This window comes from Phyllostomus hastatus, unplaced genomic scaffold, assembly GCF_019186645.2.
Source record: "Phyllostomus hastatus isolate PE091 unplaced genomic scaffold, TTU_PhHast_1.1 phas_contig_1048, whole genome shotgun sequence".
Classification (NCBI taxonomy): domain Eukaryota; kingdom Metazoa; phylum Chordata; class Mammalia; order Chiroptera; family Phyllostomidae; genus Phyllostomus; species Phyllostomus hastatus.
In genome coordinates this window covers 2,350,130-2,420,573 of record NW_025333513.1, presented here as the reverse complement: position 1 = coordinate 2,420,573, position 70,444 = coordinate 2,350,130, and the positions used below count along the sequence as shown (strand labels likewise).

Sequence of the window (70,444 nt, the reverse complement as noted above, 5' to 3'; positions counted from 1 at the left end):
AACTCAGATCTAAAGTTAAGCTCTGCCCCTTGAATCCTGACTATCTGAAGGTCTGTGTCAGGGTTATGATGAAGATCAAATGAAGTAACACATGTAAAGCACCCAGTGCAATGCCTGGCCCAAAAAGTTGAGTCACTATTTCGGGCTCATTTTGTGCCACTCAATGTTCTTAGTCCTATTCAAGTATGAGCTCATTTAATGCTCATAAAACCTTTTATGAAGTAAGTGAAATAAACTGTTAATCCCTTCCTCTACCTTACCCTGTGACTCCATCCCACCACAGTTCAATTTCTTCTTATGAATTATAAATTTTAAAACTGCCCTAAATTCTGTCTTTCTAGATGGAGAAATGGGGGGATGACTCATCCACTCAAGTAGGAGAGAATCAACCCCAGTCCCCAGCTCTGCCCACAGTCCCTCCCCAGTGCCTCAGGAAAAGACAGGAAAAGCACTACTTCCACCAGAGTTTATTCCTCAGAGATATCACCAGTGACTCACGGCCCTCTGTGTCCCAGTGGGGTCCCCAGGAAGGCCTTTAGCCCTCCTCCCCAGATTATATTCACCCCAGAAATGTAGCCTTGGACAATTACTTGATTATAGAATATTCCCAGAAATGAGTTTCTCCAAGTCACTAAGGTTTACATGGGGAGGAGACTGGGAAACACAAAGAACTGGATGGAGGAACCATGAGACCCAAGAAAAATTGGAGGGTTTGAGGATGTTAGAGGGCACAGTAGCGTCACTAAGGGTTTAAATCTCCTTCTCACTTGTAGTGTAAGTTGTAGAATCCTGCCTCTAAGAAATGTGCCGACCTGCAAAAGAAATAAAAAGGAGATAATAAGGCTTCCGACCAACTTGACTCCATCATTTATCTCTATAACCATCATGTCAGAGCCCTTAATACAGTGATACTGAAACTTCCAGAGCTACCTTCAGCCTCCTCCCTGCAGACACTCCACTGGGTAGAAGATGAGGGCAGGCTCTCCTCTTTCCTGCTCCTAATTCTAACAATGGTGGCTTAAATCATGCTAGTGGCCTGATCGTGGTGGAAGCTCACCCCTATTACAAGCACCTTAGCTGAACCTAACACTGACCCCCAAACTTCACCCCTTCCAGAGGACCAATAGGCAAACAGACCAACACAGATGTTACCTTCTGGAAAATTGGAGCCAGGGAGCACAGTATAGCCTAGGAGAGAAAAATATTTGATTAGAGGACAGTCTTTGTGGATAAAAATATCTGGCATTATTCACAGCAAATGAGATAGCAATGGGAGAACCAATCATAGAGAGAAAGTGAGTAGAGATCGGGAGATCAGGAAGGTTACTCACCAGAGGAGCCAGCTCTCCGCCAGCTGAGCAAACCCAGAGAGAAGATGATGAGGCCCAGGCCTAGAGTTGCTACAGACACAGAAACCTTCACTGTCTGTTCCGGCGACAGTCCAGGTGCTACAAAAACAGAAACTTACTAGAACCAATTTCTGTTGCTCATTCCCAGAGCAACTTTATTTATTTCAACCTCCACTTAGCAGATTCAAAGGTGCTATATCGCAATTTCAAGGGTCTAGCTCACACCAACTCACTCCTCAGAACTCCCACCCTGTGAATCGTTATTCCTAGCTTAACCCTGGGGGATCCCTAGAGGTAGCACCTTAGCTTCTAGTTCCTCTCTAATACGGTGGTCTTCTCAAGGCATCCTTCTTTCTTCTTTCACCCCAAACAATAAAGCATTCCTCGTTACCTCTCTATTTACCCTATGGTGACAATGTTTGTTCCATTACTTTTTCTGAGTTTTTCCTATTAAAATGTATTGCCACCTCTCCCAGCCTCCAATTGTTCTATTCTGTAAGTTGTATCTCTTCCTGTCCACATCCAGATTTCACATGTGTTCTTCCAGGACCTGTCTCCACCCCACTTCACAGTCCCAGAGCTGATCCCACTCTAAATCCTGTCCCACCTAGATTCCTTGCCCTTGCTAAAATGAACATCCCACAGCTAAAGAGAACTCCTTGCACAGGCTGTGAACAAGCCTTTTCCAAGAAGCCTGTTGGTTCCACTCTCTGCTTGTCACGCTGCCCAACAAGACACTCTCCCCACGGGGGTTGGGGTGGGGAGGGGTGGAGGTGTGGTCTCAGCAGCCAGTCTGGGATCCTGTTCTCTGGCCCTTTGTGGACATCCTTCCTCTTTCTCATTTCTTCCTCTTCTCTTTCCCAAGAATTCCCAAATCTATGTGTAACTTCTCTCCGTTCCCTTAACTACTTCTGATCCTGGGGTTTGAGCAATCATGATTGGTTCCTTGATTAGTCCCCAAACATGCACATCCAAGTGTTTACCAGCCATGGCTTTTCCTCCCTGACTGAGCAGCCCAAATGCAATACTACCCCACGGCAGGAGGCAGCCCCCTTTCTTCTGCAACCTTCTTTATTTCTCCCATTCCCATTCCTGATTTGACAACAGAATAGTTGAAATCTAAGGATCCTAGAATATTGCACCACACTTTTTGGTTCTGAAGTCTACATCCCCTTTTCAAGACAGTCCTGCTCCCTTCCCACCCTCAGACAAGCACATGACATCAACACTGCCACCATAGCAACACCAAAAATAACTAACATTACTTTCTTGTATCCTATTGGCCCGTCCTGGGTCTTAAGCCCTCCATAAGTTTCTCCAGGCCCCATTCTCATTCTTGGCGTCTCCCTCTCTACCATACACCACGGACCTCTCCACATCTCACTCCCTCTGCCGGAATATTTGTGTTCATTTTCGACCACCCACTCGCAGTATCTTTTTGCTTTAACCCTACTTCCCTCCTGCCATGTACTTACTCCAGTACTGAAGGATGGGCTCAGGAGCCCCAATGTGCTCCACCACACAGATGTAGGTGTCCCCAAAAGAGGGGGTTGTGGCTAAGTAGGAGAGGGTCTGGTATGTCCAGTCTCCATTAGGTTGGGCAACCTTATGGGCACTGCCATGAGGAGGGACAAGCTGCCCGTTCTTCCTCCATGTGATGGTCACATCTGCTGGGTAGAAGCCCCACACATAGCAGGCCAGCATCACGGACTCCCTCGTGTTAAAAGGAGTGGCTTTGGCTACTTGCACAGATGGGGGCCCTGCAGAGAGGGAAACGTGGTCATGAAGGAGGGATGGCCTTTCCTCCACCTTGGCTTCTTTCCTTCTTTAATTCTTCATGGATTTTGCCAAACTACTGTCTTCATCCCCACCCCAGGCCACCACATGATCCTTGAAAAGTAAGGAATCAGAATTTACTCCTGCTTCGATCTTTTCCCCCCATTCCTTCACTGCCCCTCCCCTTTTCCGTCTCTAAAATTATGTTTGATCACAGTAAGTATAAGCCAGGTCTGAACTGCAGGCTGTTTCAGACGTGACTGTACTTACCTCAAGCACACAAGCTAACAGTTGTCCAGGGTTGTAAGTTGGGGTTTACGTAAAGGCAGACAAAAGGCAGACTACTCTCGTCAGACCTCATTTAACAAATTAATTTGCTAAATAAAGTGCTTTTTCCTCAGATTGTTTAAGGAAACAAGCCTAACTCAGGACTCTCTTAAATTTGAAATAGTGTAGTTAAAATTAATGAGATTGTTAATGTATACATTTTTTACTAGTTTATTCTCCTAGGAGACCCATCTGCTTGTCTTTCTCTTGGTGCTTTTCAAACAAAATTTTAAAACTTGTCTTGAAGCGCAGATTCCCCGGCCCACAACCCCAGATACTTTCATTCTAAGGGTCTGCAGGGCTCTCAAGGGCTGCATTTTTAACAAGTACCTTCCCCAGGCAATTCTGAGAAAGGCGGGTCAGAAACCACACCTCAAGACACAATACTCCATTCTGTGGAGATCAAGTTTCCTTTTACCAGTCTCAAGTCATTCTCAATGCATGGGAGTAAGGGTGAGAGAGCATACATGGTCAGAAGCTTTATAAATACTCCCGTGCCTGGGTCCATCCAAGACCTAGAACATCAGGTCTTGGGACAGAAAAGCATGCACAATTACGGAAAGCCATTCTGGCTACTCTGACACACCCCTGGGGGAACTGGGGGCTGTCTCCAGAGATGCCTGCCTAGGAGGAAAGCTTGTGGACTCCCCCCCAAGAGCTCCTTGCGGACTCCAACATCACCTCTCCTCCTTTATTCCCTCCCCACCCCCACCAACCACCTTGTGCCCCCTTTGGTGTCAACCCTCCCTCTTTCAACATCCAGGTCCACATATTTTCTGCTCAAATTTCAAACCCCTTGCCTGCTGAGGGATCCTCCTTGGCCTCCCCCCTCTTAAATGTGCTTCCTAATAGCCCCATTGGCACCCCTCTCTCCTTACGTGTCCTTTGGGTCAGTGATCCCCAAAAGGGCTGTGTGTGTGTGGTACAGTTCTGGAGCCCCTCAGATAAGCGCTGGAGCAGGTTTTTCTGTGCATTGAGGTAAGTGGAGAAGTAAGTGGCCAAGGGATTCAGCACCCCAAATTCACAAGGGACCATTGCTTTCTTCTGTGGATCCCAGCAGGTCAGCAAATCTTTGTTGAAGGAGATGCAATATGTGAAATCCTGTGCAGTCCCATCATCATCCAGCAGACAGGTGCTTTCCACATGGGCCACAAAGCCACCTGCAGGCGCCAGAGAAGAGGGCAGGTCAGAAACCAGGCTCATGACACCCAGGGAGCTGGGCACGTTTCCCACCTCAGGCAGCATCTACTGACCAAGCTCATTAACTGGAGTCCCCAGGAGTCCTGATTAAGGAACTCAATAGTAGTAGCAGAGGTGTTTTAAGAACCTGTTTCCTCCTTATGTGAGACTAAGGAGCAGTACAAGACTATTTACTTGGGTAAAAATGATGATTTACCCTGGACAAGACCTTCAATAAGTCACACTGTTGAGTGAGAAAAGGGGTCAAAGGAAAGAGTCAGCCTTGTTCTGCACTGGACGTGTTATTAAATATTCACTCCATACATATTTACAAAGCATCTCTGTGTGCCAGGCACTGTGTGAGGAGCTAGGATGCAACAAACAAGGCAGATGCGGTCCTTGCCTACGTTCCAGAAGGAGATCTGAATTATACAAATAACTACACAGCTTAATTACTATTAAAATTGCTACAAAGGTACAGTGCAAGTGCTGTCAGAGTAGATAATAGGGAGACAAACTAGTCTGGGGCATCCAAATCCAATAACAGAACTGAATTCCCTTACCAAGAAAAAGGGGCAGAGGAAGGCAGGTCCCAGTAAGGAACGTCCTTACCTGCTCTGGTGCAGCCCAGGCTGAGGCCCAGCAGCAGCTGCAGGAGTGTGGTCATGATCTGCTCTGGGAAGACCCGGAGAACGTGATCCCCTGGACCACCTCTTCCAGGGGCCTTGAATTCTCACCTGCCCCACAAACACCAGCCCAGGTGAATGATCTCCAGACCCTGAGTGGAGTATGGTATTGCCCTGGCACCTCAATCCCCACTAAACAAGTGGTTTAGAGCCGTGCAGCTCCTAGACATTAACTTGTTCCTGATCTAACAGGGTTGTGAAATTGGCTATTAAACGTAGAGACAAATCGGAGAGTGCCTCAGTGATAGTGTCATCAGTTGCTAGGTAAATCTCATCCTGCCCTAGGCTCTAAACAACTCCTGGTCCCTTTCTTTTCCTGTGGAGCAAACAGTCTGTAGGTGGATTTCCCTGGGTGAGTGGAGAGAACACACCCAGCATTCCCAGGATGCACGTAGCCTGTCCTGCCCACTAGTTGAACTGTTTCCTTTCAATATCCTTCCCAAAGACGAACTAGATAACCTCCTTTGTTCCTTAAAGGGGGGTTACTTGGGAAGATATTCCATTACCCTTGGTCTGTCCTGTCACCCAGCAGATGGAGCACACAGGCCCTTCTGGGGCAGGTGGCAGAGGCAGGACTGCTGAGAAGGAAGGAAGCGTGGGAGAGTGAGGGTTCTCTCTGGCCTCAAAGCAAGACAGCAGAATAAGGAAGGCGGGTCCACCCAGGGTCAGGCACATGGGCCTGAAAATCCCTGCCTGGCCCAGTCTTTCTTCGTCCAGCCAGTGGAGTATCATTTCCCCCTTTCTACTTTCTGGAGCAGGAAACTCTATCCTCCTACACTCTGAGCCATCTCAGGGCCGACTACAGTTTAACTCCACTTAAACCCCTTAATAAATACTGCTGATGGGCCCGTACCTGAAGCTCACCTGTCTTCCCCAAACTTGAGACTCCCCTGTGTGTTTCCCCCACTGGTCCCATCTGAGCCAGAGCAGGTCCTTGCGATTTGAAGCCATGAGAAAAATAAGATAAGGCTTCTTTCCTTTTCTTCCCCTGGAAAAGGCGATTTGATTTATTTATTTATTTATTTATTTATTTATTTATTTATTTTAAAATCAAATTTATTGGGTTGATGTTGGCCAATAGGATCACATAGGCTTCAAGTGTACATTTCTATGATACACAATCTGTACATTGCACAGTATGCCCACCACTCAAAGTCAGATCATCCTCCATCACCATGTGCATGGCCTCCTTTATCTTTTACTAGCCCCTACCCCCTTCCCTCTGGTAACCACCATACTGTTGTCTGTGTTGATGTTTTTCTTATTTGCTAATTTATTGCTTTTAGTTTTATATCCCACATGTAAGTGAAATCCTATGGTTCTCAGTGTTTTCTGACTAACTTACTTCAGTAGGCATAATATTCTTAAGGTCCATCCATGTTGTTGCAAATGGCAATATTTCATCTTTTCTTATGGCTGAGTAGTATTCCATTTTGGGAGGGGGCCCAAACGAACTGGAATTATCTTCTGGAGAGCATCCCTTGTATTGCAGGCTTCCCTCGCTAGGTGAGTATTCTAGGAACCCATCTGTATCAGTGTACCAGCTGGCGTTTTTGTGAGAGGCTGCAATCAGCTTCAGTGAATTTATTTTGAAGACTCTTTCAAAATGTTTGCCCATTTCATAATGAGTGATTTACAAGTGCATCTGCCCACACTGCACTGAGTGTTGAGTAGTTTTTGACCAAAAACAGTATGACCCCCCATGCCCCACCCTCCCTATTCACCCAATCTTGCCCCAAATGACTTTTTTTGTTTCCACTGGTTGAAAAAATTCCTCAAAGGGAAACATTTAGCCAATGTGGAAGAGGAGAAACAAAAAATGGTAGAAGCACTAAAGGGCATCAAAATCAACAATTTCAAAAACTATTTTCAAGTGTCGCAGGTTCGATTCCCAGTCAGGTTACATGCCTGGGTTGCAGGCCATGACCCCCAGCAACTGCATATTGATGTTTCTCTCTCTCTCTCTTTCTCCCTCCTTTCCCTCTCTGAATATAAATAAATAAAATCTTAAAAAAACAAAACTGTTTTCAGCCATGGAAAAAATAGGTATATTGCATCACATTGAGAGTACTTTGAAAGTCACTGAAGTTTAAACATGTAAAATACACAATTTTTTATAAATAAATTCCTGTTTTTGGGGGGGTCCCCCCTCATATGTACCATATTCTTTATTCAATCATCTACTGAAGGACACTTTAGTTGTTTCCATGCCTTGGCCACTGTAAAAAATGCTGCAATAAACATGGGGGGCTCAGTGTTCATATATCTTTGCAAATAAATGTTTCCAAGTTTTTCAAGTAGATACTCAGAAGAAGGATTGCTGGGTCATACCATAACTCTGTTCTTAATTTTTTGAGAAACTTTTGCTCTGTTTTTTATAGTGGCTGTACCAGTTTACATTTCCACCAACAGTGAATGAGGATTGCTTCTTCTCCACAACTTCTCCAACATTTGTTATTACTTGTCTTATTGAAAATAGCTATTGTAACAGGTGTGAGGTGTTATCTATCATCTCACTGTAGTTTTTTTTTTAATTGGTTTGTCAATCAAACTTTTTAAATGGTGGTCTTTTTTTCCCACCTGTGGCGATTTTTATTTTATTTTATTTTTTAAAATATTTTATTTATTTTATTTTTAGAGAGGGAAGGGAGAGAGAGAGAGAGAGAGGGAAACATCAATGTGCGGTTGCCGGGGGTCATGGCCTGCAACCCAGGGGATGTACCCTGACTGGGAATCGAACCTGCGACACTTTGGTTTGCAGCCTGTGCTCAATCCACTGAGCTATGCCAGCTAGGGCTCACTGTAGTTTTGATTTGTATTTCCCTAATAGCTAGTGAAGTTGAGCATCTTTTCATGTATATGTTGGCTGTATGTCTTCTTGGGAGAAGTGTCTGTACAGGTCCTCTGCCCATTTTTTAATTGGATTGTTTGTTTGTATGGTATTAAACTGTATGAATTCTTTATATTTTTTATATTAACCACTTGTAGGAGCTGTTATTTGGAAATATCATCTCCCATTCAGTTGGTTGCCTTTTAATCAATATTTTGTTGTCAGTTCTTTTGCTGTGCAGAAACTTTTTAATTTGATACAATCCCATTCACTTATTTTTGCCTTTACTTCCTTTGCTTTGGAGGGTCAAATTCATAAAATGTTCTTTACAGCCAAGTTCCATAATTTTAGTACCTATGTTTTCTTCTATATAATTTGTTGTTTCAGATCTTATATTTAGGTCTTTGATCCATTTTGATTTAATTTTTGTATATGGGGACATACTGTAATCTAGTTTTATTCTTTTGCATCTGGCTTTCCAGTTTTTTCACCACCACTTATTGAAGGGGCTTTCTTTTCTCCAGTGTGTGTTTTTGGTTCTTTTGTCAAAAATTATTTGCTCATATACTTGCGGTTTTATTTCTGGGCTCCCAGTTCTGTTCCATTGGTCTGTGTGTCTGTTCTTCTGGCAATATCATGCTGTTTTGATTATCATAACTCTGTAGTATAATTTTAAGTCAGGTAGTGTGATACCTCCAGCTTCATTCTTTTTTTCTCAGGATTGCTTTGGCTATGTGGGGTCTTTTGTGGTTCCATACAAATCTGATGATTTTTTATTCTATTTCTTTAAAAAATGACATTGGGACCCTGGCTGGTGTGCCTCAGTGGATTGAGTGCTCACCTGGAAACCAAAGGGTCTCTGGTTTGATTCCCAGTTAGGGTACATGCCTGGGTTGTGGTCCAGGTTCCCAGTAGGGGGCACGTGAGAGGCAACCACACACTGATGTTTCTTTTCTTCTCTCTTTCCCCCTCCCTTCTCATCTCTCTAAAAATAAATAAATAAATAAAAACTTTTTAAAAAATGACATTGGGATTTTGATGGGGATTGCATTAAATCTGTATATTGTTTTGCATAATATGGCCATTTCAACTATGTTAATTCTTCTAATCCATGAACATAGAATATCTTTCCATTACCCTGGAAAAATTGATTTTTAAAAAGAGTATTTATTTTATTTTTAGACAGAGGGGAAAGGAGGGAGAGACAGAGAGAGAAATACAAATGTGTGGTTGTTTCTCACATTCCCCATACCAGGGAGCTGGCCCGCAACCCAGACATGCACCCTGACTGGGAATTGAACCCGCAACCCTTCAGTTTGCAGGCCGTCACTCAATCCACTGAGCCACAACATCCAGGGCTAGAAAAGATGGATTTTTGAATGGCAATTCATCCTCCTATCCCATTGTTAACTATACCACTGGTGACTTTTTCCATCACAAATTTACAACCCTAAGTTGGTTTCTCTCTGTTCCCCAACATGGCTGCCTCTTCTCACCTTGGTTCCTGAAAGCTCTTGGATTTGATTTAATAGCCAGTTAAACAAAAAAGGATTAGGAGGAAGCCCCCACCACTACACTTGTCTGTCCTCCACCAAAGTCCCTGACCCCAAGAAATTTCTGATCTTTATGAAGAAAATGGAAGGAAAAAAAAAAAAAACATGGACCAAAGGTAATACTGAAATGAATGAATACCAGAAACAAAAGACTTGTTTCATATAACTGAGCTTAACTGAAGGTGTGCCCATGTTTCCTGGCCACCTGCACTCTCAACCTCACCCTGCTGATAAGATTGTCCTAGACTCTACCTCTCCTAATGAACCATCAAGTACGTTGTAGTGGGCAGAAAATTGGGTGGGAGTCCAAAATTTGTTGAGCTTCTACTTTGTGACAGATTCTATACTAAACAGGTCTTTTAGAAGCTGTCTCATTTAATCTTGAAAAACCTGTTAATTGTCCTCACTTTACAGTTTTGGAAATAGGTCCAAAGATACACACCTAAGGTCTAGAGGTACACACATATACACTTGAGTGTGCCCACACACTGGGTACCTCCTGGGACTAAGATAACCTCGCAGATAGTGGTGTCCTCCAGAATTCTTTCTGCTCGTTGAAACTCGGTCTCTTCCACTTTCTCTTTCAAAGTTTTCAAATGGCCAAATCTCCTACACACACACACACACACACATACACATACACACACACACTTCCCCCATATGTCCTCCACCTCCCCCTAGGTAGGAGGAAGCCTAATCTTGCAAGAATTAGGTCTTAGGATTCTTTTTAATGTTTACAAAGCCTGGCCTAGCACAGGACTTCTCACCCACTGTGTGGCAGGCACCGGTATGGCCCTCTGCCAACACAGTGATGCTGAGAGGGATTCCCTCTGGTGCCTAGGTCTCCGTTCTGGCAGCCAGAGGAGATGTGAAACCTGTAAGGCAGCAGCCGGAAATGTAGATTTCACTTCTTTGTTAATGAGAAGACTTAAGGGTGATTTTTAGAATAAGGAAGGACAGAAAAACCCAGAGACCTGTGCTCAGCAAAGCAGTTTCTTCCTTCCTCTCTTTCTCTACGTCCTCTTAAGCCTACTTTTCTTTTTACAGGCGTAGCTCTGTCTCCCACCTCTAGTCAACCCAAAAGAATATTTCAACTGCCCTGTCCATTGCTGGTGATTTGATAACTATTTATGTAGCATCAGGACTGCAGAGATTAGGGAACCCCAGCCAGCTGTCCCACACTGTCCCAATGTCACTGCCAATATGCAAGGACCCCTAGAGTGAGTCCTCCCTTTCCCATGTGCCAAAAGTATACTATCCAAGGTGTTTATGTGCAAAGCACTACCGAGAATATCCAGAGCTAGGAGATATGGACTTTATCTCCCATCACTTGTCATTCACTGAGAGGTCAATTGGGGAATGAGAATAAACATCTATAAAGAAGCATTTGTGTTGAGGTGAGTAAGCAATAAGTCCAGTAGGTTTAAAAGAAAAAAAGAGAAATCATTGTGGATGTCCTCTCCATCGGAGTCCTCTCCATCGAAGCAGTCTGGAGGTGAGCCTTGAGTATGGGGCAGGATTTGTGTCAGAGAAGAGGAAGGCAGTTGGTTCAGTCTTGGCATGTAGCTCCACAAGCCATGTAGCTCCACAAGCCATGTTATGAGGTGCTATTCCAAGTCGGCCGGGAGCCTGAGCTGGCTAAAACAAAAATGAACTACGATAATGTCACTGGCATTGCACTTTGAAGGAGATCACAAATGTGGTCCTCATGCTTTTCCTGAGAGTATAGCCATAACGATAAATCTTTTCCAGGTACTTCCTAACGTCACTCCCTCTAAATTCTCAGGTTCCTCTTCTGGACAGATGGTTTTAACTCAAGCCTCCACTTTATAAACTCAAAAATTGTTCAACCTATGAATTATCTGTAATCTAAAACCAATAGTATGAGGCTACTTTTGTGACTTCTTTCAATGTCTTTTCAAAATTACACACGCCTGCACCTACCAGGATCACACTACTCTGCAGTCTGTCAACCTTGCTCTGCCCCTCCTCCCACTTCCTCTTCCCTATCAGGATTCACGCTCTAGAGTCTAGACCCTGACCTTTGGGTTACAGTTGCTGTAACTAGTTCATCATCCTTCCATCCTGCAGCCAAATTACTTGAATTATTAGGGGACATTCTACATGATTTGCCACAAAAACTCTTGAAGAATATTATCTCCATTTTAACTATGAGAAAATGGAGGCAGAGAGAAGTAATTGCCCTTACCCAGATATGAAGTAATAAACCATAACTTGAACTCAGGATTTATGATTTTAAACCCTATACTCCTCAGAATCAACTAAAAACAGTTGAAAATTGCCAATAATTTATGGGTAATAAAAACTATAATATAGCTAGAAATTAACATATAAGAACTTTATAGGAAAAAAACTTTGTTAAATTATATAAAGTAAAACCTCAAGAAATAACAGACATATCATTTTCATGAATGGGTCATCCTGAAATAATGAAAAAGCCAATTCCCCCCATATTTCTAACCAAATGATGTCCCAACCAAAATCACAGCAGGATTTCGGGAGAACTTGATAAACTGATTCTAAAATATACATGGAAATAAAGCCCATGAATATCTTGGAAAATTTTGATAAAGAAGAGCATATTAAAAAGCTTCAAGGATTAAAACAATATGACACTGACATGGGAACTGAATAATTCATAGATAAATCCATGCTTATAGGGGAACTTGATGTAAAATCTCCAGGAGTAAATGGAATACTTGGTAAATGGTATTAAAAAGATCAATTTACTATTTAGAGGAAAAGAAAGTTTTATCTTTACACCACATAAAAAAAAATTCTAGATCAATAAAGGTCTCAATGTGAAAGGAAAGCAATAACACTAATAACAGCACAGTAGAATACCATATACAGCCACATAAATATAAGGACAAATTTTTTACCCAAAATATTCATCAGAAAAGAAGGAATTATTTATATATAGGTCCTTAGGGTTTTTTCTTTTCAAATTAAGTCCACTTTCTCAAAGCTATTTGAAAAAGATGCTTTCCTAAAATGATCTCAATTAATACATTCATGAGAAGAATTCAATTGTTTTATGAAATGTGAGAGTGGAAACAGCAATATGCCTACATTAATATATTATATTATAAAATGTAATTTTAAATTTAAATTTTTAACTAAAGGTAATTTGACTATTTCCCTATTACTTCTGTATCACTAACATTTCATATATTAAACTTGTCAAAAAACTTTTAAAATATTCTTATTGAAAAAATTGGAGTATTACCTTTTCACTTTAGAGTCCAGCAATAATTGTAACTTTATTGTCTTGTGGTTAGAAAGTATTTCTTAAGATCATAAAAGCACAAACCATAAGGGTTTTGAAAGTCAAAATTTAATCTACTCAGGTAAAAAAAACTGTGTATAAATTTAACTCATGAGCAACAAACCGGAAGAAGGCATTTGCAATATTTATACTGACATAAGATTACTATATCAAATATATTAGAAATCCCTGCAAATTTGTAACAGGGTAAAGCCAAGAGCGGGGTTCCAAATAGGGATTTGAAATGGGGTCCAAACTCAAGGTGTTCAGGAAATATTAGGATGTCCTCAACCCCCACCCCCCCATAGGTGTGGGTTGGGGGAAGGGACAAATGGAGCAGGGCCATTGAGACCTGTTTTGCATAGCAACAGCTTTGCAGCTAACCTCTGGTGTGGTCATTTAACATATCTATAACCTTTGACTGGTTACATAGATATGTTAAATAGCTGTGGCCTGTGTTCTGACCCAGGGGAGTGGAAGTAACTTCCCCACCGAGATGTAACTGAGGGACAGGTCCCCCGAGTTACAGCACCTGCATGGGAGCTCGGAGAAGATTGGCTCCATGATATGGGGCCACGCCTGCCCAGATTCATGATGGCAGCCCAGTAAAGCTGGAAGGATATGGGAGTGCTGGCAAGTGTGGTCAATTGTGGGAGGAGTCAGAAATAGGGCTGCAGAGGAGGATTGGTGCCGGGATTTAAACCCAGAAACGGCAGCCATTGAGGGGAGAACCATGCAGTTTTGGCAGAGTGGAGACTCCCGCAGCCCTATGAGAGAGAATTACCATGCGACTTTACCAGAGAACCGCCACTTGGCTTTGGCAGAGTGATGATCCCCCTCCCTGCAGCCCTGGGAGGGAGAACCACGCGGTTTTGGCTGAGTGGAGACTCCCTCGGCCATTGTGCAGAGAGGACCACGCAGCTGGGGTGGTGGAGAGAGAACCTCAAGGCTTTGCCAAAGCGAGGACCCCTGCAGCTTTAGTAGGGGGAACCATCACTCGGCTTTAGGAGAGGTCCCAGTGACACAGCTGATGGTGCCGGGAACCGAGGGAGGCCTACCAGCTGAGACAGATTACTGGGAAGAATTGGGGGCTGCCTGAGCCATGGACTTCTATTTCTTTTCCTGAGATACAGTACCCCAGACTGGGCAAAGGGGGAAGGACTGTATGTGTTTGTGGGTGTTTTAAGGGACTTTGGGATTTTGATGAAGACATTAGGTCATTACTTTAAGTCTGTATAACATTTCTTTCCTTTTCACAAATCTCTGGCATTGAGAGACATCTTTCCTCTGGCGGCAGACATAATGAACCTGGGGTGTTCTTTTCAGGTAATAGTATATTGCCTCGGCTGCCCTTTGACCACCCCCCTTGTTGTTCTGTAACAAATTCACAAGAAAGACAAGAAAATGCAATTTTTTTAATAGACAAAGACATGAATTGGCAACTCATACAGAGAGAACCCTATAAAAATATGCCTGGCCTCACTAGTAATAAGAGAAAGGCAAATTAAAATGAGATACCACTTTACACCCACCATATTGCCAACATTTGAAAGTCAAATAATCTCAAGTGTTAGTGGTGATCAAAGAACATAAGAACTACCTTGCTCTGTTGGTGGGAGCATAAACTATGATCCCTGAATTGCAGAAATTACATACTAGTTGAGTGAAAAAAATTAACATGAAACAAAGCAGGATATCCTTGAGTGTAAGGCCTGAATTGAGTGCTTCCAAGACTCCAGCACTGTCTTGGAAGAGTTCAATAAAGACCACTTAGGGCTGCGGGACTAGTCAGAGGTTCATAGAAGAGGTCAAACCTAGGTTGGATCTATAGCGTTGGTTAATATGAGAACAAGCAGAACAGAACAAGAAAGGCACTCTGGTGAGGGCAAAAAGCCTGGACAAATGCACTTAAATAAAGTAGACATGATACGGTCAAGAAAGGGAGAAAACATATTCATTGAAGAACAGGACTCCAGCTGGGAAGAGTAGATGATATTTTTTATTAGAAGGGGACCCAGCCCTAGCCAGTGTGGCTCAGTTGGAGTGTCATTCCATTCACAGAAAGGTCGCAGGTTTGATCCCCAGTCAGGACATGTACAGGAGGCAACTGAAGCAACTGATCACATTGGTGTTTCTCCCCCTTCCTCCCTTTCTCTCTTCCTCTCTCTCTAGAATCAATATATATATATATTTTTTTAAATGGTTAAGATGATAATTTTTTTAAAGGAAAAGAAAAAAAAAAGAAGGGGACCCAGAGTAGAGAGGGTCTTGAATGCTTCTTGCATGCTATAAGTGACATTCTAATAGAATGCTTGATCAGAAAACACCTAAGCCCATCATTCCAGGCTCAGATTCCATGAGGAATCTGATGCCCAGAGAGGGGATGGGAATTATCTAAGATTACACAGCATAACAAAAGCAGCTTTAAGGCTTGACTGGCAGGAGTTTCTGAATAGGTTGGAAAATAGGTAGAAATCAGGAAGATGTAGAAAGTAATAAGAGACAGCTGTAGAAAGGTAAAGTAAAAAGAAACACATCTCAAATGGAGAAAATATAATACTTGAAGGTATATTCAAAATAGGTTCTGGAAAAAGAGAAAGAAGTCAATGATGCTAAGTTCCCCTGTGAAGATCTTTGCAAAGTTATTGAGCACCTTCACTCTGTGCCAAACACTGTTCTAAGCATCTGACAGGTAGTAACTTATTTAAGCTTCACAACAATCTTATTAATGTGGGCACTACTGTAATCATCATCCTTTTACAGAATATGGCGTCAAGGCACAGAGAGGTTAAGTAACTTGCCCAAGAGTACACAGCTAAAACTTGCAGTCACGATTGAATTTCCAGCAGTCTGGTTCCATAGCCCACACTCTTAACCTGTGAACATGCTGCTCTTAGAAATGAAGTGGTTCAGAGAGGTTCCAGCTCCTGGAAAGAATTTTTTTTTCCCTTAGATTAGATTCTGGTACAATGCAAAGAACAGAGACTCCCTCACCAAAACCAAAATAATTTCATTCTGATTAATGCCACCCCCTCCTCCAAAGCAACTCCCAGACTCTAAAGAAGGCAAGAAGCCAAGCGTATGCAAAGTAATTTAGTCCCAGTAGTCACATGCCCCTGGCCCCACTATCCCCCCAGAACAGGAGGAGCCACTCAGGCCAAGGAACAGACTGTTTGAAAGGACACGTGAATTCTGGGCCCTTCCAGGCTGCTCAGACGTCACTTCCAGAGTCTGATTATGCTGGTTTCACAGAACTGATATGAAGAAGTTAGAAAAGCATCTGAAGGTTCATTTTTCCCATTCCTGCACTCCTGTTTCCTCGACTGTGGTGAAGGTAGAAGGGAGTTACATACTTCTCAAGGCAGTGAAGTACAAAAATACCCACAAGCAAAAACTCCATTTTGTGAGCTGATGATCAAAAATAGTTCTGCATTCATTTCCCACATAGTTTCCCACACTGATGGGAGTGGAAGCTATTGCGAGGTGCTGAGACCAGGGAACAGAGGCAGCTGAGGAGTTAGGAAGTTTCCCATTTCCCTCCATAAGGAAGACAAGCTGTGTTCAAGTTAAGGCATGTTGAATTTGAAATGAGAACTCACTCAAGTTCTCATTTCAGAACAAGATATCCAGAAAAAAAAACATCGTGAGTTAAAAAAGATTTATTGCCTTGAAGTGGGAAGGATTGTGGTCATGATAGAAAGGCCACTCTGGGTTCCCCTGGATGCAACCTGTACACCCACACACACAGCTGGGGGAGTCCCAGGCCTTCTGCTCTGAGAAGGAGCAATCAATCCCAGGCAGTATGTGAGAAACCTGAGCACCCCCTGCTGGGATGGCCGGAGGTGTTGGCATCAGACTCTGATCAGGAAGAATCAGTCTGAGGAGAGAAAAGAATGGAGGAAAGCCATTAGGGAGATCCCGTCCTCCCCAGTGGCCCCTCCCTGCCTGCAGCACACCCTACAGAGGCTGGTCTCTCCTTGTGCCCAAATCATCTCCAAGCACCCTTTCTACAGCTCCCCATATCACTTCTCTGTCACTCAAAGCCATCTCTGTCACCCACAATTGTGTGTGTAACCAGGACTACAACAAGGTGGATGCCTATGGTGCCCAATATAGCCTCCCCACCAAAGAGCCTGAGGGTTATTCTAAGTCCTCCCCATGCTCGATATAATCCTGGCATGCCTGCCCATGCATCACTGTATGGCTTCCTTAGCCCGCCAGCCCCTCCAGATGCCCCAATGTACCACCTGAGCAAGGCTTCCGGAAGTAGATGATGAGGACCAAGCCAACAATGATGCCCAGCACACCCAGGCCGAAGGCCACACCACACAGCACATTCTCCAGAAGATCTGAGGGCAGTGCGTTGTTGGGCACTGGAGACAAAAGGGAGCAGATGGGCCTCGAGACCTTGTTGGGGAGCCCCCCACCCAGGTGAATGATGTGTCTGGGATGACAAGGGAGAAACTGAGGCATGGAAGACTGAGGTTAGCTCAGTGAGAATGGACTAAACAAAGTCCAAGGAAAGAAAGAAGGCCCCCCCATGGGTCTATCCCTTTTTATCCCCAAATGAACCAGGCTTTCAGGGAGGAGCCTTACCCCAATAAGCAATTGCTGTTTGGCCATCAATCTCATGAGTCACGACACAGGAGAAAAGGTCAGAGGGTTCCGGTGTGAAGTTTAAGTAAGAAAAGGCTTGGAAGCTGAGTCCATCAATGGCTGAGACAAAAGTGGGCCCGGCACCTTCCACAGGGGCAGAATGATGCTGCCAGGTCACCGTCAATGCGGGTGGGAAGAGATTGCTGACAAAACAGACCAGCGTGTTGGGTTTGCCGAACTCCAGGGGCTTCAGCGTGAATACCTCAGCAACAGGAATCCCTGAGGGGATTGAGGTATGAGGGAAAGAAGGGACAGTTTAGATGGTGCCCCAGTGTTTGGAGGGGTGGGCAGAGACAGAGTCAATGGGGACAAGCTTTGTGGGAGAGATGAGGGAGGTGTTGGGGCTCTGAGGAGGTCTTTTTCTAGGTGAGAACCAGAGCCGGACCTAGAGGCAGAGCCAGGTCTAGGCCACTCTAGCCGTCCACCTGGACTTCCTGCACCACTTCCTGTCAGACCTCACAATGGCATCTAATCACAAGCCGTCTTCTCATTAAAACTTGGGCACATCGTGCACTCTCCTCTTCCATCTTGCTGAGCATAGTAACATAGGCACTCATATTCCCTAGGCTTCAGCTGCTCCCTGCTGACTTCATCAAGTGTAATAAATACAATAGCTTTGAATGCCTGTACATCTGGGCACTTGTCTCTGACCCACAGCAAAAACACACCAGAGGTGGTGGGGGGTGGTGTGAAGGGAAGCAATTAAGATTATAGATTAATGAGGTTAAGAATGCAGCCCCTAACCCACCCTAAAAAGCCCCTGACCTCTAGACTCTGGAATTTGCCCTTCAAGTTTTGGGCCTATTTCATGGATCATGGTTTGGCAGAATGCTTTGTCAAATAAAATGGTGGAAATATCTCCAGACTTCTGAGACCAGTCAGCAAATTCAGGCAGGCGAGGCACTCGGGTGTTCTGGGAAAAGTCGAAGGAGAAAAGCTGGTCACCATCGTAGGCCTCCGACAGTCCCATCCTGGGACTCCAGTCCTGACAGTACATTGTGTGCTGGAACGTGTGGTTCTGCAGGTTATCTCGCCACCCTGCAGTAGGGGTGCAAAGGAGACAGGGTGAGATTCAGGTAAGGGGGACCTCCTCCTTCTCCTCTTTAGCTTAGAAAACAGCCAGGCCTGGCTGGTTTGGCTCAGTGGATTGAGCACTGGCCTGAAAACCAAAAGGTCACCAGTTTGATTCTGAGTCAGGGCACATGCCTGGGTTGTGGGCCAGGTCCCCAGTAGGGAGTGTGTGAGAGGCAACCACACATTGATGTTTCTCTCCCTCTCTTTCTCCCTCCCTTCCCTTCTCTCTAAAAATAAATAAATAAAAACTTTAAACAAGAAAGAAGAGAGAGAAAGAGAGAAAGAGAGAAAGGAAGAAAGAAAACAGCCAGGCCTGCTGCAACCAGAGGGGCAGGGGTGGGGTATAACCCCCTGTAGTGTCTTTTATTTGGGCTCTCCCATCTAGTGGAGGTGAAAAAGAAATTATTGGGATCTCTCCAAACTACCTCACCCATAAAAGGCCAACCGTCTAAAGCTGTAAAAAGTAAAAGTGGTCTACTGTCTAAAGTGTCACAGCATTGGTTATGTGTGTGTGTGTGTGTGTGTGTGCGCGTGCACTGCACAAAGGCACCAGCTAAGGAGATAGCTGGAGCCTGAAATCCAGCCTGCATTCTGCTCATCAAGCCATGCGTTCTGGCACAGGGCTGCATCAAACGAGAGATGTCTAATTCACAGGCCACCACAATCACTTGTGGAGGTCCTGGATGGGTTCCCCAGTCTTAGAAGGGAGGATGAAGGAATGGTCATGGCCTCCCCAAGCTATAGATGACACTGTCCCTCCTCCACTCAGACACACATGATAAACTGAAAAAACCATCTCTAGATTTCAGCCACTTCCTTGGCACCAGGCCTCTCCGAAAACATTTCCCCCTCCTTGCTCAACTGTCCAGCTCTTGCAATGACAGGACTGCAGGAAATAACCCCATAGCTGCCAGAAATAATCCCTATTCTATGAAACTTCCATCAGGAATCCCTCTAGCTAGTAAAAAACCTACTCAATATCCTATACCTAGAATAATAGACATTTAGAGTAAGAGGGAACTTCCAGACTATCCTTCCATTCTGTCCCATCCTTATCAGCAAATGAAATTAAGGACCAATAAAGACTTTTCCCTGCCCTGGCTGGTGTGGCTCAGTGGATTGAATGCCGACCTGGGAACATTAGTGTCGCTGGTTTGATTCCCAGGCAGGGCACATGCCTCGGTTGCAGGCCAGGTCTTCAGTAGGGGGTGCTTGAAAGGCAGCTACATACTGATGTTTCTCTCCCATTTTCCCTCCCTTCCCCTCTCTCTAAAAAGAAACAAATAAAATCTTAAAAAAAAAAAAAAAGACTTTTCCCAAATTGCAAGATGAGTTGATAACAGGCTATGGAGTGACTCGAGTGGAAATAACACTTGCTTCATTCAAATCCCAACTCTACTACTTCCCAGTGTGCGGATTTTGACAAGTTACTTAAATCCTGAGTCTCATTTCCTTCATCTGAAAAATGGATATTATAATCTGTGCTTCAAGAGGCGCTTAAATGAAGTATATAAAGTACCCCTGATACTGTCAGCCACCCATGCATAGTAGCTTTTTCCCAGTTCTGTTAGTCTCCAGTATCCCACAGTTCTTCCAACCGCTTACTAAGCACAGGGCTCTTCTTCCAGCGCTCGGTGTTGGCTTCCTAGGCCTGAGCCCGGACAAGACTGAAGCAAAGGGGAGGTGCTGTCTTACCTTGAGGGGCGGTCCAGGAGTGGGGCAGCAGCCACAGAAGGTGTAGCAGCCGCAGCAGCGCAGGTCCCGGGCTCCACTCATGACCCATCACCTCACCCACACTGTAGGGTAGGAGCGACCCACCAGCTCCCCAGACTCTGTCCCCAGATAATGTTCTACCAGCTCACTTCCAATAGCGTCCTTGCCATTTTTGCTAAACCAATCACAGAAGGGAATGCTTTTACATCACCAGTCTCTGGGGAGACAGGCCCTGGGCCAGCAACATCCTGAAACTGCTCTTTCACAGGCCAGAATGGGGTGTGTAAATGGGCTGGGTAGCCATGCAGGAATGTCTGCCTCCTGGTGGCGATCCCTCAGTGTTGGCTACAGCCTCAGCCTGGAATCTTAACCCTGTGCCTGTGAAGCAAGCTACTCTTCCCACAGCAAACCCCCAGGGCTCCTTAAACTCTGCTTTCTGCCTACCCTCTCTGGGATGCCCCCAGGCCTCCTCCTCTTTCTTAGAGAATATTCTCCTTCCATCTTTAGCTCAAGTGCGTTCAGCAGTGCTAGAAAATACATTGGTGAATAAGGCATATTCCTGCCTTCAAAAGCTTCAAGTTTAGTATGCATGTCTATAATAAGTACACAACAATGTAATATATTTAGTTAAGAATGTGTCAAGTGTTTTGGAAGTAGTAATTTTATAAAGTCGAAGGAATAGGTGAAGCATATCAGGAAGGCTTCTAAGAGTCTTGAAGAAAAAACAATTTGACTAAAAGAACATAAGAGAAAAGCATTCCAGATCAAGGGACAGGCATTTGTGTAAAAGGCAGTCATTCAGAGCGCCTTCCATTAGAGACCCCTGTGACATCAGATGTGAATGTTGTGCAGACTGCTCATCCGTCCCTGTTGGTCATGGGGAGGGAGTGGGGAGGGTCAAGATGAGCTAGAACCAGATCGCATAAGCCCTGTTTAGGCACAAGGAGGGTCTGGCTTGTACTTAGCAGATGATGGCATTACTAAAACTGAAGAGTGAACAATCATTTCAAAAATTTTAAAGTATTGTTCCAATATTTTAAACAATGGAGCCTAGAAAGAATTGAGGAAAAACTGTTGGTCACAAGCCTGTAGTATATGAAACCAAAATAAAAAGTTGCACACACACACTGCTCTCATGTAGCAATATAGCAGTGATACTGATGACAAATGTTAAGACCCTGAGTTAAGGTATCAGTGGAAGTGGGGCTCTTTTGGTGTCCAAAGGCAAAGAATTTCTTGAGGCCCTTATGGGAGGATGTGGCTGTATGGTATGATTTATTGATGATGTACAATTAAGGGGGTTCCCCTCCTGACTTCCCAATGTCCCATCTCTTGTCTGTCTCACCATAGAAGAAGTAAATCCAATCTTGTCCTCAGTAGGGCCAAGATGAAGGCTGCTGCCCAGAGTTTCTGCTCCATGGCGAAGTACAGTCCTGGCCAGCATCCAGCTAAGTTAGTGTTTCCAGCTGCAGTGCACTGCTGCGCTATGGTATTCAGGCTTCCTCTTGGAGGCCAGGGCCACGTGGCTAAGGCTTCATGGCCATGGAGAGAACAGGAGCATGCACCGTGTGTGGGTCAGAAGCAAGAGAGAAGAGAGGAGGGGAGAGAGTGCTCTCACTTCTTTGTTCCCCTGGGATTATATTAGTTTGGGTTTGGGAGGGGCCAGGTACTTCTCAAAAGAACCAATCAACTTCCAAGTTTTTGCGGGTTTTGGATAGGTTTACACCCCCTAGTTACACTGATAGGCCTGTATGGTCCAGCACCTCTCCCTGCATCCCCCAACAATCTGGCGCTGGACTGAGGGGGGAGGGCTGTTAATCCTTGTGGTGGAGCACTATGGCGTAATCTCCTGGGGTGAGAAACTGCAAATTCCTGGTGAAGCAAACAGCCTCATGCTTCCCATTTTATTAAGTCCAATGTCTAGTCCCCTTAGCTCCCTCTCCTTTACCGATATCTTGCTAAACAATGGTGGTAACAAAGTTATGAAGAGAGATGGGAGAATCAAATATTCATATAATTTGGAACTAGAATCTAAAGGGTCTGGCTACTGACTAGATGTGGGAAGGTGAGATGGACGGTCAGGAGTGACACCCAGGTTTCTAGATTGGGTGGCAGGGTGAGTAGTCAGTGATGGACTGTATTGAAATAGAAAAAAAAATGCCATAGAAGCAGATTTAATGGAGAGAATGAATTGTTTTACACATCATAAATTTGAGATGCCCGTGGAACAGGAGCATGGGGGATATAAGGTATATGAGTATGGATTTCTGCTTTGGGCTGAAGAACCTTCCTTTGAGATTCATCAACAGAAATGTTGAAGCAGAGGTGGTGGACGAGATCACCCAAGTGAACTGTGCAGAGATGAGTGGGGAGTGACACAGCACAGTCTGCAAGAGTTCATACCCCAAACCTCACCCATCAGGATCTAGGATCCAGTAAGGAGTATATAACCACACCAGTTATTTCAAACTGAGAGGTTTAATAAAGAGAATTCATTCCAAAGGCAACATGTGCAAAAGGGAAAAAGAGAGTGGCTGGAAGTGCACGTAGGAGAGAGGAACATCTGGAAATCGGAAGCTGATGTTGCCGGAGCTGGAATCCATGTGCACACCTGCTGTTGCCCGAGGGCACAGTCCATCCTGGATCCACTAAAAAGCTGTCATCTCCAGCAAGGCTGGATCATTGAGAAGGCACTTGCTCTGCCCAGCAGCCTAGGGTCCAGAATTACCTGTTCCTGCTGCTGCTGCTGCAACTACCTGCTACTTCCAGTCTGTTTGAGACAACAAAGCAGGAAACTTCTCAGTTTCTCCTACTTTCTGAGCTTTCTCCTACTGAGAATCTAATGGGAAGCCAAATGGCCAGGAGGGCTCGAAGTACACACCTTGCAGACTCCTGGGCTTAGCATTCTAGAGCATGAAGTAGGCACTCTCTGTCACTGCATAACCAGTACACCGAAATGCTCTAACTTGTGAGAGTCTGGTGGCAGCGGGAGCATCTGAAGAGCTAGAACACAGAGGAAGCAGATTAAGAGAAATAGAGCTGTTCCATGAAGGGCAAGGTCAGCATCATCAACTGCGACTCAGAAATCAAGGAAAGACTGAAAAGGGTCCTTTGGTTTGGTAATTATGAGATGGTTGACAAATTTATGGAGAGCAGTTTCAGTGTTGTAGTAGGCGTGACTCCAGATGGTGGTGGGCTGAGAAGTGGGAGGCGAGAAAGAAACTGTCAGCATATAGCTGCAAGTTTGATAGAGTAGAAGAGAGAGAAGGGGTGGGCGGAGAAAGAACTAGTGTGGCCACTAAGTAACCTTAGAAATTGATCTGTTGATATGGTCCGTCCATATTTCTGACACTTTCAAAATCCATACTCCCTTTAGAAAAGCAAGTAAGAGCAAGAACAGCCCCAAACAAAAGCAACCCCCATGAACTCCTGGATATTCTGAGATGTCAATGGCGGGTAGGGGCAGGTGGTGTGTGGCAGGCAGGGTGCCAGAGTAGGGGTAGGTTTGGAAATCACTGTACTGCACTCCAGTAAGTGGAACACTTTCCCAATGTCCCTGCTTTGTGGACTAACCCATGTTAGTTGCTATGGTAGGAAGGTTCCAGTCCCTAGGAAAGTAGAAAGTCTGTGACAGCACTGGGCTGGGAGGAGATATATGGCACACTGCCACACACGGTGTCAGCAAACTTTTTCTGAGAAGGACCAGACAGTAAACAGTTTAGGCTTCGTGGGCCATTCCGTCTTGGTCAGTACTCAGCCTGGCTCGCAAACAGCCCCAGGCAACACATCAATGAAAGAGCAGACTACTGTGTCCTCCTGCTTCTCCTCCCACTTCTTGAGCCTCTCCTTAGGTCTCTTTCGGGACTACTTCTTTTCAGCTATTTTTAAAAATATTGGTGTTCCTGGCGTTTTGTTCTTAACTTTCTTTTTACCTCTGGACACTAACATTTAAAATTCATATAACTTAGATACAAAATATAATTTTTTTCAACCATCTAAAAATGTAAAATCCCTTCAGTACTTGGGCTGGATTTCCCTCACAGACCAGTTTGCTAACACTGTTCTACATCTGTAGTCAGAATTGGGGTGGAGGACCCAAAATAAACCTACCCTCCAAAGAAGAGCCTCATTAGCCCTTGGAGATGACAACTGGTTAATGAACACATTCTGCCCCAGATACAATGGACCACTTGGAAGGAGGTCTGAATGGGAGGGCTAGTAACACATATAGCAGACGCTGCAACTCCTCTGGGTGGGAGGAACAAGGGAAAGGGTAGACAAGACCAGCAGGAGAACTATAATCCCATCATCAGGACAAGAGTGAGGTATGGCTAACTACTTGTTCAAACACTAATAATTAATTACCTTTCCTTCTTCCTGTCAGGGCCCTACCATAATAGATTATCTAACCTCCTACCTACTAATAGATAATCTCAAAACAGTCTCTCATCAGTTTGGGAAAGTGGTAATTGTGGGCAAAAGAGGAGTAAGGCAGATAGTCTGGCCTACCAGAAATTATCTGCTTTGGTCTTCGCATATGAATGCACCTGAGAACAGCAGCAGGGCACCACAGACCCAGGAGGCCACAGCTCCTGACACTCAGCTCTCCCATCCTGTCTACTACTGCTGTTTTCTTGGCAGAGCCAGATTTTCTGAAAGTCGTGGTAACCATTTCTTCCCTTCGATACTTGCCATTTAATCCTTACCGCTCCACAATGAAATTGCTCACTAGTATTGGTGTTGCTAAGTCAAGCGGGCTCTGTACTCTCTGCCACATTTGACACTGTTGGCCAGGCCTTTCTTCCTAGTTTTTTGGCATCTGGATGATACTCCTTGCTGATGGGTCCTCTCATTTCTCTGGTGTCCTCTTCCCAGACTCCTTTGTGGAACCCTTCCTTTCAGCTGCCCCTTAAGTGTTGTTGATGTTCCTGGAGGTTTGTCCTTAACCTTTTCTTTTACACTGTACATGTCCTGGATGGCATTTACTCCCACATGACTTCCCTTACCAACACTGGCTGCTGTTGACCAAATCTAATAACACTTCAGCTCAGCTCTGCTCTGCTCCCCACCCCTTGCCCCCAGTAAGTAGCCTATAGGCAGCTCCATTTGGATGTTGTGTGACAGTTGTCCCCACAGAAGTCTCCCCGAAAAATTTTTTATTTTTAAATTTATTTCAACACAAAACACATTTATATAATTACTGGCAATAACTTACCATATTTAATAAGGCTTGGTTGTAAGCAATAGAAATCAATTCTGGCTAACTTAAATTTAAAAATGGCAATTTATTAGAAGGAAACTGAGTGAGCTCATGAAATCAAAATTACAGGGGACTAAGCTAGCCCCAGGAAGGGGAGCCACAGGGGCCCTAGCACCAGGGGTTAGTTGCCATTAGTATGCCTCACCTTGTATTAGGTGTATACCTCCAGATCAATTAGCTGTGACCAGGCACAGTATCACCTCTGTGCATTAGAGCTATTTACAGAGAAGGGAGAATCACCACAAACCAAACCACCACCTCAACACAGCTCTCTTGAATTTACCGCATCCCAATTACATGAGACCGCCTGAGGCATAAAAAGGAGGTAACATCTGCATTAATGCTCAGGCAGCATTTACCAAGTAACTGCTGGGTGATGTCACCTATTTGATGATCTGTGGTCTGTCACAAATCTTGCCACAAACTCAAAATACACTTATGATACGATTCAATGTTGATTTATGAATAGAAATATTTATATTCTACTAACTGATTTCCTTTGGATTTATGACTAAAAGGGCTTTTAAAAAATTCTACTATAAAAAATTTCAAACATACACAAAAGAACAAACCCCCATGTACTCTCTTAAGTTTCAACAATTTTCAATATTCTGTCTTCCCTTGTTTCATCTATTCTTTCAGGTTCTTTTTCTGTAGTATTTTAAGCAAATGTTGTCATTATATTCCACAAGGGAATATATTTCTAAGGATACCGATAATAGATAACTTTTCTTTGCAAAACCTATACTATCACCAAAAACATTAAAAATAATGGCTTAACTTCATTTAACACAATCTGTTTTTCCCAACTATCTCAAAAATGCCTAAAAGATGTTTTAAATGAAAAGCAGCTGTCTTATGGTTTTCAAACTGTGCTTTCATTAAAAAAAAAATTGGTTGAGTTTCCTATTTTATATTGTCGCATAAATCCCTCTTGATAGTTCAATAATGAATTCCAATAAACAAATTCAAGTTTAGCAAATACAACTCTGAATGCACCTCCATCTCAAAATTTACAAAATTCATCACCTTCCCTTCCCAACATGTTCCAACTCTTATTTTCAAGAATTTAGTAACTGTCCAGCCAATTATCTGAGCTACAAATATGTCAATCATGACAACTTCACCTTTCTCAAAACTTCTCATCCCTCTGTTTACCAAATCCTATCAATTTTACCTCTTCAAAAGATCTTAAATCTGTCCTCCCTTTCCTTTCCATTCCCAATGGTTCACTCATTGGTTTATCCCTTGAATTACTGCAACTTTCTTATAACTGGTTTCTCTGTCTCCAATCTTATTTTCCAGTGCTTCTAAAGGGGTATTTTTATTATGCATACTCAGTCATATCTTACTTTTGATCTGGATCCTATTTAACCTATTCTACATTCCTTTGAGACAGAATCTCCCCTCCCCTAGACTTCTCGGAACTAAATAGAGAGATCAGTAAGTAATGTCTTCAGTATGCTAACACAGCACCCTGGCCTGCCATTACCATCATTTTTATAATTCCCTTTTATTTATGTCTGCTTAAATCACCTCACCCCCACTGCAAGGTCCTTAAGGGGATCATGTCATATTTTCACATTCTCAGCATCTACCAAGAAAGCCCACCAAATGACTGCTCATTGGATGAATAAATAGGCTGCTAGTTACTAAAGGGGTTGAAGCTGAGCCTGGAAGCCTTCAAGCTTTTGCAGGAGTGTCTTATCTGCAGCCCAAGGACCAAATGTGGCTCAGGATGGCTGTGAATGTGACCTAACACAAAATCGTAAATTTACTTAAACATTATGAGTTTTTGTGGTTATGTGTCACAATGTATTTAATGTGTAGCCCAAGACAATTCTTCCAGGGTAGCCCAGAGACACCAAAAGGTTGGACACCCCTGCTTAGAACAGATAGACCCTTCTAACAGAGATTTCAACAGTAAATCTTACCAGGAATGGCTCTGGGCTACTCTACAAACACCTTCACCCCTACTGCCTTCCCTGTGCACACCACCACTCTTCCCATTCCATTCTAGGTCCTTCCCAGCTGCCACTTTCTTCCTAGTGCCTGCCACCTCCTACTTTAGAGATCAAACCTAGCCACCCAGCCCTCACACTTACCTTCACTCCTAGCTCAGTATCTCTACATATCCATACCATCCTTCCCTTTAAGCTACATTACGAGGAGTAGTGATCCTGTCAACTGATCTACAAAGTTGGCATTTATTACCCTCAGTAGATAAACAAGAACTCTGGCTCAAAGAGGTTCATTTATTTATTTAGCAAATATTTACTGACCACCCTCTATGTACCAGGAAGTATACTGGTCACCAGACACCACCTACAATGAAACTTGTAATCTAATGAAAATAAAGAGACATTGAACAAGTAAACATACAAATCTATAAAAGCAAATTTTAGCCCTGACCAGTGTGGCTCAGTTGGTTGGCTATCATCCTGCAAAGTGAAAGGTCACTGGTTCAATTCCACGTCAGGGCGCATGCCTGGGTGTGCAGCTTTGGTCCTGGTCGTAGCATGAAGAAGAGGCAACCAATCGATGTTTCTCTTCCCCCTCCCTTCCTCTCTTTTTTTAAAGCAAATTGTAAATAAAATCTTTTTTAAAAGCAAATTGTAAAAGGCACTATAAAGGAAAAATATGATTTCCTAAGAGACTAGCTGGAGTTGGGAACCTCCTGATATTGAGATGGGACCTGAAGGGCAAGTAGGAGTTAGGCAGAGCAGGTAGAGTACACCAACAGAGGGAGCACCATGTGTAGACCATGAGGCAGGAAAAGGACTGGCTTCTTCCAGGAAGTGAGGGAGGACCAACATGGCTACAGCATAATTAGCGAGTAGGAGGACAGCAGATGAGGACGGAGACAAGCAAAAGCAAAGTCATGTAGGACCTTGTAGACCAGAGTATTAGGTTCTCTTCTGAGTGCAGTCAGTTCTGATGCTGCAACTACTTTATTCCTTCTTATCTCATACATGAACGTGTGCTGCTAAGGTTGCTAGCTGACCAACCTCCAGTGTCTACAAAACCAATCCATGGTATACAGTGTTACCAAGTAAATATTCCTACAAAGGTAGCTCTCAATTCCCCAATCAAGAAACTTCAAAATAGCCTCTTCCTTTCTACTATATTCAGTCTGAATTACTTGGTGTGGATCCCCTATACTCTCGAGTTCTACCCAGATGACAGAAACTGCTCTCCAATATCAGTAAGTGAGCCCCACATCAACAACTGATTGTTCCACTTTCTTCATTCTCCCACACATATCTGTCGGGGGGGATCCCACCTCCTCACCAGTCAGAACAGAGGTTCTTGTCCTGCAGTCCACATGCCATGTAATTCAGGGATCCATGAATGTGGATGGAATAAAAAAGTCACCTTATTTTCACTAACAACTAACCAACTAAAATTTAGTTTTATAAACGTAGAAAATACATCTTTGTAGTATTAATGTTATGTTGTCATCAGTAAAAATCATCAATATTTTCATAACACATATACAGATAACTCAAAATATTTCTACAATTATGTAAGTTGTTAGACCTGACAGTAAACCATTTTATTTAATATGAGTTGAGAAACACATGTATTGTATTAATAAGAAAACACATTACCATCACACATTTCTTTAAGTGTTTTGATAATTGTATATTTTATTTGTGCATTTGCAAGTATTATTGTTGGACACAGTCCAAAGGTGCCACCAACTGCCAAAGACATCCATGGTGCAAACAAGCTTAAAAACTCATTCAACAAGTCTTCGCTAGACACGTCTCTTGTTCTTCCTTACTCATATTGTGTTGTTCTACTTTTCCTTCCTGTCTGATGCTCTTCCATTGGTTCTACTTCCTATTCTTTTTTTTTTTTCAAAATATTTTATTTACTTGTTTTTAAAGAGAGGGGGAGGAAGAGAGGGAGAGAAACATGGATGTGTGGTTGCCTCTCACACCCCCTCAACTGGGGACCTGGCCCACAACCCAGGCATGTGCCCTGACTGGGAATCAGTCAGGCATGTGCCCTGACAGGGACCCTCTGGTTCACAGGCTGGTGCTCAATCCATGAAGCCACACCAGCCAGGGCATCCACTTCCTATACTTGCTCCTTGGGGAGCTAACCCAAAGAGCAATCCTTGACTCAAAACTAAATTCTATTCCATACTTCCTCCCTTATAAATCTCATTTACCTACACAACTAATTCAAACACTGCCTCAAAGGTGACTCCCAAATCTACCTCTCCTTTTTTTCCTCTAACTTAAATCCTAGATCTTAAACTATCTGTTGTGCTTAGCAACCAGAATAACATACCATCCAGGGCAGACTGCCTGGGTTCAAAGCCCAGCTTTGGTCACTTACTAATAGTGCGACCATGGGCAAATTATTTAACATCTTTTGCTTCAGTTGCTTCATTTGAAAAGTGGCGGTAATAACAACAGTACCTACATCATAGGGTTATAATGATTAAGAGAGTTAACACATGTAAAGGACTTACAATTGGGCCTGACTCAACAATTTCAAGTACTCAACAATGTTAGCTATCACCAGTCTCATCTCCCTCCAACCTGGAATTTTCATTTTTGTGGGTTTTTAAAAATTTTTATTGAATTTACTGGGGTGGCAATGGTTTAATAAAATTATATAGGTTTCAAATGTACAATTCTATAATACGTCATCTGTATATTGTATTGTATGTTCACCACCCAAAGTCAAATCTCCTTCCCTCATCATTTATCCCCCCTTTACCCTCTTCATTTTTTGTTTATTAACAGGTATAGTGCTACCTACTAGGGATATGAAGATAGAGTTCCTATCCTATGACATAATCTTGAATAAGTCATTGCTCAAAAATTTCTAGTTGCTCCCCACTGAGTCCAAACTTAACAGCATTAGAAATCTTCCACACTACCTCAAATAAATTTACCTCCCAGTGTTCTCTACTAGTGCTTTACTTCTTGTAGCTTGTATTCTCTTCTGGCCAGGCTGGCCTGCACCATTCTCTGTAAAAACGACCTTTGCTATATGGCTTCTATCTTTCCTCATACCGTCCTAATGTCTCAAATGTGTATTTGAAAGCAATGGCTGCCTTACTATGATTATTTCCCCAATACTATGCACAGTACACCATAAACATATACATTACAATCTTACCTAAGTCACATACTTACTTAAGCATCAATTTCCTTCAACATTTTGTTCACTTTGTGAGCACCTCATACTGTCCAGGTACTATGCCAGGAGCTGGGAATATATACTAAAAAACAAACAAACAAACAAAAAAAACCAAGATGACCCTGTCCTCAAGATTAAAGTCTCATAAGAAAGAGCAGCATGTAATCATGTAATTTCCATTCACTGTGAAAGGCGCAATCATAAGGACACCAAGGAAGGAGCAGTCAGCTCAATTTCAGAGGCAAGAGTAGGTTTTTCAGATGCTTTGGGGACTTAAATGGACAGGGAAAAGCCAATTAGACTGCAATATGTATAAAATACAAAGGCATAATGGTGTCTTAAGAAACAGTTCATTATAGTTGGAGTATAGGGCACAAGAGGAAATGGACAACGTCAAGGCTGAAGAGGTAGGCAGATCTTTCTGTCAGGTGCAGGAATTTGGACTTTATCTCCCAGGCAATGAGGAATTAATATACGGTTTAAACAGTAACATAAGGCCAGTGGTGTACTTTGGAAACCTCACAGTACTGCGGCAAAGGCAGAGAACAAAATCTAGGGCAGAAATCTTCAAAACACTTTCTGCAGTGATGGAAATGTTTTATAATGTGTGCTGTCCAATGAGATAGCCATTAGCTACATGTAGCAGTGAGACCTTGAAATGTGGCCATTGCAACTGAGGAACTAAATTTAAAATTGCATTTAATGTTAACTTAAATAGTCACATGTGGCTACTGGCTACGGTATGGAACAGTGAAGCTTTAGAAGAAAAATCAGGAAGCTGTTGATGTAGTTCAGGTGATAGGATAAGGACTGAGTGTGAATCAATAGATATTTTAGAGACAAAATGGTAAGTCTAGTAAATATAAAGCTGTAAGAAAAAGAAGTCAAGAACAGGCTCCCAGATTCCAGGCTTTGTGACTGAATAGCTGCTATTCACAAAGAGCCAGGGTAATATAGGAGCAAGTCTTGCACACATAGAGATTGCATCAATTTTGAACAGGCTGAAACATCTGGGAGTTATCCAAGTGGCAATATTTAACTCCAAGTTAAGTTCTGGAGAATTGTGTGAACTAAAGGTACATATTTGAGAAGCTTTGAGTCATTGAGTGAAATTACTTAGAGGAGATGAGCAAAACTACAAGTAAACTGAAGCAAAATCCTGGCAAACTTCAACACGGAGGAAGGAATAACATAGAGTCCATGAGGAGATGGGAAAGAACAACTGGACAAGTAGGGAGAGAAACAACTGAGCCTGGTCACAGAAATCAAGAGTGCAGTGAATTTCAGGAAGGAAGCATGATCAAGTGTCAAACGCCTCAAAGAGGACAAGTAAGATAACTGAAAAGTGCTTCCGGCCCTTGCCAATTAGGAGGTCCTTGGTGATATTTGCCAGAACAGTTTCAGTAGTGGAAGAAAGAGGCAGAGGGGAAAATTTAGGTAATTTCAGGTGTTGGCTGTGCAGGAGAACTGAGAATACATAAGAGTCTATACAGGGATATAATAGTGATAAGGTTATGTACTTTTTTCTTTCCTTTTTTTGACTGGGAAACTTGTAGAATGAAAAAGTTAAAAATGCCAATTGGTAGAAAATCAAAGATAGCTTCAGAGTAATGGATAAGGTCAACCAGGTCAAATAAAAAGGAATTTCCTTAACCATAGGAGAGGATTTCTAGTAACAGACATGCCCCGTTTCTGCTGTTATTGGTGGGCAGTGAAGACGTTACAGAATACAGACTAAAATTTTTAACTACACTCAGGGTCAATGGGAGGAATCGCTGTCTATGAACAAGCAAAAGGTCTGCTTTAAGTGGCAACGCAATCACAGTAACATCCCTGTTATGGGATTGACTCAAGATCGAAACAGTTACGGGCAAAGCCTTAGGAAAAACTAAGAGTTCTACTTTCAATGGTTGAGCACGATATGAGTAAAGTAAAAGTGATGAGAAGCTGGTAAGTTTTGTAGAAGGCAGAGGAATCCAAGGACTAGCAGGTCTTAATGAAATAAAGAAGTTTAGTTACGTTCAGAGGAAACGTAAAGGAGAGGAGAGATTGTAAACCTGCCTAATGCAAACATGTGAAACAAAAAGCCCACACCTTGCACTGGCACTTCATCTCCCCGCCTCAGGTACCAAGAGAGTGACTAAGTCCCTCTCGCGCAGCAAACTCTCACATCTCCAGATCTAGGCCCCATTCTTTCACTGACTGCAGCTCTGTGGCTCGCATTTTCGCTGGACTCAGTCCGAACAGGTCCAGGTGCACCTCATACCTGCGGAAAAAGGAATTGAGGGAGGCCGCCCCGGCAAGTCGCGGACTTTGGAGAAAGGGCTGAAGGGGCCGAAGAAGCCGGAGAAGACGGAGGTCCGTGCGCCACGCCCTCTTCCACCCCACCCACCCAGAGCTTTCCAGACGGGCCGCGCAGGCTGAGGCGCCTGCCCGGACGCCTGCGCTCTGCTACTCTTCCCGCAGCCTCCGGCGCTCCTTTCCCCTTCTCCTAGCTGGTCGCATCCTTGCGCCTGCGCAGTTCAACGTTTCCGGGCGGCAGCAGCCTTGCCGAACCCACAAGGAGAGGCGTTGGGGGGCGGGGACAAGGTCGGCGACGGCTGGATAGGTAGCGGTAGGTTAGAGAAGCAGCGGCATTAACGTGCTCCGACCCTCTGGGAATGGACCTGGGCCTTGCATTTCCCTTAGCCCCTCTGTACGACCCCCAGGATCTTCGCAAAATAGTGCGGACCCCGTGGAGGGGGAGGAGAGAAACAGCTAGCACGTGACCTGCCTTAGCCAATCTGGGTGTTGCTGACGTGGCCGCGCGGCCCTAATGATTTCCCCACCCCACCCGATTGGGAAGGGAGGGGTTGGGGGCTACGCCCCCTCCCCCAACTGCTTCAGTTTCCGGGGTGGGGGGTGACACCCCGGATTATGTTCTCCCCCCTACCCCGCACCAAGCCTAGGGGAACATTGGATCCCCTTTGGAAGGTTCCAGGACCCAGGTAAGAAGGGGCCTTTGGAGGGGGATGTTGCCAGTCATTTACGTGCTTAACCAGTGGTGGGGAGTCTGAGAGGGAGATTCTTGGGGTTCACAGTAAAATCCTGAGGGTGGGTTTGTCCTTCAAGTATTTAATAGCCAGTGAATGGGAGTGTGAAGAGGAGCGAGCAGGAGAGGGCACCTCTGATGGGGGAGGGGAATGGCCAACTTCAGGCCTCCATACCAATAGGAGGGCAAAGGGGACTGGGGCGGTGTGCTCCCACCCCTGCCAATTCCCTTCATCCGCTGGTGGGTACGGAAGCCCGGAACTAGGTAAGGTTCATTTTGGCATTTTGGCGGCCGGTGGGGGAAGCGGTGAGGAGGGGAAGTGGTGACTGTAGTTCCTACTCGTTTGTGTGAGGGGTTAAGAGTGGGCAGCCTAGGATATGAATTGGGATTGTTCCCACGCGCCCACTCCCTTTCTACAGACTCTAGAAAGAGCATTTTAATGCTTCCATTGTGTCAGCGGTAGGAAGCTCGTGGTCATCATATGGCATGTTGGATGTTACGCTTCGAATTACTTACCGAAATTGTGTGCATTCACGTGGACAGGGCCTATGGACCTTTCTGCACAAACCTTCGTTGCCCCGTTGGGATCCTAGGCAGAAAACTCGGGGTCTGGGAACAGACGTCAGGCCCCAGGTGGGTGCAGGGAGGGTGTCTGAAACTGGAAGGAGTGAGGCGTACGACCTGGGAGAACTTCACAGCTCACAGGGTTTCGGGTTTTTCCAGGGTGATGTGTTTGGCCTCCATATCCCCTTCCCCCATTCCTAACAGTTTTCTCCTTGTGTACAGCGGGGGTGGGAATGGAAAGGAGGAAAGAGTTACTTTTCCAAATTACTGAGTAGCCGTAGCCTCCTGTGTGACTCATGTGGGGGAAGGGAGGGTTGGGAGCGGAGAGCAGTGATTTTCCAGAATTCAGGGAAACAAGCCAGAGTAATGTCTGGCTGCCCTTTCGCTTTCTCTAAGGCCCATTATTTTCGCGACCTCTAAGTTTTTATTTTTTGGCTGGTCTCTGTGCAGACTTGTATGGTCCCGGGTGGAGAAAAGCAGATTTGGGAGGCTGGGCCACTGAGGAAAGGGAGGCTTCTGCAAAGTTGCTGTGTCATTGACCTCCCTGCTGCAGCTGCGGGCCCGCCTGTACTTTTGGAGCCTAGGCCTGATGCCTGGCGGAGGGCTGGGCGGGGGTGGTGGTGCGGTGAATCTGCTTTCCCGGGGCGCATTCCCCCCCACCCCAAGGTTTGCCTAACTCGGAAGGTCGTGAAGAGAGGAGATTGACAGCCATTTTAGACGCAGTAACGAGGTTGGGGGGCTCAAGAACTACTGCAGAGGAGGGTGACGTGGTTGGAGTTCAAGGATCTAGGTCTATCAGAAGCCCTTCCGAGGAGAGGGAACCCTTATATCCGTTGACTTGCTTTAATTTCCTTTCCGATTTTGCACAGTCTGTATTCTTCCTTGGTATCCAGAAAAGGGGAAATGGGAGGGAGGTATTTACTCTCCCGCAAGGGGACTGGCAAGCCCAGAGATGGCTTTAGAGACGTTGAACTTGGTCTCTGGCTTTTTATTCATGCGTAGCCTAACCGTATTCAGATAACCAGATTGGGGGAAGGGGGCGAAACTGAGCTCCCAAAATGGCTCCTGCCCCTCCTCGGAGGCGGACGGCCCGGGGCGGCGGGGGGAGGGGAGAAGGGGATAGAAGGAGGGGGAGGGCTAGTGAGCCGCAGCCGCTGCCTCCTCCGCTTGCCCTCCTCCCTGGTGCTGACCGATGGACCAGCCGCTCGGTGGGGAGGACTCAGGGCCCTGGTGGGGGGGATGGGGGCCCTTTTGCCCCCACAGTGGAGGGACCCTAAGGGGGGTACTGGCATGCCCTTGGGATGCGGGAGACGGGCAAGGTGAGGAAAAGTACGAGCTCTCTGCAGGGGAGGATGTTCCCGCTGATTGGCAGGACTTGTTTTTTTTTCAGCTCTGAGGCAGACACCGGAATGAAATTTGAGGGGGGTGGGCTTCATAGGTATGTTTGCGGATTTTGCTGCCACTTCAGGGCTGCCGAGGTTTTGTCGAGAAGACAGGTATTTGTACTGACGACGAAGCATGAGTGGGTAGGGGTCGGAGATGTATTTGCGGGGGATGTAAGTCTTTTTTAACGCATTCTAGGTTTGGTTACCTTCTTGATAGAAGTTTAGGGGGGTTCAAAGATTCAGAGGAGTGCTTTTGCCTTTCGGTTGGTTGTTTGATCTAGAGAAGGGCAGGGACGATTTTAGACACTCTAAAGCCTGTGGTTTTGTTTTTTTAATATGGATAGGGACGTTAGATCTTGTCTTTGCAACGTTCTGGGTCCCTTAGCTGTTGCCAGAGTGCGAGGCCGTGGCTTTTAAGATGGCGTCTTCTTCATTTCAGATTCTTCACCACAGCGTCTTCACCGTCGAGAACAACCACTCGCCAGTCGACCTACGGCCACACCCTGGCGGGCCGAGGTTGGCTACGCCCACGCGGCCCCCACCCGTCCTGCTGGTCTGACCTGCGGAGGAGCTACGAATGGCACGACCTCTCCCAGTTTGGCAGTCGCCAGTGGCACCAGGCCTGCACGCCTGGGAAGACTCTTGGAAAGGAAGATGGGGAGAAGGTGTTGCAAACTGCCAACCTCCCTCTTTCCTTCGAGTCACCGAACCACAGCGCAGCCAATTGGCTCAGTGATAATGGCGGATTGCCGCTTCCCTTTGGGTCAATGCGGCACTCTTCTGCCTGGTGACTGACGCTTTGGAAATGAAGTTTATGACATAATGGCTTCAACCGACCAATAGAAAATGCTCCAGCGGAGAGGCGTTCCCTCTGCTGCCACTGGACTTCTAGCGCGTGAGCGAGGGAGCGTACGCGCGGAGGGGGAGGGAGAAATCTCGAGCACGGTGGCGCGCATGAGCGGCGAAGCTCCGCCCCTCCTGCCAATATATAAAGGGCTGGCGCGGGGCTTGGCGGCGCCATTTCGCGCTGGAGTGGAGCAAACTCTAGGACGAGCTGGAGGATTCTGCCTACCGATACAGAGCTCGCAAGTCGTCGGGACCGCCATTACAATCCACGTCCATCCTCTTGGAAATGGCCTTCCTCTCGGCCTGTGACTGGTCCTGGGGGACAGTACAGACCCCATAGAAGCCCCTGAAGCTCCCCTTTTCCGGGCCCCGCCCAATCCTCGGAATCTGTCCACCCCCTCTACTCCGCCCTCAAGAGGATTTCAAAGATGGAGGCGGCGGCTCCCTAAACCATTTTCCCGTGTTCATCCGCCTCCATCGAGATCGAAACGGGACCTCGTTTACCCCGGATGGTCCCCCCAGGAAGAGGGGATCCTTGCAGACCAACATCGGGCGATATTGACGACGGTGTCTGGGATCGGGGTCCTTCCTAGGGTTTGAAGAGTCCGTCTGGTTCGCCCACCTTTGCCGGGGCCGCCGCCATTTTCTCGCTGTCCGCTTCTTGTGGAGCGCGCCAAGCTGCGGGGAGTTCTCCGTGAAGCAGCGGAGGAGACTGCTTTTGTGCCTGTCCTGTGGGAAAGGGGGGGTTGTCGCCTGGAAGGCAGGGCAGCGGCCCCCCCTATTACCCGGGTTATGCTGGACGGGGAGATAAGGGGAACCGAGGCCACCCGGACTTTACGCGGCTGAGTGTAGCGCCGGTTCCCCGCCGTCAAGATGCTGCAAAACGTGACTGCCCACAACAAGTACGTCGCGGCTAGCGGGAAGGGGACGTTGCGGGGCTGCGGCACGGGGGTGTAGGACGTCGGGTTCGGAGAGAATACAGAACCCACCGGGCCGTTGCTATTCAGTAGCGCGGCTGTTGACTCTTGGGGGAGGAGGTGCTCGCGGAGGGGATTGAGCGACGGTTTGGGAATCGTGGTACTGTCCCAGGTGCAGCGTATGGAGGGAGTACAAGGTAGTTAATGTCTCCGTTACTTTTCCCGCGGTGGCCCAGTCTTAACCCAGTCGGTCAGACCTAGGTTGGCAGAATGTACTGAGAAAAAATGACATTGATTGGGCAGCAGGTTCTGTGGGTAGGGGGTCTGATGTTTAGCGACGGTTTGTCGGGGGTGTTCGTGGCCACATCTAGTGTCTCACCGGGTCACCATGGTGACAGTTTCAGGGACTGGCAACGGGAATTCCCAGGGTAGGATAGAGGGATTATTGTTTTAGCCTGTGGGTTCCTGGCGTGTAAGTCATTAAACCCCTGCTTGTCTTTCAGTGACTGGATCGGTTTTGTGTTAGGATGTGTGTTTTGTTTGAGGAGAGGACTTTTCTTGGTAGCCTCGAGTTTTTTGCAAGGCGGGAGAGTGGAGCTAAGGATTCTTCAGTCTTTTATCTTCAGGTGTAAACAATGAGATAATAAGGGTAGTGATTTTTAATTTTCGGACCTGGGAAACACCTGGTCCTGAGGAGCATCGTAGAGAATGTAAACCACTGTTGGCCTTTGATCTTCAGAGTTGATGCTACAGTAGGATTTACTGTTGGAATGTTGTTTTTTGGCAAGGGGTGGGGTGTCAGTTTTTCTTATGGGAGAACTTGATGACCTTGACAGAGCAGTTCTATTTTTTGAGTTCATTGGAGGAAGGCTACTGAATTTACAAAAAAAAAAATTATAGAAGCTGGCACCTGGATTATTCCAGGCTGTGAAGTCCCACAAACGCTGGTTGTCAAATTACTTTATTTTTGAGTTGGTATTGTGGTGTGTTACACTTTCGGTTCATTTTCTGCTTTGAAGTTAACTGTGCAGAGCTTGTGGAGGATGCTGATCTTTTCTGCCCGAATGGATTCCTAGCTGTCTCATCAGCATTTTATGAAATCCTCCTTATTTTGCTTCCTCTTCCTCAGGCCCGACCACCATGGGCAGTCACCAAACCCCTAGTGAATGAGGTCCTCCTCAAGCTTGGGGCTTGAGTTTCTAAGCTCCACCCATTTGCTTAAGTCTCTTCCTCATAAGTCTGTTCTCAGTATGTCCTGTAAGAAACCATTTGGGGCTGTTTTTCTCTATGTAAAAAAAAAATAGGATAATATAGCCTATCATCAGACTTTAGAGGGTGAGACTTAAATCAGTATACTAAAAATAAGGAAATAAAAAACGTGGAAGCGGGGACGAAAACAAAGTCGCTGATACTTATAAACCATTTGGGGGCTTGGGGGCTTTTTTCCCCATACTATGTATAAAAAGAAAAATGACAGAGTCCATCAGGCTCTGGAAGGTGAAACCTAGATAGGTGCACCAAAATGTGGGAGGAGGAACAAAAACAGAATCTCTGATGGTTGGGTCCCAAGCCTGGATTTGTTGCATATATAGTGTAAATTGTGCTCTTCCTACTTTTTGTGAGGTTACCACATTTTAATTTTGTTTCCCATTTTCACAGACTCCCTGGGGAGGGGAATGCAGGGTTACTGGGGCTAGGTCCAGAGGCTGCAGCGCCTGGGAAAAGGATTCGAAAGCCTTCCTTGTTGTATGAGGGATTCGAAAGCCCTACGATGGCTTCAGTGCCAGCCTTACAACTGACCCCTGCCAACCCACCACCCCCGGAGGTATCCAATCCAAAAAAACCAGGACGGGTTACCAACCAGCTGCAATACCTGCACAAGGTAGTGATGAAGGCTCTGTGGAAACATCAGTTTGCATGGCCCTTCCGGCAGCCTGTGGATGCCGTCAAACTGGGTCTACCGGTGAGTTAAGAAGTTGGAGTGGAGGGGTGTGGGAATAAATAAGAATGTGTGTGAGTGGGGGTAGGCTGTTTAGTATAGGTGCTGCGGCCCCTAGGGATTTCCTGTCTTCCTACTCCATAGGGCAGATAGCCACCAGATTTCTGGATTCTTGGTCCTTTATGATTGATCCATCCTTTTGCTATCTTGGCATCTCTCATTGTGCCCTCCATGTGTCCTTCCTTAACTTTTGTGCCCTGGCTCCATTTTACAGATTCCCACCCCGGGTTGGGAGAGGACCACGGTGGCCAAAATTCTTAGCTTCTTCCTCTCCCTCATGCAGCCCATGGATAGCCAGCCCCAGAGGTAATGTCACAGGATGGGAAACCTTCCAGAGTGGGTGGGAGTTGGGTGGTTAGAGAAAGACAGTAGGGGCCTCCTGCTGGGTGTTAAGAATCCTATCCCATTTTTCCTGTCCTGTAGTTTAATTGGGGCCGCAGTTTAGGGGGCTTACATATCCCTTTAATACGTGGTATGTATATGTGTGTGTGTGTGTGTGTGTGTGCGCGCTGGGGTCAGTAGTTGTCTAGGAAAATAGGCATGCATTTTTCAATGGCTCTGACTTAGCTTTGTTTGTTTTTAGGATTATCACAAAATTATAAAGCAGCCTATGGACATGGGTACTATTAAGAGGAGACTTGAAAATAACTATTATTGGGCTGCTTCAGAGTGCATGCAGGATTTTAATACCATGTTTACCAACTGTTACATTTACAACAAAGTAAGTTTTTCCTCTTTGTGTGTTCATTAGATGGGGAGGAACTGCTTTTATTGCAAGATATTTTAGCTATGCAAAGTCCAAGTCTTTTGCTATAGGAGATGTTCTCAGTACTTAGCATCTACAAAATATGAGTTCCAGAGGGTACCACTGTACTCAATGATGTGGCTTCAGAAATCCAGAGTTAAAAGATTTTTTAAGAATACTTTTCATACTTGAGGATGGTGGCCCTGTTTGTCAGAAATTTCCGGAGATCTGAGTAGAGCAGAACCTGTTTTCCTTGTCAGGTTTCTTTCCCTTATTTCTGAACTTTTTTCCTTTGTTGTATTTTGAGGGGTAAAATTGGGAGAGAAAGTGGGAATTAGTGTCCTAGTGTAAGTAATTTTTAGTACTCAATGGCAAACATCTAAGGGAGTGGTGATGATGCCTGCTAGGAATTCCTTTGAAAGCAATAGTTTATCCTTTGCTTGTATTTGAACCTTTTTGTTCTCTGTAGCCCACTGATGATATCGTCCTGATGGCACAAACGCTGGAAAAGATCTTCCTACAAAAAGTGGCATCAATGCCACAAGAAGAACAAGAACTTGTGGTGACCATCCCTAAGAACAGCCACAAGAAGGGGGCCAAATTGGCAGGTAGGAAGAGTGGGAGTTTTGCTAATAGAGACCAAAAGACATGAAAAGATGATCAAACTAACTTTTTTTTTCTCTTTTAGCACTCCAAGGCAGTATCACCAGTGCCCATCAGGTGCCTGCTGTCTCTTCTGTATCTCACACAGCCCTGTATACTCCACCTCCTGAGATACCTACCACTGTCCTCAACATTCCCCACCCATCAGTCATCTCTTCTCCCCTTCTGAAGTCCTTACATTCTGCCGGACCCCCGCTCCTTGCTGTCTCTGCAGCTCCCGCAGCCCAGCCCCTTGCCAAGGTACAGATTCGTGGATTTCTTTTGAAAAATGGGGAAGACAAACTTCGATGAAGTGGACCTGAGGTAAAAGGCTTTTGTCTTTTTTTGCAGAAAAAGGGGGTAAAGCGGAAAGCAGATACTACCACCCCTACACCTACAGCCATCCTGGCTCCTGGTTCCCCAGCTAGCCCCCCTGGGGGTCTTGAGCCTAAGGCAGCACGGCTTCCCCCTATGCGTAGAGAAAGTGGTCGCCCCATTAAGCCTCCACGCAAAGACTTGCCTGACTCTCAGCAACAACACCAGAGCTCCAAGAAAGGAAAGTTATCCGAACAGCTGAAACATTGCAATGGCATTTTGAAGGAGTTACTCTCTAAGAAGCATGCTGCCTATGCCTGGCCGTTCTATAAACCAGTGGACGCTTCTGCTCTTGGCCTGCATGATTACCACGATATCATTAAGCACCCTATGGACCTCAGCACTGTCAAGGTACTCACTGCATGGGGCATATAGGGAACTCAGGCAGTTTTTGGAGCTTAGGGGTCAATAAAAAACTATCAGTCACTTCTCCTTAGAGACACACAGCAATCTCTGGTTCTTAATATTTTACTTTTTACAAAATTAGTAATGTGGCGATTGGGCAACTACTTGTTAACAGCTAATTTCTGGAGTTTGAAACTATATGGTGGGTTTTGTATTCAGAGCAACACTGCTTACATATACTTACGTCCTACTTATTGGGAATGTTCAGTTAGGGGATAAGAGGTGAAGGACAGAGGCCGCTGACCCTCCCGTCACTTAGAAATGATTTTTTTTTTCTAGACATAGATTTATCTTCAACCCACCCAAATTCCTTTGACTTCAAACTTGAACCTCGGGGCACAGATCCTTAAAGTCATCCCCACTGTGCTTTTGAGAGGGCTGCACTTGCTCTGTCTGGGGTTGGCAGGGAATGGTGAGTCTCCGTACCTACATAGCTTCTGATGCTGCCTCCTTCTGCAGCGGAAGATGGAGAATCGTGATTACCGGGATGCCCAGGAGTTTGCTGCTGATGTGCGGCTTATGTTCTCCAACTGCTACAAATACAATCCCCCAGACCACGATGTTGTGGCCATGGCACGAAAGCTACAGGTGAGTATCGTGGTTGGAGTTTGGGAAATACGTTTGGGGAGATTTTTGTCACCTGCACTGTATTATCCTAATGTGAGGATCTCTTGATCTTTATAGTTGTAAAATGGAACCGTATCACCAGGTGGCTGGGTATAATCAGCACACTATCTTCCCAGCATGGTTTTGAGTCTGCCTCTCTTTCTAGGATGTATTTGAGTTCCGTTATGCCAAGATGCCAGATGAACCACTGGAACCAGGGCCGCTACCAGTCTCTACTGCCTTGCCTGCTGGCTTAGCCAAATCATCTTCAGAGTCCTCTAGTGAGGAAAGTAGCAGTGAGAGCTCTTCAGAGGAAGAGGAAGATGAAGAAGAAGATGAGGAGGAGAGTGAAAGCTCTGACTCTGAGGAAGAAAGGGCTCATCGCTTGGCTGAACTACAGGAACAGGTATTTGTCACACCCTGTCCTTGGGCCCCCCCCCCCTTCCCTTTCACCAGTCATTGTAAATTGTTCTATTTTATGTGTCTTTACCATTCTACATCTTCATTATTCTTCCTCCCTAGCTTCGGGCTGTACATGAGCAACTGGCTGCCCTGTCCCAAGGCCCAATATCCAAGCCCAAGCGGAAGAGAGAAAAAAAAGAAAAAAAGAAAAAACGGAAGGCTGAGAAGCATCGAGGCCGAGCTGGGGTAGATGAAGATGACAAGGGCCCTAGGGCACCCCGCCTCCCTCAGCCCAAGAAGTCCAAGAAAGCAAGTGGCAGCGGAGGTGTCAGTGGTGCTGCATTAGGTCCCCCTGGCTTTGGACCTTCTGGAGGAAGTGGCACCAAGTGAGTTGTAATGGGAGGATGCTTTCTCTCCTATTCTTGCAACATTTTCTCTTAAGCCAAGGGTCAGTAAATGTTTTGAGTGGCCATGTGACAGGCACTTAGTCTGAAGACCACAAAGATCTGATCTCTAAGCTACTCAAGTTTGACAGTACAGTGCAAAAAGTATCCCTTGGCAATAAAGATGTGAGCATGAATGCACATTCCAATAAAACTATATTTTAAAAAACAAAGTGGCAGGTCAGATTTTGGCCTAAAGATCATAGTTGGATCAACCCTTTCTATAAACCAATGAGTCCATACTTGTTTTTTCCTGTTTTCCGTGGCGGGGTGGGTTAACAGTGCTTTAGGGAACAAAAAGATGTACGCGTGCCTATATCCAGCTCTCAAAGCCCAAAAATGTTAAATGCTTGACATCCCCTATTGTAGTGTCCTGGCTCTAGCTCACTAATTTGCCTTAATGGAAAACCAAACCACATGCCCAGCAGGAAATCCAAATTATTGAACAGTGGGAACATGTTGAGAGAGGTTAAGGATGCTTCTTTAATTGAGAGGTTTTTTTGCCTATAGATTGCCCAAAAAGACCACAAAGATGGCCCCACCTACCCTGCCTACAGGCTATGATTCAGAGGAGGAGGAAGAAAGTAGGCCAATGAGTTACGATGAGAAGCGGCAGTTGAGCCTGGACATCAACAAATTACCTGGGGAGAAGCTAGGTCGAGTTGTGCACATAATCCAAGCCAGAGAGCCCTCTTTACGTGACTCAAACCCAGAAGAGATTGAGATTGATTTTGAAACTCTGAAGCCATCCACACTTAGAGAGCTGGAGCGCTACGTCCTTTCCTGTCTTCGAAAGAAACCTCGGAAGCCCTACAGTGAGTATAAATGAGGTCTACCAATCTTTGTGAGATTTTGAGGACAATTTAGAAAATGGGGTAGTAGGGTATGCAATGCTCATGTGACTGTCAGCTCCCAGGGTGGTGGTCAAGTTCAAGAAAGGAACTGGGTAACACCAGGGTGCAGTAAAACTATGATGTTTACAGCAGTCTTAGCCTGTTACAATTCTTTTTTTAGCCATTAAAAAACCTGTGGGAAAGACAAAGGAGGAACTTGCTTTGGAGAAGAAGCGTGAACTAGAAAAGCGGTTACAAGATGTTAGCGGGCAGCTCAATTCCACCAAAAAGCCCCCCAAGAAAGGTGAGTTTCCTGTAAATCACTAAGTTCAATGCATTCTGTGCTGCTTACTGCCTTGTGTTTACAAATGGAGATCCGACTCAATATACCCTTAACCTTTAACTCTGTTCTGCAGCGAGTGAAAAAACAGAGTCCTTGTCTGCTCAACAAGTTGCAGTGTCACGACTCAGCGCTTCCAGCTCCAGTTCAGACTCCAGCTCCTCCTCTTCATCTTCCTCCTCTTCAGACACCAGTGATTCAGACTCAGGCTAAGGGGCCAGGCCAGATGGGGCAGGAGGCTCCGCAGGACCGGACCCTCAGACCACCCTGCCCCACCCCTTCTCCCTTTGCTGTGCCGCTTCCTCATCTCACCCCCTCTCCCCACTGTAGGAGGTTTCCTCATCTCACCCCTCCCCCCACTGTAGGAGAGCTGGCTCTGCAGGGGGGAGGGATGTAGGGACATTTACAGAAGGAGGGACACAATGGACAAAATAAGGTTGAGTTCCCAGCCCCACAGAGAGAGATCTCTTGGGCATAAAACCCCATTCAAAATGTATGGGATAGGGCGAGTGGATGGTATGAGTGGGCAGAGACCCTGATGGGGGGTAACCTGAGGCCATTGCTGCCCTGTTCATTTGTAAAGGCCCAGTTTTGAGGTTGGTTGATACTAATTTATTTTAAGCTAGGTAAGGCTGAGGGTTGTGGAGACATGATCATTCTCGGCCTCCATGGAGAAGGAAGAAAGTGGAGCTCATTTTTTACGTTGACATTTTTCTACTCTGTTTTTCCTTTTTCTCAATTTGGGGCCCCTGGGGGTTTCTGTCATCTCCCCATTTGGTCCCCTGGATTGTCTGTTGATTCTAACTTGTAAATAAAGAAAGTATTATTCAAGTTGTGAGTTACCTTAGCATTTGTTTTTGTGGTGCTTCAAAAAAACAATGTTGGAACTATTTGAATTTTTTGAGGTGAGAAAAAGGCAGAGCCATCCTGTAGTTAGATTGTCTTAATTTTTAATACAAGCCCGTAGGCTGTTGATGTGAAAGTAAATACATCGCCTTGTAAAGTGAGTTCTTAAAAATAACTTTTAGGTTCATGATTTGCTGTGGTTTAGATGAAGAAAAAGCAAACTTGGTACATGTATCCCTTAATCATGACCTTAGTGCTCAAGACCTGGGGGAAGCTCAGATTTTCCACTTTTCCGAATGGGTGTGTGGATTGACTCCTGAATATACAGAAGGTGAAGAAGATGGGAGGTAGCCAAATAGCAGGTACTTGAGGCATTGGGCATCTGCCTGGGGAAGGCAGTTGTGCCTGCTTTCATAATTGGCTGCTTTGGTTTCCAATTGTAGATTGACAGCCCTGCATAGTTTATTAGTATGCCATTCAGAGCATTAACAGCACTTCTTATCAAGTTCAAATCAAAAATACTCCGTAAGTCTAAACCCTTGTCTTCCTCCAAGGGCAGAGGGGCCATATAGTTCAGGGAGCTGGGACGTGGTTGCTGGAATTGGGTTCAACAGACTTAAAAAGTAAGACATTTAGCTTAGTATATAATGGGCCTTAGGAAATCTGAATTCTGAAATTACGGCAGTGAGTCAGGAATGTAAAGTAAAGGGTTTATTATGAAAGAAACAGGATACAGGATGGAGTCTGGCGGAGACAGTAGTGAAGACTGAAAGTAGCTGTGATTCTCCAACTCATTAACATAGTAGAATTCTGGAGAACTTTTAAAAACAAGTTATTTCTGGATTCAATGGTTATGAGTTCTCAGCAAATTGGGGCCTGGGCAACAGTTTTCAAAAGCTCAGGAAATGGTGATGTACAGCCTTGAGAAAACTCATCCTTGGGTTTTGCAAAGTCTTTCACTTAATTTTAAAGAGGAAGAGACACTTGGGCTTTTTGGCCAACTCAAATATAGAGCTCTGAGTGACCCCAATTCCTTTTGGAGTTCTGGTCCTCATGAGTGGTAGAAAAGATTTTGAAAACTACCCCTGGCTGGCGTAGCTCAGTGGATTGAGTGTGGGCTGCAAACCAAAACATTGCAGGTTTGATTCCCAGTCAGGACACATGCCTGGGTTGTAGGCCACAGCCCCCAGCAACTGCACATTGATGTTTCTCTCTCCCCCTCCCTTCCCTCCCTAAAAATAAGAATCTTAAAAAAAAGATTTTGAAAACTAGAGGTACTATATAGAGTTGTGTTTTGTTAGTGGGATAGGAATCAAAGTCTTAAAAATGTTGAGGTTAAAATTTCATTAAGATGCATATCTAGGACTACAGGCACATTGTGACAAGCAGGGATCTTTGGGGGGAAAAGGCAGCAGGAAAAGGTAAGGGTCAGATGGATTGGCTCCATGAAGGAAGCCGTAGGCCTCAGTATATAGGAGCTGATCAGGGCTGTAGAGGACAGTGTGGACATGGTTAACAGGGTTGCCAGGCATCAAGTTTAAGTTGGATTAGTTTGAGAATGAGGCTAGTTACACAGCCATTTTTGGTTTTGTTTTAGTGGTTTTTGTTTTTTGTTTTTTTTTACTTCAGGAGAGTAGAGAAAAACTTGAATTTGATTTTTTCTATGCATTCATGGTTGCTTATTGTATGTGCCCTGACCAGAGTTCAAACCTAACCTTGGTGTATAAGAACAACATTAACTTACCTATCTACCCAGCCAGGGCTTTTTAATTTTAGTTTGGGGAAGTAAAATATTTTAACTATCAAAAGGTATGTTTCTGCCCTGGCTGGCGTAGCTCAGTGGATTGAGCACAGGCTGCAAACCAAAGTGTCACAGGTTCAATTCCCAGTCAGGGTACACGCCTGGGTTGCAGGCCATGACCCCCAGCAACCGCACATTGATGTTTCTCTTTTTCTCCCCCCCCCTCTAAGAAAATCTTTTAAAAAAGCATGTTTCTGAAGTGCTGGCAAGGATCTGGAGACAGGAACCATTTTGCACTGTTAGGGGGAATGCAGATTGGTGCAGCCACTGTGGAAAGCAGTATGGAGATAGCTCAAAAAATTAAAAATAGATCTGCCTTTCAATCCAGCTATCCCACTACTGGGAATATATCTGAAGGAGCCCAAAACACTAATTCAAAAGAACATAAGCATCCCTATGTTAATTGCACCATTATTTACAATTGCTAAGATACAGAAGATGAGTGGATTAAAACAACTGTGGGACATTTACACAATGGATACTAGCTGGCTATTAGAAAAAAAAAATTTACCCTTTGTAACAGCATGGATAACCTGGAGAACATTATGCTAAGTAAAATAAGCCAGTCAGAGAAAGACAAATACTATTTCGTATGTGGAATCTAATGAATAAACTAACAAAAGGGGACAGACTAGGAGAGGAGAATGAGGACTGGGGTTGCGAGGAAGTGAGGGGGCAGAGGGATTGAACAAAAGAAGGATTCAGACATGGAAAGAGTGGTTGTTACTGAGGGAAGGGGGTATAAGAGGGCTAAATGAGAACAATAAAGATTAAATCAGGAAAAATAAAGGTGTGTTTGTGACATTGTACCTGAATTTCCTATAACTGGCTTGAAAATAACCCTAAATGCTGTTAAGAGGAGGCCTGCCTTATCTGCTTGACTGCAGAACTGGCTGAGACTGGGAAAGTAACCCTGGATGTGCAGTAAACCTCCCACCCTTCCCTGTTACTAGGCAGCTTACATGGTAAGTGGATTTCCTGGCCATCAGCCTTTTGGGAAAGTTCCTGCCTTGTTCCCTGAGGTTTTGTTTGAACCAGTCTATTGTTTGATTTAACTTTCTCCTTCAGTCCAAACCCCAGCTCTACCCTGTCCCATCCCCTTCTGACATTGTAATAGTTTCAGGAGTCAAACTGAGTGCTGTCTTGGTTGGGACAACTGCCTTCTACAGTAACTGATCTCCAACACAGCTAATGCTGTGGGTATTTCCCTCCATGCTCTTCCAAGCTCTTGAAATCGTGTTCCAATGCCTCTGCTTTGTTGTTCTTCCTCTCATGCCAGTTGCTTGTCTTGAATGTTTCCACAGGGAGTATTTATTCAGTCAAATATTTTATTGAATTTCCTTGATTGCTTTTTCTTTCTCTTTTATTTGAAGTATATTTTATTGTGTTATTACAATTGCCTCATTTTTTTTCTCCTCTTTGTCCCCACTCTGCCTTGCACCCCATCTCCCACCAGCATTCCACTCCCCTTAGCTCATGTCCATGGGTTGTACATACAAGTTCTTTGGCTTCTCCATTTCCTCTATTACTCTTAACCTCCTCCTGACTATTTTGTACCTACAAATCATGCTTCTTTTTTATTTTATTTTTAAATATATTTTATTGATTATGTTACTACAATTATCCCATTGTCCCCTCCTTTATTGCCCTCCTCCCTGCACTGCCCCCTCCCACTCGCACTCTCCCCACCTTTGGTTCATGTCCATGGGTCTTATAAGTTCTTTGGCTTCTGCATTTCCTATACTATCCTTAACCTCCCTCCCCCTGTTTATTTTCTACCTACCACTTATGTTACTTATTCCCTGTACCCTTTCCTCCTTTCTTCCCCTCCACCTCCCCTGCTGATAACCCTCTATGTAATCTCTATTTCTGTGATTATGTTCCTTTTCTAGTTGTTTGCTTAGTTTGTTTTTGTTTCTCTTTGTTTTTTTAGTGTTCGGTGGTTGATAGTTTTGAGTTTGTTGTCATTTTCCTGTTCATATTTTTTATCTTTTTCTTAGATAAGTTCCTTTAACATTTCATATAAGGGCTTGGTGATGATGAATTCTTTTAACTTGACCTTATCTGGGAAGCACTTCATCTGCCCTTCCATTCTAAATGATAGCTTTGCTGGATAGAGTAATCTTGGTTGTAGATCCTTGCCTTTCATGACTTTGAATATTTCTTTCCAGCCCCTTCTTGCCTATAAGATTTCTTTTGAGAAATCAGCTGAGAGCCTTATGGGCACTCCTTTGTAGGTAACTCCTTTTCTCTGGTGCTTTTAAGATTCTCTCCTTATCTTTGATCTTGGGTAATGTAATTATGATGTGCTTTGGTGTGTGCTTCCTTGGGTCCAACTTCTTTGGGGCTCTCTGAGGTTCTTGGACTTCCTGAAAGTCTATTTCCTTTGACAAATTGGGGAAGTTCTCCTTCATTACTTGTTCAAATAAGTTTTCAATATATTGCTCTTCTTCTGGCACCCCTATGATTTGGGTGTTGGAATATTCAAAGCTGTCCCAGAGGTTCCTAAGTCTCTTCTCATTTTTTTTGAATTCTTGTTTCTTCATTGTCTTCTGGTTGAACATTTATTTCTTCCTTCTCCTCCAAGCTGTTGATTTGAGTCTCAGTTTCCTTCCTGTCACTGTTGGTTCCCTATATTTTTCTTTATTTTACCTTGGATAGACTTCTCTTTTTCCTCTATTTTGCGACCATACTCAACCATTTCTGTGAGCATCCTGATGACCAATGTTTTGAATTTTGCATCTGATAGTTTGGCTATCTGCCAACCTATTTTTGTATTTTTCTGGAGCTTTGATCTATTCTTTCATTTGGGACATATTTATTTGTCTGGGCACACTTGTTGCATTGTAAGGAGTAGAACCAGGTATTCACCAGGACAGGGCAACCCATATCACTGCATGGGGGCGCTCTATGTGGGTGAGTGGTCAGAGATGGAACAATGCCGCTTGATCAGCTCTCCAACTGCATTCAGTCCCTTCACCCACTACCCACAGGAAAATTGGACCTTTTCGGTGCTGATTCCCAGGCAGCAGGTGGGTTTGTATACATTCTAGGACCCTGTAGGTCTCTCCAGCAAACTCTCCTGTGAGGCTGAGAGTTTCTCCCACCTCCACAACCACCACAGGTCTTTACAGCCAGAGGTTTTGAGGTTTTATTTCCCTATGTTGGAACCCTGGGTTGTGTGGTCTGTCTCACTCCCCATTTATTCCTCCACATTTATCCACACACAAATGTGGGATTCCAGCCACTGCCTTGCCACTCATTGTCTCTGCCCCAGCTGCCTGTCTCCACCTCTCCTACCAGTCTGGATGATATTCCTTCTCTAACTCCTTGGTTGCTGGACTTCCATATAGTTTGATTTTCTGGCAGTTCTGGTTGTTTTTTGTTTTTAAATTTCTTCTTGTCCTTCTTTTGCTTTTGCAAGGAGGCAAAGTGTATCTACCTACACTTCCATCTTGGGTGGAAGTCTGCTTTTTATTTTTCAGCAAGCTGTGCTACGTCAAGCTGTAGGGATAAAGATAGAAGCTTGTTCTATCAATAGAGTCCAATCATGGTACCAATGGTTGTATTGACTTTCAAGATAAAGGCATGACTTTATCTTCCCAGATCATTCAACCTTCTTAAACCCCACCATGTGGACCCCAGCCCCAGCCCTGCAAACTTTGCTCTTAGGTCTGCTCAGGACTACCCTTATTGGAAAGCCCTGCTTCCCTGAGGGACCAGCATGATTGCTTCCCAGCACAAGGACCTGAGATTCTTTTGAGCCTGCCCAAAATAAACTTGAGGGAGGTCTCCCTGGGTGCTGGGATGGAGATGTGGGAATGATAGAAGGGAAATGATCTGATGTTTCTATGATCTCACATCTTTCCTTCTTTCCCCTTTCCTGGATCACCTTGGTTCAAGCTCTTTTCCAAATTCCCAGTAGCTACTCTCCAGTCCCAAACGGACAGCTTGCTGCCCCATAATTTGTATGCTGGGACTGAGGAAAGGGACAACATTTAGCAACTGCAGGGCTTATTTGTTTATTTTTAAATTTTAATCTGAGATCTGTGAAGGTAAACTGCCTGAATGTAGGTGGTGCTGAAGCTGCAAGAATGAAAGGGTGCTTTCAGAAAAGTCCAGAAAGTTGGACGAGCCATGATAAGGACTTGAATTTTTATCCCAAAGACATTAACAATAGCTCACATTTATTGAGTATTTACTATTCCAAGCACTGTACTAAAAGAAAGAGAAGGATAGAAAGAAGAAAGAAAGAAGGTGTAAACTCATTTCATCCTTATAGCTCTGTGAGGTTAGTCTTACCTATCTCCATTTAACAAATGAGGCAATGAGGCACAGAGAGAGGTTAAGGAAGTTAGTTGTCCAAAATCGCAATAGCCAGTTAGTGCTGGAGGGGAGAACTGAACTTAGCAATCTGTCTCCAGGAGTTACTACACTAGAATCCCAATACTGTGAGTTGCTGGGCAGCTAGGAAACATGTGCTGTGAAGAAATTGCAATAGAGAGAATCATAGGTTTGTGGGGTAGCAGGAATGGATGGAATGATACTTTAGAAAGCAGTTGCCGCCCTTGGACCCAGCAAGTAAGGGAAGTGGTTTGGGATGGGGAGGCAGTGTCGTAGATAAGGAGACACAGAGAGGCCCAGAGCTTTGTAGTAGTGGAAATTTGATCATTTGTTGACTAAATGTGTGCCATCTGGCTGACTGGCAGGTGTGAGTGAAACTCCAACAAGGCTAGCAGAAAAGGCTGGCTCTGAGACACTTGTCGATAGGACTGAGACAAGGGGTCTCTCTTTGGAGTCACCTGGTGAGTATGTTATTCATGACTTCCTGAATCGGTAGATATTTTTGTGCCCACCCTCCCATCTCTAGGTTCTCTCCTTACTTCCCTGCACTTCAACTTTTGAAACATGAGCTTTACTGTTACGATGCAGAGGCCTCATCTCCTGTGACCTCTGAAGCACCTCCTGTGCTTCCCCTGGTCCACTTCCACTTCCACCCTCCTACTTTCCCGACAGTCCCTCCTGGCCTACTCCTCAAAAGTCAGCCTCGGCCTTCCACAAGATGTTGCTGTCCCTGTGTTACCTTCTTTGGTCCTCTTCTCCTTATTTGCATGTTGTCTCTAAGCAATTCTACCCATTCCTCTGGAGGCAATTCTGATCCATAATATCTGTCTCTGTTCAGATCTTGCTCCAAAGTTCCAAGTCTGTTTTTCAGGTGCCTGATGGCAATGTCTCACAGACTCCCTGTGTGACTTCTCTCACAAAAGCACTCATACAGAACTCGCTAATGTGCCAGACACTTATGAGAACCTTCACAGTTTTTTAAATTTTATTTTAATTGATGTTGCAGTACAATTTTCTGTCTTTTACTCCCATCCCAGCCCACCCGAGAACCTTCACAGTTTTAAGTCCTTACAATAACACCATGAGGTAGTCATCACCCTGTACAGATGAGGAAATTGAGGCTCAGAGATATTCAGTAAGAGTTCTGTCGTACATAAGTGGTAGCAGAGCCGTGATTATGAACGTGTCACTATTCTTCCAGTCATTTGAACCACAGCCTGGTGATCTGCCCGAATTCCAGCCCCTTGCTGTCTCGCCCCTCACTGTTCATCCACCATTCCTGTTCAGCCTTCTTCTGTCACTTTTTTACTGTCAGCGCCCTCATCAGGCTGCACTGTCATGACTCTCTTCTACCTAATCTATCCAGTCTCATTTCCATCTGATTAATCTATCCCCCACACTGCCAGAGAGACTCTTTAGAAAATAAATCTATCTGATCTTGTTGCTTATTACCCTTAAGGTTTAAAGTCCTTTGCAAGGCCTACAAGACCTCTGCATAGCCCTTTTTCCTCTACAAGGTTATGTCCTTCACTCACCCTTACTTGAACTCTGTGCTCAACTCAGAGCAAAAATGGCCCTTCTCAGGTTCTCCCACGCTGCTTATTGCCACCGAGATTTGGTACATGCTGTTTGCTCTGCCCAGAATATCCTCTTCCTCCCATCAGTAAATCCTACAGAGTCTCCAAAACCAACTTGTTACCTCCACTATAAAGACTTTTCTAACTGTCCTTTAATCCCCTGACACACACACCGCCCCCACTTCCAAGGGACCCTGCTGAGCTAACTGTACTGGGCCCTCTCCATTCAACCACTCTCCTGTCTCCAGGCTGCAGCAGCACTGTCTTGCACTGAATTAGCATGGCCTATCAAGGTTGTTCTGCTCAACAGCCTGGAGGACTCTCCCAATGAACAAATAGACTGACCTTCCATTTTCAGTTTACACTTAAGTACTTCCTTCCTCCTTAATTTTGCCCCCTTATGCATACCTGTCTCCTATACCTCCCTTTTGAGGTAGGAATTGTGTCTTGTTCTTTATAACCTTAACCCTCCCAGTGCCTGGGACACAGTTTAAATATCAGCATAAATGATGGTTACACCATCTCTTGGCATTTGTATTCATCCAGGTACCCCAGCACAGACTCCAACAGGAGGCTCACTAGCCCTGCCCCAGCCCTGCTGGCAGGTCCAAGAGCTGAGGTTTAGACACCTATATCATCAAGGTATGCTAACCATAGGGTAACCAGCTCTCTCTGGTTTGCCGGGTGCTGAGGCACTTCCCAAAACATGAGACTTGTAGCAATAAAATTGGGGAAATCTCAGGAAAATTGGGATGAGTGGTCATCTCATGAATGGGAGATGTCATCATTTTGGCCATGTAGGGAGATAGTGAGAGCTAATGTACACTAGGCATTTATCATATTCCAGGCCCTGTGTTTGCCACTTTGCATACATCATCTCATGATTCTCAAAACATCCAATTCCTGGTCATTAGATTGTTTCACCCACTTAATAGAAAAGAACACAGAGCCTCATAGAGGAGTCTTAACTTGGCCTAAATCATTTGTTCCTAAGTCCATGCCTTCCTGCAGTGCCATGTTGTCTCAGGGGGCCATCAACCACTGTCCTCCCTCACACCCTGCCCCACTACCCTCCTTGCCAGTAGACTGTCCCCCCTGAGGACCAGGCCTGTCACCTCAACCTAAGGTGGCCAAGATAAGAATAGCTCCTTGTGCAAGTAAGAGGAACCAATCATCCCTTCCAAATTTCATGTATTTGGGGGTTCTTACGTAATAAGTAAATATTTATACAAAATATTTCTCACATGTGTTTGCCAAATGAGGACATTGCAAATCTTGTCAGTTAAGCTAATGTTTGATTTGAGGTTGGAGGAGAAAAGGGATTCTCCAGGGATAAGAATTTTTTTCAGGTGTTCATTTGAAAAAAGAGTGTTTCTAAAGTGATCCTGTATCAGCTGCAACTGTCAGCCCTCCCAGAGGCTGTCGCTATTGTAATTCCTGAGATATGAGAATGGGTCAGTCGATAAATATGTCCTCCTTTTCTGTACCTGCAATGTTCATATCGGGACTGGCTTCCCATAAAGGCAGTTTGTAGACACTGAGAGTTCTTCCAAAAGTGGCTATTACCTATTCTTCTGTCTAGTCTGTATTTCTCAGCCAGAGTTACTGCAAAAAGGGGAGAGTTTCAGAGTTTCATCATTTTTGCTTCTCTCTTTCTCTCACTTTCTCAAAAAAAAAGCAGCTTTCCCGATTTTCTAAGGGTTGTTTGTTTGTTTGTTTGTTTGTTTTTGTATGCTTTTAAATTTAAGGAACCCCAGGGAAATAAAAGCTGAAAAGTTATTAACAGAGTGATCCTTACAAATGGCCAGGAAGTCCTCGTCCCTATCAGAGTGAACCGAAGTGCTCTTCAATGGAAAGGAGAATGATGGTTATTTTTCTAGGTCCGTGGGTTTTGATCTGAGAAAGAGCAGCACTGCCCAATCCCCTAGGGTTCTTGTATCAGAGTTCTGGTTGCACTCACTGCCTTCCCTAAGAAACTCTTCTTTTGTGGTCCCCAGTTCCCTAGGGTCTGGTCAATGACCTGGTGTTGAGATTGGCTATGAATCTGTACTTAGACTTCCCCTTAAAATTCTGTATCCTGTTATGGACCTCATTCCAACCACAGTGCCCCAAACCACTGATCTACTGTTCTTGAGTCCATCTCCTGCCCCTCAAGCTAAGCCCTAGTACCACGATCTTCCATCACTAACTTTGGCCTCTCAAATATATCCTGCAGATGTATTGTGATACTAGTCAATGTCTATTGTGATTTAGCCAATGATTTGGCCAGGAGAAAAAAATTGACTGCAGGAAAGAATGATGAGCAACTGTGGAGGCAGCTTGGGGTTGAGAGGCTAGTTCAGAGAGCAGTCTTTGGGTGGGAGTGGTGGAGAGGGCCCACTTCAGAGTAAGATACAAAACAAAACAGAAAGGACCTTGTTTCCATGGCATCCAGGGAAGCTGAGAACAAAGGAGAAAGCCGGGGAAAGAAGTTGACACTGAGCTGTTGCTAACTGCCAGGTATTTTGATGGGCCCTTTTTCACTTATCTCTTTCGGTCCACACAACATCCCTATCACATATACATTAACTATCCTGTTTTAGAGATGAGGAAACTAACAATGTGCATAAGATCCTAAAGCTAGGGAGACAGGATAACACTGATTTCACAGTTTATATTCTTTCTTCTATATCAAAATTTTTAATTGAGTTCTAGATGTAAGCAAGAAAGGAATTCAAAAGTGAAACTTCGAAAAAACATCCTGATATGGTTAACTCCACCAACGTGAACCAAAGAATAAGGCTTGGCGCGCACACACACACACACACACACACACACACAATTCTCTCTCTTTCTCTTTCTCTCCATCTATCTATACATAAGTAGCTTCTGCCCAAAATTGCTCCATGCTGTAGGAAATGAATTTATTTCACCAAGCCCAACTAATTGAGCTTAGCTGAAGGACTATTGGAAAGTGTAAAGACACAAAGAAGAAATGAAACAACCTCATTCCCCAAGTGCAAGTGAGAGGATTCCCAGTGATTGCTTTTGCTCTGTGAAGAGAAAGCGGGCTAAGTGGAAATTGTTCACTTTGGACTGAGTAATAACTGGATGGTGACTATTTATATCTACAAGCCCTCCTAACCCTCCTTCAGGCTTGGCTTAGACACTTTACGAACTTAGGAACTTGATGAAGAACAAGCCTTTGGGAACCAGGGTATAGGAGGTGAAGGTAAGGTTGGGACCTAAGGTTCGGAGGAGATGGGACTGTGACCAGGTGGACAGGACCACGAGAGGAAAATGGGATGTGAGTGGTGCTATCTGGGCTTGTATTGAAAGGACAGAAAAAGAATGACAAAAATTATAGACCAAGAATAAACATTACAAGAACTTTGTAAGATTTTGGAAACTTTGTATCTTCTCCATTTTTACTATTTTGTATTACTCTTGTCTGATTAAGATTGACAATAAAATCTCAAACATGGAGGAAAATAAAAATTGCAAAACATCTTAATATTTTTACAGTTGAATTTATTCATGGTGTTCATGAGATGACTATAGACAGTGTTGTAGTAAATTTTGACTATGGTACATTTTTTTCAAAGGATCAGATTCAATGAAGCAATTGTAGGACTCCAAGGTGAAAATGAGACTGTGCTTCGAACCCATGGATGAAAAAGTTGCTGGAGGAAGTGGTCAAATTTCATGTGTGTATTTTAATAACTGTGCAATAAAGCAAAATATTAAAGACATTACACAATACTTACTTTATTTTAGTTAAAATAAGAGAACAAAATATTTAAAATATCTATTACAGAGCAGTAATTCAATTATTCAATAGGTGGCATGCATCAATTCATGGGTTCAGATTCCAGTGATCTCATTTAATCTGCTTTTTCAAGTATGGCACAGCATTACACACACACATTGTGAAAATTCTAAACATACAGAAAAGCTGGGAAAAGTACCAAGAATACTTGAATACCCATAACATATATTCAACAACAGTCAAGATTTTCCTATTTGTTTCAATTGTGTAAGTTTGTGTGTCTCAATCCATTTCATAATAAAGACATCATGGCATTTCATCTCTAAATACTTTAGCATAAAGGCATCTTGCTACATAACCATAGTACTATAATCATACTGAACAAAACTGAAAATAATTTCCTAATAACATTGATTACCCAGCCCATATTTAATTGTTCCTGTTTGTTTCAAAAGTTGTTTTTGTATGTGTTTTCCCCCAAAGATGTTACCCAGAATCACCTACTAAATTTGATTGTCTCTTAAGTCCCTTTTAATCTCTCTCCGCCCATCCCCCATTTCTTTTTTTTTAATTTGATTTATTTTAGAGAGAAGGGAAGGGAGGGAAAAAGAGAGGGACAGAAACATCTCCCAGGGACCAAACCCCTGAACCCACAACCCATGCATGTGATAGGACCAGGAATGGAACCAGTGACCATTCCCTTTGCCAGTTGATGCCCAACCAAGCCACTCCAATTAGAGCCCCACCTGGCCATTTCTTCTCTGCCTTTTAAAGAGACCAATCCAACTGTCTCATAAAGTGTCTCACATTCTGAATCCGTACGATGATTCTTAATGGTTTAATTGGACTTATCGCTCTATCTAATATATTTTCTGTAAATTAGAACTTTGAACCAAAGGCTTGATTAGATTCAGATTAAAGATTTTTGCAATAATTCTTTATAGGTGATGCTATGTACTTCACTTATCATCTCCTCAGGAGTGTATGATTACTATCTTGTTGTCCCATTATTGATGAGCCCAAGTGGATCACTGAGATGAGGTAGTGACAGCTAAGTCTCTCTTCTCTGTAAAGATAGTCTCTCCCTTTTGTCACTAGCAAACAATCTATAGGCACAAGACTGGCATGGTGTGACTCTCCAGTTACGCATCTTCTGTTCTACTAATGGTTTAACATCTACAGTACCTTCCCTGAACCAATGATCACCTTAGAGTGCAAAATGCTGACTTTCTAGTTCTATTATTTCATCTACATTTATTAGCTGGCAGTCATCTAAACTAAAGAACTTTTCTCATCAAGTACATAGTTCCTTCTGAAAAGTCAGGTTAGATATGCTTGTTTTCTTCAAGTACCAATTTTCTGCATTAGGAATTCAAATATCACATCCACTGGTGACAGTAAAGTTTTGTTGTTGCTTATTTGTTTATTTTTATTGGATCATTATTAGGGACCCATGAATTTTTATGTATTCAATGATTTCAGTCAATTCTGGTCATTTTTCTGATGCTCAAATTGTCCCAAATGCGAACCCCTTCTAGCTGGCCGCTCTTTTCTTCTGACAGGACTCTGTCAGTCTTTGAACACTTCCTTGTTTTCTAAAACATGCTTGCCTTGTATTTTCCTTAACCCAGACCTGAAGTCAGTCACTTCTCCAGGAAGCTCCATCACCTTTCATGGAGAGTAGTATTTGGAAACTGTAGTTGGTGAGTTAGGATGCTCATTGCTGCTGAGGTATTATTGGTTCCAGGTTCTCCATTTGCTAGGGCTAGGATTTATAGAAATATAATAAATATTAGTTAGAATTGACATTTGTTATAATTCAGTTTCTTTTTTCTTCCTTTTTATACACTCAAGATCTTGGTTCCTAATTATATTACATCAGTAATTTCTGATTTGCTCTACCCTATAGTATATATAACATAGTTTCAAAATAATATCCAATATTACTACTAATAATGACTATTGAAACTATTGAATGACATTTGATGTTTTTGGTATTTTTTGTTCCTAAAATATTCCACTAAAAATATACAGTATTGTTTTCTAATTAATTTAACTAATATTTTAACTAATTGCCTTAACTAATATTTTCTCTGTGTGGTTCACTTGTTTCTGTTTCTTTTATTTTTTATTTTTATTTTTTTAATGCTTCTTTGAAAAAAGTTTATTTGCTGACTAAACAGATGTGATTTGTTCAGAAAGAGCATTGTTAGAGAGGAGTATCTGCTGAGAAGTTTATTTAGTCAACCAATATTCATTAAACTTACATTTATTTATTAAATTTATATTACATGTCAGGTGATGGACAATTTTTTATAAAAATTGTAAAGCATTTATATATTTCAAAAGTCAATGTTGCCCTGGCTGGGTAGCTCAGGTGGTTTCAGCATCATTTCAATATGCCAAAGTTTTGTGACTTGATCCCTGGTCAGGGAAAACACAAGAATCAACCAATGAATGCATCAGTAAGTGGAAGAACAAATCGATGTCTCTCTCTCCCTCTCTTTCTCTCTCTTCACCTCTCTCTAAAATCAATAAATACAATTTTTAAAAAAGTCAATATTCACTGTTGCTTCAAACCCACTTCTTCAAATCTACTCTCCTTTTCCCTCATTTTAAAAAATATTTTATTTATTTTTTCAGAGAGATGGGAGGGGAGAGAGAAACATCAATGTGTGGTTGCCTCTCACACGCCCCATGCTGGGGACCTGGCCTGCAACCTAGGCATGTGCCCTGACTGGGAATCGAACAGGTGACTGTTTGGTTCACAGTTCGGTGCTCAATCCACTGAGCATACCAGCCAGGGCTTCTTTTCCCTCATTTTAAAAATCAATTTCCGGTTTATCTATCCAGTGTGGCTTTTTGCAAATGTATATCTCCCCTGTTTCTTACCTCAAAGTAGCACATATTAGATACATTTCTTGGTATCTTGCATTTTCCACTACATCTGAGAGATCCCTCCACACCATTTCAAAGAGATCTTTCTCCTCTGGTGGATGTGGCTTGGTTGGTTGGAGTACCATACTATACACTGAAAAGTTGTGGGTTTGATTTCTGTTCAGGAGACATAGGTTGAAAGTTTGATCCCTGATAAGAGCGCATATGGGAGACAACTGATCAATGTTTCTGTCTCACATCAATGTATCTCTCTCTCCCTCTCTCTTCCTCTCTCTCTAAAAGCAATGAAAAAATGTCCTTGGATGAGGATAAAAAAAGACAGCCCAAAAAAAAGAGAGAGAGAGAGAGAGATCTTCCTCATTCTTTCTATCAACTTTATGTTACCTCATTGTGTGGATGTGCCACAGCTTTTTCAACCATCCTATTCTTACTGAATATATTTCTAATTTTTTGCAATTATAAAAAAATGGCATGTCCATCTTAAATGGCAGATGACTATTTAATAATCACTTATATGTGCTTGGCACTTCCTTACACATATTAAAATATATTTTAGAAGAAAAATATTACTTATGTTGATTTGTTTTTTATTATATTTTATTGATTATGCTACTACAGTTGTCCTATATTCTCTCCCTTTTATTATCTTCTGCCTTGTACCCCTCTCCCACTCCCATTCTCACCACTTAGTTCATGTCCATGGGTCCTATATATAAGTTATTTGGCTTCTCCATTTCCCATACTATTCTTAACCTCCCCTGTGTATTTTGTAGCTACCATTTATGCTTCTTATTCCCTGTACCCCCATTCTTCCCTCTCCCTCTCCCCACTAATAACCTTCCATGTGATCTCTATTTCTGTGATTCTGTTCCTGTTCTACTTGTTTGCTTAGTTTGTTTTAGTTTTAGTTTTTGTTTTCAGGTTTGGTTGTTGATAGTTGTGAGTTTGTTGTCATTTTCCTATTTGTATTTTTTATCTTTTTCTTACATAAGTCCTTTTATCATTTCATATAATAAGGGCTTGGTGATGATGAACTCCTTTAACTTGACCTTATCTGGAGAGCACTTCATCTGCTTTTCCATTCTAAATGATAGCTTTACTGGATAGAGTAATTGTGGTTGTAGGTCTTTGCCTTTCATGATTTTGAATATTTCTTTCCAGCCCCTTCTTGCCTGTAGGATTTCTTTTGAGAAATCAGCTGATAGTCTTATGGGAACTCTTTTGTAGGTAACTGTCTCCCTTTCTCTTGTGCTTTTAAGATTCTCTCCTTGTCTTTGATATTGGGTAATGTAACTATGAGGTGTCTTGGTGTGTTCCTCTTTGAGTCCAACTTTTTTGGGACTCTCTGAGCTTCCTGGACTTCATGAAAGTCTATTTCCTTCACCAGGTTGGAGAAGTTCTCCATTACGTAGTCAAATAAGGTTTCAATATTTTCTCTTCCTCTTCTCCTTCAGGCACTCCTCTAATTCAGATGTTGGAATGTTTAAAGTTTTCCTGGAAGTTCCTGAGCCTCTCCTCATTTTTTGAATTCTTTCTCCATTCTGTTCTGGTTGAATGTTTACTTTTTCCTTCTGCTCCAAACTGTTTATTTGAATCCCAGTTTCTTTCCCTTCACTGTTGGTTCCCTTTATTTAACTTTTTATAGCCATCACTTTTTCTCTGTTTTATGACTATACTCAACCATTTGTGTGAGCATCCTGGTTACCAATGTTTTGAACTATGTATCTGATAGGTTGGCTATCTCTTCATCACTTAGTTGTATTTTTTCTGGAGCTTTGATCTGTTCTTTCATTTGGGCCATATTTGTTTGTCTCAGCACACCTGTTGTGTAATAAGGGGTGGAGCCTTAGGTATTTGCCAGTGCGGGGCAACCCAAGTTGCTGTGTTGTAGTGCTGTATGTGGGGGAGGGGTCCAAAAGGAAACAATGCTGCTTGCTTAGCTCTCTCCCAGCTTTCAGTTGCTTCTCCCACTACCTACAAGCAAATTGGGCCCTTCTGGTGCTGATTCCTGGGTGGGGAGGGTTGTGTACAGTCTAGGACCCTGTGGGTCTCTCCAGTGAACTTTCCTGTGAGGCTGGGAATTTCTCCTGCCATCTCAACCCCCACAGGTTTTTACAGTCAAAGGTTTTGAGGCTTTATTTCCCCACAGTGGAACCCTGGGTTGTGCAGTCTGTCTCACTGCCCAGTCGTTACTCCAGGTTTGTCTGCTTACAAATGTGGGACCACCCGTTCCACCAGCCGCTGCCTCTCCCACCTTGGTCCTCCAGTTGCCATTTGCCACACATCCTCTTGGTCCAGCTGCCATCTCTGCCCCTCCTACAGGTCTGGATGAATGTTTTTTCCTTTAACTCCTTGGTTCATCAGAGTTCCATACAATTCGATTTTCTGGCAGTTCTGGTTATTTTTTGTTTTTAATTTTTCTTGTTGTCCTTCTTTTGGTTGTATGAGAAGGCACAGTGTATCTACCTACACCTCCCTCTTGTCCAGAAGTCAGATTTGTTTTTAATTAACACTCTTCAGAGCACTTAAGATTCATGAAAGAAGTCGGAAAACTCTAGGTGTGCTTTATGGTGAAAGTGCAGACCAGTAAGTTTGACAAAAGTAAGGTGTTTAGACTAGTGTTTGGCACTTTGGAAGTACTCAATAAATGAAAGATAATAGTGATAAAAGTAATAATAGCAGACATTGTATTATTTATTTTTCTCTATCTGGACAAATCATTAGAAATTTGAGAGCTGAATGGACACATTTGACTCTTCACTCAGTTTTCTGTTTCAGCATTTATTGAGTAACCACCATGTCCCAGGTGTTATGGTCAGAATTTGTACTTGGGGCTAAGTCACAGACTGCAGGCCTGAAGGAAGGGGTGAAGGACAACTGGGAATCCAGCCATGTCTCAGGAGTGGGCTTGAGGCTCTAGAGAGGAGACAGCAGAAGTTTCAGGGGCAGAAATGCCATGGCATTTCTGAAATCCTCTCCTTGGGAGACTCAGGCTTGGTCAGATTTGGAGCCTCTACACCAGGGGAAGTCAAACCACAATTAGTGCACCTTGAGAAGTGACTGTTCCCCTAAAGTCATGGCCACTTCCCCAGAAGCTTTCCAGGGTTAAAGAAGTAAGGGAAGCCTGTGAGGATGGATACAGAACCATCATCCAGAACTTGTCCAAAATCACAGATTCCCTTTCCCTCCTCCCTCCCCCAAGAGCCTAGTTCAGGAGATCTGGATGAAGACTGCACTTTTTAAAAGGCTCCCAAGTGATTCTTTTATGTTTATTTTCATTTGAAAACCACTACACTATATCATTCATTTGACCCTTGACATAAATTAGCTTGTATAGTTACTTTTCTTTTGGTGTGTATTTTTTATTTCATTCACAGTAAACCAAATCTTCTAGGCCACATATTTATGAAACCAGAAAAGTCAGCATTCATGCTGCCTTCACTACCAGAATGAATAAGTAGAGACAAGGTTTGAATCTTTATGGGCGCATTATTCAGATGGCCAGTGATCTGAGAACATGGAAGGTTATGTCCCTTAAGAGACTGTTTTACATTTCATTTCAATCCAGTCTTTTTTATAAGGAGAAGAAAAGTGTAGGTAAGAGGTATGGAATTCAGAAAAAAGGTTAATCAGATAAAAACTGCAGTCAGACAATTTTCCTAGCATCCTTTCATCTGTTGACTGGTGATTCTTTATCTGTGTCCCGGGCTGCAGACATCTTTTCCTTGTAGCACAAGGGCTCAGATATCATCTTGATTGCTTGCAGTCCTCCTGGGGAAAAATGATCAAATTGCTTCAGGTCTCCTGGAGTCATAGTGGGTCACACCCTCAGTTTCTGAAACAATAGCTTTCTATATGCCTTAATTACTAAGTTTATTAACTATAACTTACAACTAAAAGTTTTCCAACTCTTGAGTTCTCACATCATTTAAAGAGTGTTCAAGTCCATCTGTCTTAAACCTTTCCTCTTTTTTCTTTAATCTTCACCAGAGGACACTTTTTCATTGCACTTTAGAGAGGAAAGGAGAGAGAAATATTGATTCGAGAGAGTAGTACCAATTGGTTGCCTCCCATCCAGGCTCAGACTAGGGATTACACAGGCCTGGAACTGGGACTGAACCTGCAACCTAGGCATGTTCCCTGACTGGGAATCAAATCTACAACCTTTTGGTTATAATATTATGTGCCAACCAACTGAGCCACACTGGCCAGAGCTGGACCTCCCCTCTTACTAGACACCTGTAGATCTACCCTGCTATCCTTTTAACTGATATAATTAACCCCATGTTGAGGAAGTAGTCATCTTAGTCAAGCCTCAGGACACTTTGTCATGCATACATCTCTAGGGAATGTAAAAAAAAAAAAGATGACATTGTAGGTCATGGCTGGACACCAATGGCTTCTTCATTACAGAGTAAATCTGGACAAGAATGGAATTGTCATTAATCTCTCCTCTCCCTGTACCCTTCAGAACTGATGTTGGTTTCAGGAAGCTACAACGAACAGACTACTCTGTGTCCTGAAATCAGGAGGCAAATTTCATGAAGTCTCTGTGAATCATCCCATTCACAGTAACACACAGTGGTCTCCAAATTGATGAGTCAAATGAAGCTGGGCCAACCTGATGTTAACTGCCAATCCCCAGCACCAGATGGTAATGCTTGGTGGCCATCACCCAGAATTCCCTTTTTCAAGTCCCAGCATCCTTCACAATCTGGGAGAACTGACCAAGGACTGGTGAAAGGATACAGTGCAAACATCGCTAATAAATTTATTGTTGCTAGCTAGAGGTTTGGATAGAGCAAGAAAGTGTATGAGTCACCTGTCAGAATGGTTATCATCAATAAATCAACAAACAACAAGTGCTGGTGAGGATGTGGAGAAAAGGGAATACTTTTATAGTGTTGGTGGGAATGCAGATTGGTGCAGCTACTATGGAAAGCAGTATGGAGATACCTCAAAAAATTAAAAATGGATCTGCCTTTTTACCCAGTAATCCCACTTCTGGGAATATATCTGAAGGAACCCAAAACACTAATTTGAAAGAACATAAGCACCCCTCTGTTCATTGCACCACTATGTTCATTTACAATCACTAAGATATAGAAGCAGCCCAAGTATCCATTAGTAGATAGTGGATAAAACAACTATGGGACATTTACACAATAGAATGTTAATTGGCTATAAAAAAAGAATAAAATTTTGCCCTTTGTGACAGTATGGGTGAACATAGAGAACATTATGCTAAGTGAAATAAGCCAATCAGAGAAAGACAAATACCATATGATTTAACTCACATGTGGAATCTAATGAACAAACTGAACTGACAAGAAAAATAAGGACAGACTCAGATGGAGAGCAGATGACAGCTAGTTGTTCCAATTTTCCCTATTTTCCCCCTTCCCCCAACTGACCCCCATTCCCACAGTCAATCCCCACACCATTGTTCATGTCCATGGGTCATGCATATATGTTCTTTGTCTAATGCCCTTACCTTCTTTCAACCAATTCATACCTCTCTCCTCCCCTCCTACAGCTGTCTGTTCTATGTTTCTGTGCCTCTGGTTCTATTTTTGTCATTAGTTTCTTTTGTCCATTAGATTCCAGTTATAAGTGAGATCATATGATATTTGTCTTTCATTGACAGGTTTTTTGTTTTTGTTTTTTTTTAAATATTTTATTTATTTATTTTTAGAGAGGGAAGGGAGGGAGGGAGAGGGGGGAGAGAGAGAGAGAGAAACATCAGTGTGCGGTTGCCGGGGGCCGTGTCCTGCAACCCAGGCATGTGCCCTGGCTGGGAATCGAACCTGGGACACTTTGGTTCCCAGCCCGCGCTCAATCCACTGAGCTACACCAGCCAGGGCTTCATTGACAGGTTTATTTCATTTACCATAATAGTCTGCAGTTCCATTCATGCTATTGCAAACAATAAGAATTCCTTCTTTTTTCACTGCTGTGTAGTATTCCATGTGTAAATATACCACAGCCTTTTATCAATTCATCAACTGAAGGGTACTTAGGCTGTTTCCAAATCTTGACCATTATGAATAACACTGCTACAAACATAAGGGTGCGTATATATTTTTGAACTGGTATTTCAGGATTCTTTGGATATATTCCCAGAAGTGGAATTGCTGGGTAAAAAGGCAGTTCCAGAGTTCTTCATGCACTACACTCTTAGCTCCATATCCCACGCCACCACCGCCAGAGTCCTGGTGGCAAGCGCTCCCCACAGGCTAAAGCAGTGGCCAAAGGAGGGGGGGGCATTGAGCCATCTTTCATTGTGTCTTTCCAGAAGAGAAGGTGAAATCCTAGTAAGGGAAGTGCCTTCACCAACTTACTCAGTTGGTGAGTGCAGAAGGTGAAGCTGGGACAGGAGATCCTGACTACCCACCTGGTACTTTTCCCCTCAGCCACATTTCCTGTTTCTCAAAGAGTAAAAATAAAACACCTGCTCTACAGCATACAAGACATGGGGGGCAGTGTCTCTCAGTCAGCCAGCTGGAGGGAAGGACCCACCAAAGATGTACCCAACAACAATCAAAACCCAATTACATCCAGAGAGCCAACATAAATGGCATAAAAGGCATCTCAAGAGCATCAGGTTCATCAGATCAAGGAGATTGCACCACTGAGTCCTACAGGGCTCCTATCATAGAAGTTCAAACCAAACGAGAGGGAGAAAAATCAGATCAATTTAAGAAGCAGAAACAAGCAAGAAGAGTCTCTCCTAAAATGAGGAGAAAAAGAAACAACTCCAAATCAAAAGAAAAGGAGGAATTCCTAGAAAGAGTGCTAAATGAGATAGAAGCAAGTAAACTACCAGATACTGAGTTCAAAATAATAGTTATAAGGGAGCTCAGTGAGCTCAGTCAGAATTACAAAGAACTACAGGGAAGCTACAAAGAACTTACTACAAACTACACCAGCATGAAAAAGGACCAAAAAAAATCAATAAGAGACAGGAAGAAGTGAAGAATACTATCTCTAAATTGAAGAACACAGTAGAAGGAATCAAAAGCAGGTTAGATGAAAGAGAGGATAAAATTAACAAGCTGGAGGACAAGATAGAAGAAAATTTCCACACACAGCAAGAAAAGGGAAAAAGACTCAAAAAAGAATGAAGAAGGGTTAAGGGAGCTGCAGGACAACATGAAATGTAATAATATCCATATAATACAGATACCAGAAGGAGAAGAAGAGGAGCAAGGGATAGAAAAGCTGTTTCAAAAAGTAATGACATAAAACTTCCCTAACTTGATGACAGAAAAAGTCACACAAGTCCAGGAAGCACAGAGGGTCCCCATCAGGATGAACTCAAAGAGGCCCACTCCAAGACAAATCACAAGTAAAACGGCAAAATTCAAAGACAGAGAATCTTAAAGGCAGCAAGGGAGAAGAAAATAACATACAAGGGAACTCCAATAAGGCTTGCAGCAGACTTCTCAATGGAAACACTACAAGCCAGAAAAGAATGGCAAGAAATATTTCAAGTAATGAAAAGCAAAGACCTGCAACCAAGACTACTCTACCCAGCAAGACTCTCATTTAAAATGGAAGGCAAGTCCTGACTGGTGTGGCTCAGTGGATTTGTGCTGACCTGTGAACCAAAGAGTCACCGGTTTGATTCCCAGTCAAGGCACATGCCTGGGTTGTGGGCCAGGTCCCTAGCATGGGGCGTGTGAGAGGCAACCGCACATTGATGTTTCTCCTCCCCCCTCTTTCTTTCTCCCTCCCCGCTCTAATAAATAAATAAATAAATAAATAAATAAATAAATAAATAAATAAATAAATAAAATCTTTAAAATAAAAAAAATGGAAGTCAAAATAAGGAGTTTCTGAGACAAAAGAAACCTAGAAGAATATACCTCCAGCATTCCAATACATGTTAAAGGGACTGCTTTAAGAAGATGAAGAAAAAAAAGAGACAGGAGAGGAACACAGGTACTAAGAGGAAAAATGGCAATGAATAAGTATCTATCAATAATAACATTAAATGTAAATGGATTCAAGGCTCCAATCAAAAGACATAGGGTAGCTGAATGGATAAGAAAACACAACTTGCACATGCGCTGCCTACAAGAGACCCACCTCAGAACAAAAAACCTACAGACTGAAAGTGAAGGGTTGGAAAAAAGTATTCCAAGGAAACAGACAGGAAAAAAAGCTAGGGTAGCAATACTTATATCAGACAAAATAGATTTCAAAAGAAAAGCCATCAAAAGAGATACATAATACTCAAGGGTAGAATCCATCAAGAAGACATAAACATTGTAAATATATATGCACCCAACATAGGAGCACCAAAACATATAAAGAAAATGCTGAAGGACTTCAATAAAAATATAGACAGCAACACACCTATAGTAGAGAATTTTAAACCCCACTGTCAACAATGGATAGATCTTCCAAACAAAATATTAACAAGGGTATTGTGACACTGAACGATGCACTAGATCAAATGGACCTAATTGATGTATACAGAACCTTTCACTCCAAAGAAGCAACATACACATTCTCTTCAAATGTAAATGGAACATTTTCAAAGATGGACCACATGATAGGACACAAAACAAACCTCAACAAATTCAAGAAAACCAAAATAATATAAAGCATTTTCTCAAACCACAATACTTGAAACTAGAAACCAATGTCAAGAAAAAGCTCAAAAAACAGTCAAAATCCTGAAAACTGAATAACATGTTATTAAACAATAAGTGAGTTAACATGAGATCAGGGAAGAAATAAAAAGGTTTCTGGAAATAAATGAAAATGAACACACAACAGACCAAAACCTATGGTACATAATGAAGGCAGTCCTGAGAGGGAAATTCATAGCAATACAGGCCTACCTTAAAAAGACAGAAATTTTTCAACTAAACAACCTAATCCTACATCTATAAGAACTGGAGGAGCAACAACAAACAAAGCCCAGAGTGAGTAGAAGGAAGGAAATAATCAAGATCAGAGCAGAATTAAATGATATAGAGACTAAAAGAACAATTCAAAGGATCAATAAATCCAGGAAATGGTTCTTTGAAAAAATAAACAAAATCAACAAGCCTTCAACCAGACTCACAAAGAAAAAAAGAGAGGGCCAAATAAAATCAGAAATGAAAAAGGAGAAATTACAACCAATACCACAGAAATACAAGGAATTGTAAGAAATTACTATGAACAAATGTATGCCAAGAACTTTAAAAACCTTGGTAAAATCGACAAATTTCTAGAAACATACAATTTTCCAAAACTGATACAAGAGGAAACCAAAGGCCTGAACAGATCAATAACAGCTAGTGAAATTGAACAGTAATAAACAAAACTCCAGGAACACAAAGGCACTGGACCAGATGGTTTCACAGGAGAATTTTATAAAACATTTAAGGAAGACCTAACCCCTATCCTTCTCAACTACTCCAAAAAATCCAAAAAGAGGGAAGACTCCAAATTTTTAATGAGGCTAGCATGATCCTAATCCCAAAACCAGAAAAAGACACAACAAAAAAAGAAAATTACAGACTAATATCACTGATGAACATAGACACTAAAATCCTGAACAAAATATTGGCAAACCATATCCAGCAATACATTAAAAAGATCATATGCCATTATTAAGTGGGGTTCTGCCCACCCTGACTCTGTGCAACCAGCAGAGCTGGGCTGGGCAGCAGTGGTGCTGCCCAAAGCATGGGCCAATGGTTCCCTTTCTGCCTAGAAAGCTTGGACCATTGGCCCACAGGCACCCCACAGACAGGCCAGTTCATGCATAATCCTGCACATTCCCTCCTCCACATATGCTCTCACTCACAGATGCTTTTACTCATGCTGTGTTCTGACTTCAAATCCAGTCCACGTCTGAAAGCAGATGAATGCAGCTGCTAGCTACTCTGCCATATTATCTTGGCTCACTCTAATTATGATTATCTTGGTGTGGGTCTCTTTGGGTTCTTCTTGATTGGGACTCTCTGTGCTTCCTGAACTTGTGTGACCTTTTCCTGCACCAGGTTAATTTTCTGTCATCATTTCTTCAAACAAGTTTTCTATACCATGCTCACTTTCTTCTCCTTTTGGTATCCCTATGATGTGGATATTGTTACATTTCATGTTGTCCCAAAGTTCCCTTAAACCTAAACATTCTCATCCTTTTTAAGTTTAGTGGGGGTTTTAGTATATTTTATTGATTATGATAGTACAGTTATCCCAATTATCCCCCTTTGCCTCCCTCTTCCCAGTACCTCCTTTCCATTCAGCAATCCCCCCTTTAGTTCATGTCCATGAATCATGCATATAAGTTCTTTGGCTTCTCCATTTCCTATACTAATCTTATTATTCCCCTGTCTATTTTATACATACTAATTATGTTGCTTTTTAAAAAATTACTTTATTATTGTTCAGTTACAGTTGTCTGCATTTTCTCTCCGCCACTCCCCCCACCCCAACCAAACCCACCTCCCTCCCTTTTGTCCACCCTCCCCCTTAGTTTTGTCCATGTGTCCTTTATAGTAGTTACTGACAATTATGCTTCTTAATATTCCCCCATTATCCCCCTTCTGCCTCCTAGCTGATAACACTCCAAATGATTTTCATATCTATTATTCTATTCCTGTTCTTGTTGTTTGCTTAGTTTGCTTTTGTTTTTTAGAATCAGTTGTTGATAGTTGTGAATTTTTTGTCATTTTACTGTTCATAGTTTTGATCTTCTTCTTTTTCTTAAGTAAATCCCTTGAACATTTCATGTAATAATGGCTGGGTGATGATGAATTTCTTTACCTTTACCTTGTCTGGGAAGCACTTTATCTGCCTTTCCATTCTAAATGACAGTTTTGTTGGAGAGAGTAATCT

General features: G+C 43.5%; 3 protein-coding genes across 10 annotated transcripts; 1 reads left to right on the top strand and 2 right to left on the bottom strand.

The window, feature by feature from the left end:
- Positions 1-452: 452 nt before the first annotated feature.
- LOC123816250 (HLA class II histocompatibility antigen, DM beta chain) lies at positions 453-5,512 on the bottom strand. The gene is made up of 6 exons (XM_045835132.1): positions 5,244-5,512; positions 4,331-4,612; positions 2,825-3,109; positions 1,332-1,448; positions 1,153-1,188; positions 453-812 (listed from the first exon to the last, which is right to left on the bottom strand). The coding sequence occupies exons 1-6, from the start codon at positions 5,296-5,298 to the stop codon at positions 796-798; spliced, it is 792 nt and encodes a 263-aa protein (XP_045691088.1). The 5' UTR covers positions 5,299-5,512; the 3' UTR covers positions 453-795.
- Positions 5,513-16,632: 11,120 nt separating this feature from the next.
- On the bottom strand, positions 16,633-33,387 carry LOC123816020 (HLA class II histocompatibility antigen, DM alpha chain). 4 transcript variants are annotated; one of them, XM_045834755.1, is made up of 7 exons: positions 33,248-33,387; positions 32,950-33,121; positions 30,852-30,937; positions 18,411-18,683; positions 17,586-17,864; positions 17,237-17,362; positions 16,633-16,866 (listed from the first exon to the last, which is right to left on the bottom strand). In XM_045834755.1, the coding sequence occupies exons 4-7, from the start codon at positions 18,640-18,642 to the stop codon at positions 16,862-16,864; spliced, it is 642 nt and encodes a 213-aa protein (XP_045690711.1). In that variant the 5' UTR covers positions 18,643-18,683; positions 30,852-30,937; positions 32,950-33,121; positions 33,248-33,387; the 3' UTR covers positions 16,633-16,861. The 4 variants fall into 4 exon arrangements, with proteins under 4 accessions (XP_045690711.1, XP_045690704.1, XP_045690695.1 ...); XM_045834748.1 differs by lacking the exon at positions 32,950-33,121 and having other exon boundaries at positions 33,122-33,314; XM_045834739.1 differs by lacking the exons at positions 30,852-30,937; positions 32,950-33,121; positions 33,248-33,387 and adding an exon at positions 20,415-20,571.
- Positions 33,388-33,703: 316 nt separating this feature from the next.
- On the top strand, positions 33,704-45,219 carry BRD2 (bromodomain containing 2). 5 transcript variants are annotated; one of them, XM_045834712.1, is made up of 13 exons: positions 33,704-33,842; positions 36,275-37,583; positions 39,258-39,561; positions 40,181-40,318; positions 40,812-40,950; positions 41,031-41,245; positions 41,336-41,710; positions 42,224-42,352; positions 42,537-42,776; positions 42,893-43,158; positions 43,726-44,030; positions 44,230-44,352; positions 44,465-45,219. In XM_045834712.1, the coding sequence occupies exons 2-13, from the start codon at positions 37,555-37,557 to the stop codon at positions 44,599-44,601; spliced, it is 2,400 nt and encodes a 799-aa protein (XP_045690668.1). In that variant the 5' UTR covers positions 33,704-33,842; positions 36,275-37,554; the 3' UTR covers positions 44,602-45,219. The 5 variants fall into 5 exon arrangements, with proteins under 5 accessions (XP_045690668.1, XP_045690670.1, XP_045690673.1 ...); XM_045834714.1 differs by lacking the exon at positions 33,704-33,842 and adding an exon at positions 34,003-34,150; XM_045834717.1 differs by lacking the exon at positions 33,704-33,842 and adding an exon at positions 35,593-35,658.
- The last annotated feature ends 25,225 nt before the right edge of the window (positions 45,220-70,444 follow it).

Bases quoted from the DNA above. Each gene is read 5' to 3' on its own strand.
- LOC123816250 (XM_045835132.1), bottom strand. From the start codon at position 5,298: ATGACCACACTCCTGCAGCTGCTGCTGGGCCTCAGCCTGGGCTGCACC. The intron at 3,110-4,330 runs GTAAGGAGAGAG...CCCTCTCTGCAG, and splicing joins ATCACTGACCCAAAGGACAC to GGCCCCCATCTGTGCAAGTA. The intron at 1,189-1,331 runs GTGAGTAACCTT...TTTCTCTCCTAG, and splicing joins GCGGAGAGCTGGCTCCTCTG to GCTATACTGTGCTCCCTGGC.
- LOC123816020 (XM_045834739.1), bottom strand. From the start codon at position 20,502: ATGGGTCATGAGTGGAGCCCGGGACCTGCGCTGCTGCGGCTGCTACAC. The intron at 17,865-18,410 runs GTCAGGGGCTTT...CAATCCCCTCAG, and splicing joins GCAAATTCCAGAGTCTAGAG to GGATTCCTGTTGCTGAGGTA. The intron at 17,363-17,585 runs GTAAGGCTCCTC...TTTTGTCTCCAG, and splicing joins AACAGCAATTGCTTATTGGG to TGCCCAACAACGCACTGCCC.
- BRD2 (XM_045834712.1), top strand. From the start codon at position 37,555: ATGCTGCAAAACGTGACTGCCCACAACAA. The intron at 43,159-43,725 runs GTGAGTTGTAAT...TTTTGCCTATAG, and splicing joins TCTGGAGGAAGTGGCACCAA to ATTGCCCAAAAAGACCACAA. The intron at 44,353-44,464 runs GTGAGTTTCCTG...TCTGTTCTGCAG, and splicing joins CAAAAAGCCCCCCAAGAAAG to CGAGTGAAAAAACAGAGTCC.